The following is a 72,089-nucleotide window of genomic DNA, read 5'->3' on the forward strand; positions in this document are numbered from 1 at the left end:
ATTACAAATGGTTATACTGGACTATGTGTTGAAGAAGTCGCCACATGGACCTATGTACTCAGGGCGAGTCAATCCATCATTTGGACGCTGAACTCGCCTTGGTTAAAACATAAAAGGTACCGGCCAGAGTCACACATGGGAAATAGAGAAACCATTGGTTCATTGAACCTGCTTCACGGAAGCTTGACTCGCGCCTGATCAGTCGGTCTAAAACAACAAGGCTTTTTGCAAAGGCCTTCTAAGGGTAACACTAGAGTTTTACAAACTCGTCTTATCCTGTCGTAGCTCACCGAGTCGATAAAATTTTATTTCTTGATGGCAAGACCACAAGGTTTCCTAATATCTTTAAGTCGGCCTTTGGTTATAACTCGCCCCGACTCATTTTTCTTAACCACTATTTACCATAACCCGGGGGGCTGATCTATTGTTTTCCATAACCCCCGGGGCTGATCTATTTTTTGCCATAATCCAGGGGGCTGGTCTATTCTTTGCCATGCACTCACTGAGTCGGCTTATGTTTTTCCTGACACATAAGGTGAAGACTTTTTTGTCAAATTACGACACTCCCTGGTTCATCAAATTTACACGTGATTTAGGCATAGATTCAAGGAATAAAATTGGTTCAGGAAAGCTTCCATCAAAAGGTACTACTGGCTGATTGTTGTTCCACAAAATCTAACAAGCTATTACATGGCTCGCATGGCCAAAACGGGTGTCATCTCCCAGTGAAGAAAGGATCAGATTGTCTTTTTAAAGTCACACTCACACCTAGGGACAAATCAAGACGCCTCCGAGTCACCTTGCCTTGAGCTCTCTCCGCCTTCGATTTGTAAGTCGCTCAATTTCCAATTACACTTGGATAAGGCAAGGAACTCATCTCCATCATCAAGGAAGAGGGACAGGTCCATGTCAAGGTCAAAAGGATTCTTGGATCGACGAGGAACCAAGCTAGCAATTTCGTACGAGGGAGGCGTCCCCTTCTTTTTCTTCTCGTCATATGCGGCTTGGTATTTATTCAAATCCAAGTTGGCTGCCAGTTGAGTCACCGAGAACCGGGATTCAATGATAACTCGGTGGTAGTCCTCCTCGGTGAACTCTGACCCGTCGTCCTTCAGCTCAGGGTAGCCAGCGGCTATTTCTTCTGGTTTGAGCTCCGGGGCATAGGCTAAACACCGACTCAGGGTGTTCAGGACTCCTTTCCGGGCGGCTTGTCTTTTCAGTTCCTCTATTTGAGCAGGCAATGTGGACACACAGCTGAGCATGTTCTTGATGGTTTTGACTGTCTCTTTGCTGCCCATCACCGCCTTAATCGTCAGCATGCCCCCGGTATATAACTGCTCGGTGAAGGTATATATAGCCTTTAGCTTCAGCATGGAGTCGTCTCGAAGATTGGCGGCTCGTGAACCAACAAAGGACACATCAGTATTTGATAGTTTTTGGGAGACCAGATTATTTCTTCAAAAGGGAACGGTTAATGCTTACCAAACATAGCGTCAGTCATGTTGGAAATGTGTTTTTTAAGCCGGAAAGCTCTTGCTGGGCGGCTTCCAATTTTTCCTCAGCTTGCTCAGCACGCTTAAGGATGGCGGCTTGGTCAGCTTTGGCTTTGTTCTCCAGTTTTTGATGGTCAGCCTTCATCCTCTCCAGCTCAGCCAGAATCAAGCGGTATTTCCTCTTCGACTAAGATTGTGCATCTTGTTGTTCAGCCAGATTCTTCCTTAAGTCGGCTAAAGCTGACTCAGTCTGGGTCACAAACTCCTGCACATAAAATTTGGGGAGACAAGTTTCAACATTATTGCAAGCAATACTCCTGACACTTGGGGGCTAATGTATGAAGTCATACCATATTCAAGACCCGGCTCATCTTTTAAAGGATGACCTGGGCCTTGGGGGCTGCAGGTTGAAGATTTTAACTATATTCAAGACCCACTCATCTTTCAAAAGATGACCCGGTCCTTGGGGGCTACAGGTTGAAGATTTTAACTATATTCAAGACCCGACTCATCTTTCAAAAGATGACCCGGCCCTTGGGGGCTACAGGTTGAAGATTTTAACTATATTCAAGACCCGACTCATCTTTCAAAAGATGATCCGGACCTTGGGGGCTGCAGGTTGAAGATTTTAATTATATTTGAGACCCGACTCATCTTTCAAAAGAGGACCCGGCCCTTGGAAGGCTAATGAGTGAAAGATAATACATAAGTAGACGTACCTCATGCTTAACCTTCATAACATGAATCAAGCTTTTGTTCATCTCATAACTCGTCTCTAGGAGGCTTGCGAAGCCAGAGCAAAGTTGGTCAAATTCAAGCTTCTCATAATGGGGGAGCTTGAATTTACTGGTGTCTTGATCAGTGGAAGGACGAGATTCCTTGGAGGTATGCTTTGACAGTACCGCAAGTGGAGGAGTGGAGTGGCCACTACCGATGACTATGACATCATCTCGATCTTCAGTCGCCTTGAGAGGGCTTGTCGGGTTAACCTTGTCAGCGGTTTCCTTCAAAATTACGGGCGAGTTATCCCGGACATCGGGAATATCGTCCACAGGAATATCATGAGCCGCCGCTTGCTCCTCATCAATCTCTGGGACAGAGGCGCTCATGCCTAAGGCTTCAGTTGTTTTAGGAGCAGAAGATAAGTCGCCAGTTTTCCTTCTCTTCCCTTGCGCTCTGAGACAAAGGCACCAAGATTAAAAGCACATACCGTTATTTAGAAGAAATTGGGATTAACAAAGGGACTCATCCTTGCACATGAACCATCGAAGGGAGAGCTGACATTGCTGAGTCGCCAGATGTAGGGGAGAAGTTTGGTAGAATAAAAGCTTAAAAGTTAAGGAAGTTGAGAATCATATTTTACACAAGGAAGGGTATGGTAAAACAAAAGTGTACCTCGCTGGTGCGCTTCCGACCGGTTGTCTTCTCAGGCAGTCCGGAGATTAAGTCGCGAGAGTGACTACGGGTTTTGCGCTTGGGGGTATATCTTGCTTTCTTCAAAAGGAAATCAGGATCCATATAAGCATATGGGTGAGACATGGGCACTTTCCCACAGATCCATCTGGCTGGTCTAGGAGAAGGGGAAGGTGAGTCGGAAGAAATAGAAATTACCTCGACCGCATCATCTTGGCTCTCATTGTCCTCTCCCTACACATAAAGACGCATTGTATAAGCATGAGTCGGAATACACAGGTAATGAGTGAGGGGGAAGTTTTATCTCTGACTACTCTTCGTCAGCTCGTGACTCGCCGACAACAGATGAATCTTTGGCGGCGGCTTTACCTTTGCTTGTTTTCTTCTTCTTCTTTGGTGGCGGCTTGGTGTTCTTTTGGGCGGTCACTTTGGGGCCCCTTCGCCAAAATGGATCATTTTTCTGATGAACAGAACTGAATTTCAAACCAAGAGAATTGGTAAGTGTAAAGAAACGAAAGGCGGCTTGGATTCTTACTGGGGGCACCGGGTTGGAGCGGCAGAAGGCCTTGAGCCCAATCTTGGCACATCCTTCCAAAGGCTCACCGGTTCGCTTCTTGATGATTCCAACAATGTCACTCTATGAGACTCTTTTGTGGTGGAAGCACTCCAGATGGTTTACCGTACCATCATATTCATACATTAACCCGTCTCGGCGACTCAAGGGAAGAATATTCCACTCCACCCAGCAGAGGAACAAATCAATCCTGATGAGCCCGTTGTTGGTCAAAGACCGTAACTCAGAGAAAATGGGGTTAAATTCCGACTCTTCCTCTTCTATGAGTTTCCCAAGCAGTTTGAAGTCTATAGACAGGAGATCTTCTCTGAAACCCAGGAGTGGGTTTTCGCCAGGTGGAGAGGTGTCTCGGCAATAAAACCATGACTCGGCCCAGCCCTTGGGATGGCTGGGCAGAAGGACTGATGGAAATCCACACTCGCGGCGTCTTTGAATGTTGACTCCTCCAAGTTCATGGTTGGGACCGTTGGTCAACTCAGTCTGGCGATTCAAATGGAAGAAGTTCCAAAAGAAAGGAACTATGGGGTCTCTCTGCAAGTATACGTCACAAAAGACCTGGAACTGGCAAAGGTTGCTGATGGAGTTGGGTCCCAAGTCTTGAGGATGGACGTTAAGAAAATGCAAGACGTCTCGAAAAACTTTGACTCGGGCTGTTTAAAACCTCGTTCAAGGTAGTCGGTAAAGATGACTACTTCTCCTGCAGCGGGATTGGGAATCAACTCGCCCGGGGCAGTTCTCCAACCAATGGTTTCCTTGTTGTCAAGAAGACCCGCCTTAACAAACTTCTCGAGAGTAGCGTCATCGATTTTTGTTGGTAACCAATTGCACTTTGAAATAGCCATGACTACAAAAGAGAGGGGAACAAGGCGATTCAGTAAAAACTATGAAGTATTCCAACTCGCCAGTGTGGGTCTACAATATGTTCGAGAAGGATTTGATGACTTGCCAATGGGTGACATACATCATAACTCGCTACTCGAACAGTTCATGGAAGTATCTTTGAAATATTGTAACTCGCTCTTCAATTGGAAAGGAAGGGGGCATAGCTATGGTGATAAATTTAAGTCGCTATGGAAGCGGGAGCTAAACGGCGACTCTCAAGGGTCCTTTTTTCCTTAGGGATATTCTCGGGAGATGAACAAACATGTTTCTAAAAACAAGCAGTAAACTATGGATCTACAAGTGGATCAAAAGAAAAGAATAATGCTCGGAAAAATGATGAAAGGCTATGAACATAAGGCAGCGACAGTATTGGATCCACGACGTGAAGGCTTAAGATAACGGAAGGATGCGATAAAGTGGCCATGGTTTGCCACTTCCTGAATCTACTACGAAGATATAAAGCGGATCTAAAGCAGGAAGGGACGTTTGTCGCATCACGAAGCTAGATCACGGGAAAAATGGCCATGACATTCTCGGCTTAATCCTAATAAGGGAATGTGTGTACCTGAGGAAAGAAGACCGGTGTCGGGGACGAAAGCGGAGAACTTTGCGCTTCTTGTTGACTTGAAGGCGCCCAGAAGACCACGGTCGACAGAGGAGCTTCAGGAGCCGGTGACGACGCCGGGGTGCTGGCGCGGGAAGAGGAAGAGCGCGAGGAAGACGAGGGAAGAGATGGAGGTAGGTGACGGAGCTTCCCCCCCATTTCTCCTGCGGTTATTTAAAGGGCCGGAACGGGAATCGAGATTGTCAAGGCGGAGATCAAGGCGACAAGTCAGAATCTGCGATAATGGCGCCTAGGTTTTCGGGATAAGCGAATATGAATCAAACGATTTGTTGGGTGGTTGCGGTATTAAAAACCCCGAAATTAAGGGGATAAGGTGATGTCATCAAAGATTACATGGCGGGTCAGATAAAATTACAACGAGTGGCGACTTATCGTTCGTCAAAAGATAGAGATGGTAAGAGTCGCCCCAAATTGGTGAAGGTTTATTGACATGAATGAATTCAAGACAATCTAGGCCTAATGTTGGGGATATTACCTGCGGATAACCCCCCCATAGTGGGACGGGTCATCAAAGGGACGACTTACCATTCGAAGTGTGTCTCGTGGCCCAGAAGCTGGATGGCGGTTCGAGAGGTCGTGCAGATGGTAGATTACTAAGGGAGTTCCCAATCGTGGAGAGCACGGCGACTCAGAGATAGGGAAAGCTACAAGGAGTAGCATGGCAGGACTTTTGTAAACCCTAGGGCCTCGACCTGTATATAAAGACAAGTCCCGGGGAAAGGTCAGGCGAGTTAGAGAGAATCGAGAGCTAGGTCAGGCGAGTTACGCCCTCCTTGTAATCAAAAACCACCACTAATCCACACAAAGCAGGACGTAGGCTTTTACCTCCTCACGAGGGGCCAAACCTGGGTAAATGTGAGTTTCGCTTTCGCTCACCCCCTTCGAGTCGCCACCAAGGTGCGATGGCTCCATCTTTAAGTCCTTTCATGAGGACATCTGCCTTGAAAAAACCACAACACACCCCGCAGTGGGTGGAACTGTTGGACTGACACTTCATTGCAGACAACCAAAAAAACAAGACCGGCTAAGGGACGGCGGCCTTGTCTGTCGCCCCAGCGGCAACTCTTGAAGTGGTGGCTTCACCATCGCCGGCTGCTCCCGAGGCGGCGGCACCGTCTCCATCGTGAGGGCTTTCGGCTCCGTCCTTGGCGGAATCGGCATATGCCTCGCCGCTGGAGGCGGCGTCTTCCACCTCACGGGCCGCCTCGTCGGAACTGCCTTTGGCATCGTAGGGCTGAAGGATGTGCAGATCCTCAGGGATCACATTGTCATCTTCGCCCCGCTCCAAGTTGAGCTCATCCCAGGCGGCGTACGAGGCGATGTCGCTGGCCCTCACACACAGCTGCTCCTCCACGGCCTGCAGCTCCCCCTCCGAGCCGTCGCGCTGAGCGACGAGCTTGCCCAAGTCCAGGTTTCGGTAACAGGACTTGGCCAAGCCCAGGGCCATGTAGGCTCCACCACGCGCGGCCGAAGCGTGTCAGGCGTCAAGGCGATCATCGCCAGCCGCAAGCCAGCGGGAGAGTCGGTACATCGATGTCGGCTCCACAGCATCAGGACACAGAGCCTATATCATCGACGAGCCTGCGACTTGGAGCCGCTCCACGGACTCGCCCAGGGTGCGCAGGCGGGCTCTAAGGCCCACGTCGATCTCCTCCACACTCCAGCCGGAAGTGAAGTCTACCTCTTGCCCAGCCACGCGAGGCTCCTCGCGGCTCACCTCGACACCCGTTTCGGCTGCTTCCCATGTCTCACGGAAGAGACCTGGGATAGGGGAAGGGGCGCAAAGAAGAATAAGAAGAGGAGGCGACAAAGAAGAAAATTCAAGACAAAACAAAGAGGAGTCACGGTCGAAGTGGTCGTCAGTCTCGTGGGCATTCTCCACGGCCTCGAGCTCCCGCACCTTGCTTGCTTGGGTGACGCGGGAGACTTCTTCCTGGAGGGCCGCGGCCGTCTCCAGCGCCTTGGCGAGCTGTGCCTACCTTTGGATCAGGGCTTCCTCCTTCTCCTTCAAGGCAGCGTCCTTGAGCTTCATCTCCTCGAGATGAACCGTCTCAAGACGCTCCATGTCGGCGGCATGGGAGTTGTCCTTCTCCCGCAGGGAGGCGCGCAGCTGCTCCTGCTCGGCCTGGCGGGCCGCCTTGAGCTCCTTCTTCGTGTGGAGAAGAGCCAACTGCTGCTGGAGCCAGCGTCCACCTCGCGCAAGGCGTCCTGCTTCGCGACGGCCTCGCCCAGCCGGACCTGAAGTTCGGCGACCTGGCCGTCAGCCGCCTGGTTCTGAGCTCGCATCACATTATATGCCTGCACCTGGGCATCATAAAGATCCTACGAGCAAAGCAAAGAAGAAGCAAAGTAAGATTCGGCCTAGCTAATTCATAACCAACACGATTCTCGGGGGCTACACCCACTGGGTGCGCTAGCGCGCCCCCACTAAAAAAGCAAAACAAGAGATAAGCTTGAAGAGATTCGGCCCTGCCAATGCTTGGCCGGCCCGATTCTCGGGGGCTACACCCAGTGGGTGCACTGGCGCGCCCCCACTGATTCAAGAAGAAGAAGAAAAAAGATCAAAAACCAAGACAAAGAGGAGGCAAAGGACGAAGCACTTACCCTGGTGTGCAACTCCAGACGCTCCAGATCGCTTCCCGCCACGCGGGCTGCCTGCTCCACCTTGTACCGGATGTTGGGAAACAGCGATACCAGCTCCGGGGACGCCTTGGAGTATGGTGTCAACGGGCAGCGTCTAGCGCTCAAGGTTGGCCGCTCGCCAAGCCTTCATAGGCCGGCTCCCGGCTCTGGGGCCGGCTCCTGGGGCAGCCGGGCCACGGTTGGAGACGACGATGGTGCCTTCTCCAGGCGTTGGTCCGGCGGTCGGCTCTGTCGACGTCCCAGCCGGCGCCGTCTCCACAGCAGGAGGCGGATTGGTTGCGTCCGGCGCATCCACGGCCACCTCTGGTGCATCAATAGCCACCTCCGACACATCCAGGTTTAGCTCCGGCGCGTCAGCCGCCACCTCGGCCTCCGGCGACTCAGGGATCTCCTCGAGGTCGACTGGTGCAGAGACGTCCGGCTCGGACGGCCTGGCTGCCTCGGCCCTCCGGGTACGCCTCGGGGGCGCCTCGCTAGCTGGCTCCTCCACGCGAGCACGCGTGGAGGGGTCATGTCAAGCCTTCGTATGCCTCTCCGTAGGCTTCTCGGCCCGGCCGGGCCAAGATCGGCCTTCGGCCATCTTCTCCACCGCCACCTCCCAGGAGCGGGCGAATTGTTCCTCAATTTCCTTCTGGGCAGTGTCAGCCGCTGCCCAGCCGGCTCGCTCAGCGGCGGAGGCGGTGTCTTCCTCTACGTCCTCTGCCTCCCTGCCAAGCAGCACTTTGAGGAACATGTCTTCATGAAAAACGAAGCAAAAGAGATTGAAAGGGAACCCTTACCCCGCGACGATGCGGACCTGCCTCCTGCAGGCACCAGCACGACCCTTCTTAGCGCCGCCTGCTCGTACTCCGGCTGGAGGACCTGTCGCGACTCGCTTGGGAGCCGGCCTGGAAGCTGTGGCACCCTTGCCTTTCCTCCGGGCCGCCTCGCCAAGACCGGCCGTCTGAGCCGCATGGTGGCGACCGCGCGTCAGGGGTGGACTGGTGACCTCCTCCACCCCATCAGAGTCTTCCTTGAAGGCTGCATTAGATAAGGAGGGCGGTGTCTCATCATCATCCGTTCAATCAACAATGGAGGGCTTCAGGTGCTCACCAGACGGCTCCATGCCCTCTGACTCCAGCGCGTCCTCCAAACCTTCGGAGGTGGCCGAGCGCGACTCGATCACGCCCTCGTCCTCGATCTCCGAGGCGTTGGACGTTACCACATCGGGGGCAGGCGGGTTGAGTGCGTGCAGCTTCTCGAACATCTGCATAGTGGAGTCGGCGGCCGGCTCAAAAAGGAGATCGACTACGAGAAAAATAACAAGAACAGCCTCAACAAGAGTGCTTACCGTTGAAGGCAGCCCAGTTCCCACCATCGTCAATGTGGGTGGTGGAAATCTGGTTCACACCCCGCGTCACCGCGCCAGTTGTGAAGTTCTTGGTGGAGATCTGGCAAGGATCATACCGGCCGCCCATCTGGCAAACCAGATGAGGCCGCCTCTGCAGGGGCAAGATCTTGCGGGTAATGATGGTGGTAAGCAGGTCGTAGCCCAGGAGGCCGCAACCCTTCAGGCTATCGACGTAGGCGCCGATTTGCGCTACCTCGGGAATCGGCTTCGGATACTTTGCCTACCAGTTCAACATCGCCATCGGAGGCTCGATGTCGAATGGAGGCATGTTGAGGGCGTCGTGTGCGGGGCTGGCATTCTTCACATAGAAGAAGACTTTCTGCCACTGCTTGATGGATTCTTGCAGTGGCATCTGGGGGAAGCCAGACTTCTACCGATGGTGCACCAGTGCGGCTCCGCACGGCATCATCGGGCGAAGACCGTCGAGGTTCTCCATCTCGGCCTTCACCATCTTCCTGGACTGCTACTTGAGGAAGAATAAGCTCTGCCAGAGGTCGAGGCGTGGCTCGATCCCAGAAAGCCCTCGCACAGGAGGACGAAGGAAGACAACTGGAGAATGGCGCTCGGAGCCAGGTGGTGCGGCTACAGGCTGAAGAAGGTGAGCCAGTTGGAGAAGAAGGTGCCCGCCGGAAGCCCGAAGCCCCTGTAGAAGTGCTCGTCGAACACGACGATCTCTCCTTCCCGCGGCGTCGGGGCGGTCTCGGCACCTGGGATCCCCACCGTCACGAGAGAGGCCGGAGGCAACATCCGGCGGTGGCGGAGCGCCTCGATGTGGTCGTCGCAAATCTCGCTGCCGAGCCAAGGTCCGTGGGACAAGCTCTTCTTCGAAGAGGAGCCGCCCGCCATGACTACGGGCGACAGATGCTTGGGAAGACTGGTGGCGACGGGTGGCGCGGCGATGACGGAGAGGATGAAGATGAAGACAGACAGACTCTTTCTCTGTGGGCTCAGGGAGGAAGAGGGCGTCGATGCGGGGCGAGAAGGGGGTGAATGGCCTCCTCGGTACCCCCGCACCCCATTTAAACCCCACGAAGGATCGTGGGGAGGGGATCCGGTGCCCGCAGAGCCCCACTAATCCCGTTTATTACGGGCGATAACATTTCCCGAGACCCAACCGTCGCGGAGTAAATCCATAGAGGATCTTCCGCACGGCAGCCAAGGGGGCGTCATGGCGGGACCCAGGGCCCAGGTCCGGTCCCGTCACGTGCGTAAACCATCATCACGTTAGGCCAGGCGTGGCACGTGGCGCGATTTGCGCAGCCTACGACGAAGCCGAGGCGTCGCTTGGAAGCCAGCCGGCTTTCAAGCCAGCGTCCCCTGCCGCAGGTGGTGGCAGGAATACAATGACAAACAATCAAGCCGGTGAGGCCACCCACTCCCAAGCGGCGGGCCTCTCCAGCTTCGGGGACTACTGTCGGGGAATAACCCCGGGGTAGGCTCAACGAGCCTGCTCCTTTACCTTCATCCTAGAAGGAATGACCAAAACAATTCTACAAAGCCCAAGTCCCTTGGCCGGCTAGAAAACACCTACCGGCTGGGGGGCGAGGCGGCCAACTCTCTGGCCGGCCGGGAAGCACCTGCCGGCTAGAGGCGAGATGACTACCTCTCCTGGGCCGCCTAGGCCAAGCCAGCCGGCTAGGGACGAGGCGGCCATGCCCAGACCGGCTAGTCAAACAAGCTAGCTGGCTGGGGATCTCAAGTCACATCACATCGTAGGTCATGACGAGACCCTACGATTAAAGGTGGCTACGCGTCAGCAAAGGTACTGGATCGGAATGCACGGCGGGTACCAGCGTCGGCGGCCACGCCGCTCACCTCCCCTCGATCTGATCCATCTCCCTGCACAGTGTCGGCCCGTCAAACTACCACTTCATTACGACACTCGGTGTGGGAACAGTGGAGGCGGTCGTACTGTCTTCCCATGACGAATCTCGTGGGACGACGCCGGACGTACCATACATGTCCTGCGTCAACCTTACGCGAGAGTCTCATTGGCTAGCCGGCGGGTCCCACAGCCAGATGGGACCTCGCAGCCGGCGGGCCCCTCAAGCGACAAGATAAGACCCCCGCGCCCCCCCTGGCCAGCCGGCGAGGCTGCCAGTCGGGTCCCACTCTTGTACCCTTTATCCATATTGTAGGCCAGTGGGTTCGTCTATAAAACCCCCCGGCCCCCTCCATGCAGAGGGTCGGTCAACTTAGCACACACACCAACCACATCGGAGAGGCAGGGACGAGCCAGCTGCTCCTTCTTCCTCCTCCGCAATACAGCGTGAGGAGCACTTTGTAGTCCCATTCATACATCATACACTCCGACAGGACTAGGGGTATTATCTCTACGGAGAGCCCTGAACCTGGGTACATCGTGCATTCCATGCTTGTACCAACCTCGCCCCCAGCGCCCTCCGGTGCCACTTCGGTTCCCACCATCTTTAGCCTACCCATGGCTTATGTTGTGAGTATTCACCGACATCATCCTTTGCCAGCCTTCGTTTATTCTGCAGTCCCTGCTTCGAGTTGCAAATATGAGCAACAGAACCGGTATCAAATACCCAGGCACTACTACGAGAGTTGGTTAGGTACACATCAATAACATGTATATCACATATACCTGGTTTGGCGTTGGCCGCCTTCTTATCAGCCAAATACTTGGGGCAGTTGTGCTTCTAGTCACCCATCCCCTTGCAATAATAGCACTCTGTTTTTGGCTTAGGTCCAGCCTTGGGTTTCTTCGTCGGATTGGCAACAGTCTTGCGGCTCTTCTTGGAGTTACCCTTCTTGCCTTTGTCATTTCTCTTGAAACCAATGGTCTTATTGACCATCAACACTTGATGCTCTTTCTAGAGTTCTGACTCTGCGACTTTCAACATCGCGAATAACTCGCCGGGTGACTTGTTCATCCCTTGCATGTTATAGTTCAACACAAAGCTCTTGTAGCTAGTTGACAGTGATTGAAGAATTCTGTCAGTGATAGCCTCTTGCGGGAGTTCAATCCCCAGCTCAGCCAGACGGTTTGAGTACCCAGACATTTTGAGCACATGTTCACTGACAGACGAATTCTCCTCCATCTTGCAAGCATAGAATTTATCGGAGGTCTCATACCTCTCGATCCAGGCGTTCTTCTGAAAGATAAACTTCAACTCCTGGAACATCTCATATGCTCCATGACGTTCAAAGCGCCGTTGAAGTCCCAGTTCCAAGCCATACAAGAGTGCACATTGAACTACTGAGTAGTCCTCCTTACATGATTGCCAAGCGTTCAAAACATCTTGGTCAGACGTAGTGGGTAGTTCATCTCCTAGCGCAACATCAAGGACATAATTCTTTTTCCCAGCTTGTAGGATGAGCCTAAGATTATGAGCCCAGTCTACAAGGTTGCTACCATCATCTTTCATCTTAGCTTTCTCTAGGAACGTATTGAAATTCCGGGTTGCTACTGCGTGAGCCATTGATCTACAACATAAAATATTGCAAAGTGGACTTAGACTATGTTCAAGATAATTAGAGTTTAACTAATCAAATTACTAAAAAACTCCCACTCAAATAGACATCCCTCTAGTTACTTGAGTGTGACATGATCCAAATTCACTAACTCAAATCCGATCATCACGTGAGTTGAGTGTAGTTTCAGTGGTAAACATCTCTATGCTAATGATATCAACTATACGATTCATGCTCGATCTTTCGGTCTCTTGTGTTCCGAGGCCATGTCTACACATGCTAGGCTCGTCAAGTTTAACCCGAGTGTTCCGCGTGTGCAACTGTTTTGCACCCGTTGTATGTGAACGTTGAGTCTATCACACCCGATCATCACGTGGTGTCTCGAAACGACGAACTGTCGCAATGGTGCACTGTCGGGGATAACACAATTTTATCTTGAAATTTAGTGAGGGATCACCTTATAATGCTACCGTCGTTCTAAGCAAGATAAGGTGCATAAACGGATTAACATCACATGCAATTCATAAGTGACATGATATGGCCATGATCTTGTGCTTCTTGATCTCCATCACCAAAGCACCGACATGATCTTCATCGTCATCGGTGCCACACCATTATATCCATCATCATGATCTCCATCATCGTGCCGCCATCGAGGTTGTCGTGCTATCTATGCTATTATTACTAAAGCTACAACCTAGCAATATAGTAAACGCATCTGCAAAAACACAAAACGCTAGTTTAAAGACAACCCTATGGCTCCTGCCGGTTTCCGTAGCATCGACGTGCAAGTCGATATTAACTATTAAAACATGATCATCTCATACATACAATATATCACATCATGTCTTTGGCCATATCACATCACAAGCATACCCTGCAAAAACAAGTTAGACGTCCTCTAATTTGTTATTGCATGTTTTACGTGGCTGCTATGGGTATCTAGTATGATCACATCTTACTTACGCACAAACCACAACGGAGATGTGCAAATTGCTATTTAACCTCTCTCCAAGGACCGCCTCGGTCAAATCCAATTCAACTAAAGTTGAGGAAATAGGCACCCGCCAGTCATCTTTATGCTACGAGTTGCATGTTAGTCGATGAAACCGGTCTCTCGTAAGCGTACGAGTAATGTTGGTCCAGGCCGCTTCAATCCAACAATACCGTCGAATCGATAAAAGACTAAGGAGGGCAGAAAATCAAACATCAACGCCCACAAAAACTTTCGTGTTCTACTCGAGATTACATCTACGCATGAACCTAGCTCATGATGCCACTGTTGGGGAACGTTGAATGGGAAACAAAAAAATTCCTACGCACATGAAGACCTATCATGGTGATTTTCATCTACGAGAGAGAGATCGGATCCACATACCCTTGTAGATCCTTAAGCGGGAAGCATCAAGGAACGTGGTTGATGTAGTGGTACAGCTTCGTGATTCAAATCACCGTCGTCCCATGATCCGTTCCGATCTACCGCCGAAGGGACGACACCTCCGCGTTCAGCACACGTATAGCTCGATGACAATCTCCGCCTTCTTGATCCAGCAAGAGAGACGGGGAAGTAGATGAGTCCTCCAACAGCGTGACGGCACGCCGGTGATGGTGATGATCTACTTCTGCAGGGCTCCGCCCGAGCTCCGCAGAAAACAGATATAAAGGAAGAACTACGAAGTAGAGGGTTGAGTTGCACGTGGCAAAAGTTGTGTCTCAAAAACCCTTAAACCTCTAGTATATATAGTAGCAGGGGAGGGGCTAGCCTTGGGGCTCAAGCGAGCCCCTAGGGCACCGGCCGAAAGGAGGAGGAGGACTCCAACTCCAATTCGGTTTGGGGAAGGAGGAGTCCTCCTCTTGCTTCCCACCTCCCTCTTTTTTTGGTTTTTCTTTCCTAGCGCCATAGCCCACTTGGGTTGGCCTCACCAGCCCACTAAGGGCTGGTGCGCCACCCTTCAACTATTGGGCTCACTCCCGGGTGGGTGGGCCCCTCCCGGTGTAGACCCGGAACCCATTCGTCACTCCCGCTACACTGCCGGTAATGCCCGAAATCTTTCTGGAGACCAAATGAAACAATCCTATATATCAATCTTCGTTTCTGGACAATTCCGGAAACCCTCGTGATGTTTGTGATTTCATCCGGGACTGCGAAAAACCTTCTGTAACCAACATCTATAACTCAACTATACCGAAACGTCACCGAACCTTAAGTGTGCAGACCTTGCGGGTTCAAGAACTATGCAGACATGGCCTGAGACACTCCCCGGTCAATATCCAATAGTGGGACCTGGATATCCATATTGGATCCTACATATTCTACGAAGATCTTATCGATTGAACCTCTGTGCCAAGGATTGATATAATTCCGTATATCATTCCCTTTGTCCTTCAGTATGTTACTTACCCGAGATTTGATCGTCGATATCCCTATACCTATTTCAATCTCGTTACCGGCAAGTCTCTTTACCTGTTCCGTAATACAAGATCCCGTGACTAACACTTGAGTCACATTGCTTGCAAGGCTTATATGTGATGTTGTATTACCGAGTCCCATCATAGTCAACTCTTTGAACGTGTCGGAAAAATCTTTGCGACAAGTCGACCTTTCTTAACGGTGACTTTTCACCATCACCGTTTGTCTTTCTTTTAAAGATCTATCTGTACTTAATAGTCTTGCGACCATCAAGTAGTTCTTCCAAAGTCTACACTTTGTTTTCATACATAGATCCTCTCTCGGATTTCATAGCCTCCACCCAATTGCCGGTATCCGGGCCCACCATCGCTTCTCCATAGCTCGTAGCTTCATTGTTGTCCAACAAAATGACCTCCAAGACAGGGTTACCGTACCACTCTATAGTAGTACGTGACCTTGTCAACCTGCGAGGTTTGTAGTAACTTGATCTGAAGTTTCATTATCACTATCATTAGCTTCCACTTCAATTGGTGTAGGCGCCACAGTAACAACTTCCCGCGCCCTGCAACACACTGGTTGAGGTGACGGTTCAATAACCTCATCAAGTTTCCACCATCCTCCCACCCAATTCTTTCGAGAGAAACTTTTCCTCGAGAAAGGACCCGTTTCTAGAAACAAACACTTTGGTTCCGGATCTGAGATAGGAGATGTATCCAACTGTTTTGGATATCCTATGAAGATGCATTTATCCGCTTTGGGTTCGGGCTTATCAGACTGAAACTTTTTCACATAAGCATCGCAGCCCCAAACTTTCAAGAAACGACAGCACGCAGCCAAAAGCCTAAGCTTGGGGGAGTACGTGTTCTCACCGACTTTACATTCTTGCTTATGCTTTCACTTTGTTAGCCGGTGTTCACACTTTGCCACTGTATCATCCATGTTAGTTTATTTTCTTTTTCTCGTTTTCTTTTCGTGTGTCTGTCTAGTTTGAGAAAAACCAAAAATATTTTATTTTTCTTCTTTTGCTTGTTGGGAGCTTTCCCATGTAGATAGTTTTCTTTTTCTTTGGGTCAAGGTAGAAGATATTGGTTACAATGTTTAGTGGCTCTCGCATGCATACCTGTTTAGGTGTTAAAGAGCCATATTACTTTGTCTTCTCCTTTGTGTTTGTCTGCAGATTCCAGCTTTAGTCCAAATGCACGAGCACGCTTATTATTGTTCACATCGTTCGGTCGTGCAAGTGAAAGGCAATAATGACGATATATGATGAAGTAACTGAGCCTGGAAAAGCTGGTATGAACTCGATCTATTTTGTTTTTGTAAATATGACTAGCTCATCGTTTCAGATTCAACTTTGTTGTGAGAGAAACATTTTGCAATGACAACTTAGAGATCATAGTTGCTTATGCCATGCTTACTTAGCTAGGAGCTTATAATGGTTTGTCTTGGTTGCCAACATGAATGTTGAGATGACTATGATGTAGTATGATAGGATGGTATCCTCCTTTGAATGTTTCAAGTGGCTTAACTTGGTGCATGTTCACGCATGTAGTTGAAACAAAATCAACTTAGCCTCTATGATGTTCATGTTCATGGTGATTTATGTCCTACTCATGCTTGCACTCAATGTTAGTTAATCTCAATGCATTTTGATGACTGTTGTCGCTCTCTAGTTGGTCGCTTCCCAGTCTTTTGCTAGCCTTCACTTGTACTAAGCGGGAATACTGCTTGTGCATCCACCTCCATAAACCCAAAGTTGTGCCATATGAGTCCACCATACCTACCTTTATGCGGTATCTACCTGCCGTTCCAAGTAAATTTGCATGTGTCACTCTCTAAATCTTCAAGAAATAATCTGCTTTGCATGCCCGAACCGCTCATGTGGTGAAAGGGGGCTATTGGTATCTTCCATGCTAGGCGTGTTATCCTCGATATGTGTTTATTCACTATCATTCACGAGAAAGGGGCCGGTAATTGGAATTCCCAGTTCCATGTTCAAATCGAAAAGATAATTGCAAATAAAACTCCCCCAGGATTGATGTTGGTTTGGAAGGTACCCGAGGATTCAGCTAACCGTGGAGTGTGATTGATTGGTGGTGGGGGAGTCAAAACTTTACTTTTCTGTTTGGAAACCGCCTATAGCATGTGTAGCATGGAAGATATTGAGAACTATTATTCATTGCGTTGACAATGAAAGCATGTCACCCAAAATTATTATCTTTGTTTTCAAAGCTTGAGCTCTGGCACCTCTGCAAATCAATGCTTCCCTCTACGAAGGGCCTGTCTATTTATGTTCCTGTTGAGTCATCCTCCTCTTACAAAAGCACCAATTAGAGAGCACCTCTGTCATTTTTATGCTTTGCTTTTAACTGTGTTGAGTGTGACTATGACTGGATCTTCTTTGCCTTGAATTACAACGTTTAGTCAGCCCTTGGTCTTTTAAGGTGCTCTGCATTTATGTTTTGCGGTCTCAGAAAGAGCTAGCGAGATACCATCTATTCGTAGTGCTTCATGTTGTTTTGATTGAAGTGTTGACACTTGAGGCTTATTATTATTTGCTCGCTAGTTGATTATGCCATTGATATGAGTTTACCGTGAGACCTAGATGTCATTTGCTTATGTGGTTTCCTTGTGATGTTGCTGAAATTCTGGTTGTGAGTTAGACATAGTTGCAACAACAAGATCAAACAGAGTTCGTCAAAGTTTTTCTTTTGTCTCTCTCAGTTTGTCAACTGAGTTGCTTGAGGACAAGCAAGGCTTTAAGCTTGAGGGAGTTGATACATCTCCGTCGTATCTACTTTTTCGAACTCTTTTGCCCTTGTTTTGGACTCTAATTTGCATGATTTGAATGGAACTAACCCGGACTGGCGCTATTTTTAGCAGAATTGTCATGGTGTTGTTTTTGTGCAGAAATGAAAGTTCTCGGAAAGTCCTGAAAATTTACGGCGATTTTTTCTGGAATAAAAGAAAAATACCTGCGCAAAGATCCACGTGAGGGGGCGTGCCGGTGGGCCATAAGCCCCTGGCCCGCGACCACCCCCTATGGTCGTGCCATGAGGGCTTCTGGGGCCCACGTGGCACCACCACCCCCAATCTTAGTCCTATATCTTCCGTTTCACCTGGAAAAAAATCAAAGAGAAGGTTTCATCGCGTTTTGCGATACGGAGGCGCCGCCACATCTTGTTCTTCATCTGGAGGGCAGATCTGGAGTCCGTTTCGGCTCCGGAGAGGGGAAATCGTCGCCATCGTCATCATCAACCTTTCTCCATCGACAATTCCATGATGCTCTTCATCGTTCGTGAGTAATCTCATCGTAGGCTTGCTGGACGGTGATGAGTTGGATGAGATCTATCATGTAATCGAGTTAGTTCTTGATGGGGATTGATCCCTAATATCCACTATGTTCTAGATTGATGTTGCTACTACTTGGCTATGCTTAATGCTTGTCACTAGGGCCCGAGTGCCATGATTTCGGATCTGAACCTATTATGTTGTCGCCAATATATGTGTGTTTTAGATCCTATCTTGCAAGTTGTAGTCACCTACTATGTGTTATGACCCGGCAACCCCGGAGTGACAATAGCCGGAACCACTACCGGAGATGACCATAGTATGAGGAGTTCATGTATTCACCGCGTTTTAATGCGTTGGTCCGGTTTTTTATTAAAAGGAGAACCTTAATATCCCGTAGTTTCTATTAGGACCCCGCTGCCACGGGAGGGATGGACAATAGATGTCATGCAAGTTCTTTTCCCTAAGCACGTATGACTACATACGGAATACATGCCTACATTAGATTGATGAATGGGAGCTAGCCACATATCTCTCCGTGTTATAGCTGTTACATGATGAATCACATCCATCGCACTCATCCATCACCGATCCACTGCCTACGAGTCTTTTACTACTGGTCCTCGCTATGTTACTTTGCCTAGGCTTGTCCCTTGCTACAAGAGGGATTGGGCCACTTTGCTGCTGTCACTGCTGTTGTTACTTTGCTGCTGCTGCTGTTACTTGTTACTTTGTTGTTGCTGCTACTACTGTTCCTTGCTACTCCGATGTTACTTGTTGCAAGAATTTGTTGGCGCTAACATCCCGTCAACAAGGCTTTTTCTAGCGCCGTTGCCGGGGATTGTCAAACCTTTTTCTGGTGCCGTTGCTATCGTACTACCTTGCTACTGATACTTTTCTTGCAAACACTAATCTTTCAGGTGTGGTTGAATTGACAACTCAGCTGCTAATACTTGAGAATATCCTTTAGCTTCCCCTTGTGAGCGAATCAATAAATTTGGGTTGAATACTCTATCCTCAAAAACTGTTGCGATCCCATACGCTTGTGGGGCATCAAATGCTACCTAGCATAGTTGTCCTTTGCAACTTCTTTCATGTGACATGAATGTTCAGATCCGTAAGATTCAAAACAATAGTTTGCTATTGACATGAAAACAATAATACTTCAAGCAAACTAGCAAGGTAATCACGAACTTTCAAAATAACAAGGCCAAAAAAAGTTATCCCTACAAAAGCATATAGTCTGGCTATGCTCCATCATACTCACACAACTAATGTAAATCATGCACAACCCCGGTATTGGACAAGTAATTGTTTTCACACTCTTACTTTCTCAAACTTTTTATAACTATCACGCAATACTTGAGCGTGAGGCATGTATATAGCACTATAGGTGGAATAGAGTGTGGTGGTGGTTGTGAGACAAAAAGGAGGAGATGGTCACATTGACTTGGCGTATCAAAGGGCTATGGATATGCCCATTAATAGATATCAATGTGAATGAGTAGGGATTGCCATACAAGGGATGCACTAGAGCAATAAGTATGTGAAAGCTCAAAAGGAGAACTAGTGGGTATGCATCCAACTTGCTTGCTCACGATTTTGAGGAAGCTCATCATTGGAATATACAAGCCAAGTCATATAATGAAGATTCCCACTAGCATATGGTAGTGACAAAGCAAGAAGCTCTCAATGATGAAGAACATGGTGCTATTATGAACCACAAGTGTGGAAAAAGATAGTAGCATTGTCCCTTCTCTCTTTTTCTCTCTTTCTTTTTTTTGTTTGGGCTCTTTGGCCTCTTTCCATATCTCTCCTTTTTTGGGGGGCTCTTTGGCCTATTTTTTTATATTTCCTCACACGGGACAATGCTCTAATAATTATGATCATCACACTTTTATTTACTCATAACTCAAAGCTTAGAACGATGATGACTCTATAGGAAATGCCTCCGGCAGTGTACCGGGATGTGCAACGATCTAGCTTGGCGTATGACGTTGAAACATCTCGCTAGCCATGCAATGGCAATATGAGAGTGACGGCACAAGTCATGAGACAAAACGGTGGGAGTTGCATGGCAATATATCTCGTAATGGCTATGAAAATGCCATAGCAGGTAGGTATGGTGGCTGTTTTGAGGAAGGCATATGGTGGGTTTGTGTACCGGCGAAAGTTGCGTGGCACTAGAGAGGCTAGCAATGGTGGAAGGTGAAAGTGCATCTACACCATGGACTCACATTAGTCATGAAGAACTCACATACTTGTTGCGAAAGTTTTTATTAGTAATCAAAACAAAGTGTTGAACGCATACTCCTAGGGGAAGGGTTGGTAGGTGTTAACCATCGCGCGATCCCGACCTCAACACAAAGGATGACAATCAATAGATCAATTATGCTCCGACTTCCTAACATAGCGGCTCACCATACGTGCATGCTACGGGAATTACTAACTTCAACACAAGTATTTCTAGATTCACAACACCCTACTAACATAACTCTTAATATTACCAAATCCACGTCTCAAAACTAATTGAGAGGAATCAAAACTTCTCTTTCTACTCAATGCACATGAAGATGGAGGTTTTTGTATCCTCTTTGGGTACCTATCACCTTTGGAACTACTTTCATGGCATAAGCCAACTACCAAGTCATGCACCGCCGTGCTCTAAAAGATCTAAGTGAAGCACATAGAGCAAAATTATCTAGCTCAAAAGATATAAGTGAAGCACTATGAGCATTCTAGCAAAATCATGATGAGTGCATGTCTCTCTTTAAAGGTGTGCAGCAAGGATGATTGTGACACAACAAAAAGAAAAGACTCCTACGATACAAGACGCTCCAAGCAAAACACATATCATGTGGTGAATAAAAATATAGCTCCAAGTAATGTTATCGATGGATTGAAGACGAAAGAGGGGATGCCTTCCCGGGGCATCCCCAAGCTTAGGCTTTTTGGTGTCCTTGAATTTGGTTTGGGATGCCTTGGGAATCCCCAAGCTTGAGCTCTTTCCACTCCTTATCTCTTTGTCCATGAGAACATCACCCAAAACTTGAAAACTTCACAACACAAAACTTAAAGAGAAACTCGTGATATCATTAGCACAAGAAAACAAACTACCACCCCTTTAGGTACTGTAGCAATCTTGATTTCTATTTATATTGGTGTTGGGCTACTATATTCTCACTTTTCCATGGCTAGTACCCCTGATACTATCCATAGTTTCATTAAAACAAGCAACCAACTCAACAAAAACAGAATCTGTCAAAAATAGACCAATTTGTAGCAATCTGTATACTTCGTATACTTCTGGTACCTCAAAAATTCTGAAACATTACAACTGCCTGGGAAACAGGCATATCAACTAGAAGCAAAAAGAATCAACTCAAAAGCTAATTCTGAATAAAAATGAAAAATCATCTCGTGAGCGAAAAGTTTCTGTCTTTTTCCAGCAGGATCAAACAACCATCACCAAGACTAGTCATAAAGGTTTTGCTTGGCTCAAACATAAAAAAGAAACACAAAAAACACAATCACAACAGAACTATGATGGTGTGGACGCAACAAAACAGAAAGAAAAGATAAATTTATTGGGTTGCCTCCCAACAAGCGCTATTGTTTAACGCCCTTAGCTAGGCATAAAAACGATAGAATCACGTATCGTCGTCTTTGGTGCTTAAACCATAAGTGGCCCTCATCATGGATTCATAAGGCAATTTTATTTTCTTTCTAGGAAAGTTCTCCATTCCCTTCTTTAAAGGAAATTGAAATCTAATATTCCCTTCCTTCATATCGATGATAGCACCGCTAGTCCTTAGGAAAGGTCTACCAAGAATAATAGGGCAAGTAGGATTGCAATCAGTGTCAAGAACAATGAAATCCACGGGTACATAGTTCCTATTTGCAATAATAAGAACATCATTGATCCTTCCCATGGGTTTCTTGACAGTAGAATCCGCAATATGCAAATTAAGAGAACACTCTTCAATCTCATTAAAATCCAGAACATCACATAAAGACTTTGGAATCACGAAAACACTAGCACCCAAATCACACAAAGCATTGCATTCATAGTTTTTGATTTTGATTTTGATAGTAGGTTCCCACTCATCATGAAGCTTTCTAGGGATAGAGACTTCCAATTCAAGTTTCTCTTCAAGAGATTTTATCATAGCTTCGATGATATGATCGGTAAAGGCCTTGTTTTGGCTATAAGCGTGTGGAGAGTTTAACATGGATTGCATAAAGGAAATGCATTCAATTAAGGAGCAACTATCATAATTGAATTCCTTGAAATCCAAAGTAGTAATTTCATTACTACTCAAAGTTTTAATATCTTCTACTCCACTGTTAATGCTTTTAGCATCAAGATAGATGGACTCCGAATCATTGGGGCGTTTTTAACCAAAGTGGATTCATATCCAATCCCATCATAATTAGGTTTGACACAGGAAAACAAAGATTCAATGGGAGTCACACCAAGCACTTTAAGATCTTCGTGATTCTTATCACGAGAACACGCCTTTTTAAGCCATTCATGTCTAGCATGAATTTGGGCGGTTCTTTCTTTGCTCTCAATCATGGAAACACGCATAGCTTTCAAAGTTTCATCCATATTGATCTTGGGAGGAGCACATCTAACTTTCAAAGCATCAATTTCACTAGACATTCTATCAACGCTCTTAGCCAAATCGTCAATTTTGAGTAGTTTTTCCTCTATGGACGCATTGAAAATCTTTTGCGAGTTGATAAACTCTTTGATATTACTCTCTAGATCAGAGGGTAATCTATTGTAATTTCCATGAATATTGTTGTAGGAGTTGCCAAAGTTATTAGAGGAGTTACTAGAAAAAGGCCTAGGAACATAGTTTCCTCTAAAAGCATTGTTATTGCCAAAATTATTCCTACCAACAAAATTAACGTCCAAGCTAGCGTTGCTACTCTGAATCAAGGAAGACAAGGGCATATCATTAGGATCTAAATGAGCACTTCTACTAGCAACCAAATTCATTAACTCATCCATCTTAGCATTCAACGAGTTAATTTCTTCTATAGCGTGTACCTTCTTACTAGTAGGTGACCTTTTAATGTGCCACTGAGAGTAGTTCGTCATGATGTTGTCTAGGAGTTTTGTGGCTTCTCCTAACGTGATTTCCATGAACGTTCCACCTGAGGCGGAGTCCAAGATATTTCTAGAAGCGAAATTCAAGCCAGCGTAAAAGATTTGTATAATCATCTAAAGACTCAAGCCATGAGCGGGACTATTTCTAATCATCAATTTCATTCTCTCCCAATATTGTGCAACATGTTCATGATCAAGTTGCTTAAAATTCATGATATCATTACAGAGAGAGATAATCTTAGCCGACGGAAAATACTTGGATATATAAGCATCTTTGCATTTATCCCAAGAATCGATACTATTTTTGGGCAAAGAAGAAAACCAAGTTTTTGCTCGATCTCGCAATGAAAAAGGAAAAAGCTTCAATTTAATCACATCATTATCCACATATTTCTTTTTTTGCATATCGCAAAGCTCAATGAAGGTGTTAAGATGGGATGCGGCATCTTCACTAGGAAGGCCGGAGAATTGCTCTTTCATAACAAGATTCAGTAAAGCGGCATTGATTTCGTATGACTCCGCACTAGTAGCGGGAGCAATCGGAGTACTAATAAAATAATTATTATTAGTATTCGAGAAGTCACAAAGTTTGGTGTTTTCAGTCATGATGACTTCGACAAGCAAGCAAGCACACAAGCGAACAAAGAGCAAGCGAGAGAAGAGGGCGAACGAAAAGGCAACGAAAAGGCAAACAAAAAAGGCAAAGATTTATTTTGTAAATTTTTGTTTTTCAGATGTGGGGGAGAGGAAAACGAGAGGCAAAAAAGTAAATGCAAGAGATGAGTTTGCGACACTTACTTGGATGAGTTCTTGACTTGATCCTCCCCGACAACGACACCAGAAATTCTTCTGCTGCGGCGATAGAAATCCTTGTGTCGTCTCTTGAGCTTGCGTTGTTTTTTCCTTTGAAGAGGAAAGAGCGATACAGCATAGGAGCAGTAAGTATTTCTCTCAGTTTGAGAACCAAGGTATCAATCGAGTAGGAGAATCGCGTCAAGTCCAGAGTACCTGGGCAAACACAAAAGAGCTTGCACCCAACGCTATAAAGGAGTTGTCAATCCCTTCAAGATTGATTGCAAAGTGAGATCTGAAGGCGGAAAGTGAAACGAAGTAAAAGTGTAAGGCTGAAAATATGGTGTGGAGTAGACCCGGGGGCTCAAAATAGCAAATATTATGGTGGGTGAACAAATTACTGTCGAGCAATTGATAGAACCGCGCAAAGTCATGACGATATCTAAGGCAATGATCATACATATAGGCATCACGTCCGAGACAAGTAGACCGATACTTTCTGCATCTACTACTATTACTCCACACATCGACCGCTATCCAGCATGCATCTAGTGTATTGAGTTCATGACGAACAGAGTAACGGCTTAAGCAAGATGACATGATGTAGAGGGGTAATCTCAAACCAATGATGAAAACCCCATCTTTTTACCCTTGATGGCAACAACACGATGCGTGCCTCGCTACCCCTTCTGTCACTGGGTGAGGTCATCGCACGGTATGAACCCAAAACCAAGCACTTCTCCCATTGCAAGAATCATAGATCTAGTTGGTCAAACAAAACCCACAACTCGAAGAGAATTACAAGGATATGAAATCATGCATAAGAGAGATGAGAAGAAAATCAAATAAGATTCATAGATAATCTGATCATAAATCCACAATTCATCGAATCTCGACAAACACACCGCAAAAGAAGATTACATCGGATAGATCTCCATGAAGATCATGGAGAACTTTGTATTGAAGATCCAAGAAAGAGAAGAAGCCATCTAGCTACTAGCTATGGACCCGTAGGTCTATGGTGAACTACTCACGCATCATCGGAGAGGTCATGGTGTTAATGAAGAAGCCCTCCGTATCCGAATCCCCCCTCCGGCAGGGCACCAGAACGTGCCCCAGATGGGATCTTGCCGAGACAAAAGCTTGCGACGGCGGAAAAGTACTTTCGATGGTCTCCTCATTTCTTCTGGGATTTTAGGGAATTCATAGGCGAAAGTCCTAGGGCAGAGGTGGCCCAGGGAGCCCACAAGCCTGGGAGGCGCGGGCCCCCTGGCCGCGGCTAGGGGGCTTGTGGGATCCCTGCTGGCCCCCTCCCCTGATTCTCAGGCTTCCCGATCTTTTTCTGTTTCGAAAAAAATCTTTTTGGCAGTTTCGTTCCGTTTGGACTCCGTTCAAAATCCTCCTTTGAAAGGGGTCAAAAACATGAAAAAAAACAGGAACTGGCACTTGGCACTGAGTTAATAAGTTAGTCCCAAAAAAATATAAAAAGGCATACAAAACATCCAAAGTTTGACAAGATAATAGCATGAAACCAATAAAAATTATAGATACGTTGAAGACGTATCAGGCACCATTAGTGTGAAATTGAACGATGAGGTGGGAGAATATTTCCAGAGTGCCAAAGGAGTAAGGAAGGGCGATCCTCTTTCTCTCTTCCTTTTTAACCTGGCTGCAGACTGTCTTACAAAGATGGTCCTTAAGGCACAGGAGAATGGTTTATTTACTGGGTTAGCAGCAGATTTAGTGGAGCATGGGGTTGCTATTCTTCAGTATGCTGATGATACTATTTTGTGCTTTGAAGATAACTCTAGTAATGCTCTGAATATCAAATTATTGCTTTATCTGTTTGAGATTACGTGTGGCTTGAAAATCAACTTCCTGAAAAGTGAGATTTTCTCAGTAGGTATTGATGATGAAACTATGAGAAACTATGTTCAAATGTTCAATTGTGAGATTGGATCCTTCCCCATTAAGTACTTGGGCATGCCTGTTAGCTATGCTGGACCTAAATGCAGTGATTCGATCTTTGTCGATGATAAGTTTATTACCCATGGGGAATCCTGGATTAGTGAATCTCTGTCTAGTGGGGCAGACTTATTAAAGTCAATGCGGTATTATCTCATATCTCGTCGTATTGTATGTCCATGGCCTTAATTAAGAAGACTACTCTCGAGAGATGGGACAAACCTAGAAGGAATTTTTTCTGGCATCGTAACGGGAGAGAAGGGTATCATATGGTGAAATGGACTCGTATCTACAGATCTAAGGTGAAAGGAGGACTGGGGGTTAAGGATTTGAGAAAGGAAAATATTAGCTTATTGGCAAAATGGTGGTGGAAGCTTGAGAAAAAAGAGGGGCTATGGCAAGATATTGTGAAAGCTAAATATATAAGGAGAACTTCCGTAGCTAAAGTCAAGCAGAAAGCTGCTAATTCCCCCTGTTGGAAAGCTATTTTGAAAGTTAAAGAAGAATATATGGCTGGTAGAGGGGTTATGCTGAATAAAGGTAATATAGCTAGCGTGTGGCTAGATGATTTGGGAGATAAGGTCGTTCTGAAGGATAGATATCGTGATCTTTTTGAAATATGTTTGGACAAGGAGTGTACCGTCGATAAGTTGGAAAGTATGAATCGTCTATCTTCTTTTAGAAGAAGACTATCTCAAGATATGCTCCAGAGGTGGGAGGAAATGAGACAATATGTGTTGGATAAGATCCGCAAATATTAAGGAAGATGAGATATACTAGAAGTTAGATAATTCCAGAGAGTATTCTACTAAAGCTATGTAGAGGTGGTTAGAAATAAACCTTGCGGGGGCTAGCTATAAGTGGATTTGGGGAGCAAAGATTCCTTTGAAGATCCAAATCTTCCTATGGCAGCTGTTTCAAAACTCTATTCTTACGAGAGATAATATGAAGAAGCGCCAGTTGCAGGGGGATCCCAAATGTTCTTTCTGTGATCAGCCTGAATAGCCTCAGCACTTGTTCTTTGAGTGCTCGCTGGCCATGGTAGTTTGGAGGATTGTAGGGGCTATGTTTGGAACCAGCTACGTTCCAAAGTCAATTTGGCAGGTTTACTCTTGGTTGTATGCTTTTTTACCTGGTTTTTGTGATGTATATACCGTTGGCTTAGCTGCAGTTTGCTGGGCTATATGGTTGGCTCGGAATCGGGCTACTTTTGAAAAGAAATGGATCAATACTCCTTTTAAGATTTCACAGTCTGTGCATTTCTTGAATATTGGGCAGGACTGCAAAAACCTATGATGATGGAGGTGGTCAAAAAGGGTGCTGAAATGTTGAAAGAAAATGCATCCCAGATGCTGCTGTTATGTGGGACTCCAAGACCAGGATCTACTGAACAGGCTGCAGAGGAAGAAGGCTGGGAGGAGTGGTAAGTGAAGATGAAGAGGGTGATTCTTGCTGATGGCTCTTGCTGGATATCTGCCGGCATTTCCAAAGACAGTTCTTTTGGCTTTTGCTGAGTGCATTTAGTCTAGGGTCTTATTCTGTTCTGTGCTCTTTTGTGAGCCTGGTCTATATGTGATTGTATGGAGTTTCGGTAGTGGCACTGTCATTTGGTAGCCTAGCTTTTGGTTCTGCGCAATGGCTGATGATACGAGGTTTTCGCCCCACAGTTTATCGTTCCTGATGACAGGCGTAAACGGTGGGTTTCATGGTATTGTCACGAGCCCGCTTCATTCCCTTTCCTTCTCTTTCTGGTTCTGTTTCTAAAACTTTGTATTTCCGTTATGAAAGTAATAGAAAGGGGAGGAGCCCGTTTCGAAAAAAGAAAAAAAAAAGTAATACCTGTGAACTCATCAGCATTACACCTATAAAATATACAGTATAATAGTATATATCTGGTCAGCCCTTAATCTAGTAATGTGCATTGTGAGTTTATGAGCTGGATTTCCCTCCATAAGACAACATTAGGGAAATAAAACTTATGGATGCGGCGGTAAAACCAATCTGAATTAACCAAAGACAGTGGTTCTTCTGAAATGCGTTAACTCGTCTGCATTGTGTAATTTTAGTTTCATCAACTGCAGATTGTGATATATGGCTTGTTCTCACAGTTTCAATGGTGATGAAATGATGGCTTAAGTTTATATTAATATTGTTGCCTTTCTGCCTAACATATAAACCCCAGCCATGCTGAATACTCGATGACTAGATCACCATTTTTTAGTCACCCTATCTTCCTATGTACTCCCTCCGTTCCTAAATATAAGTCTTTGTAGAGATTTCACTAGTTGGCTACATACGGATGTATATAGACATATTTTAGAGTGTATATTTAATCATTTTGCTTCGTATGTAGACATATAGTAAAATCGCTTAAAAGACTTATATTTAGGAACGGAGGGAGTAATTCTGTTGATGTAAGACATACTGTAACTTATATGACTCAGCCTTTGTTGTTTTGCACACACCCAGAAGTAATCAACATGACAATATCTAGATTTGCCATCCTCTGAAATGGAAATCATGAGCCATATTTATGAACTCAGCTCTTAGTTTTGAACCAGGTCAGTCGTCACCAGACGGCGCGTTTGCACTGGACAGAATGAGTGCGCTGAAGTAAGCCACTGTTTTCAGGTTTTCATGCTGGTCTAGTGATACTTGTTATTAGTCTGAATTTATGTTCTCGTATAGGTGTGAAGTCAAACTGATTGTGTGGGAGCTGAATAGCTCAACACTTGTTTCACTGCAATTGACATGATCATCTCTATGCTGGCCTTGTGGTAATCGTGAACAATATATGTGCAAGGCCAAAGCCAGAGCCAAGGAAATAAAACGAGAACGGACTTCACTTGCCCTTCCGGAATGCCGCGTCCAGCCGGTTGCAGTCGACGATGTACGCGAAGCCGTAGGCCATGTTGGCGAGGGTGGCCTCGTGCAGGTCGCGGCTGGCCGTGGCCGTGGCGTCGGCCGAGAAAAACACCCGGAAGCCCCTCACGAACGCGTCCCGCGCGGTGGTCTCGCAGCACAGGTTGGTCATCACGCCGGCCACGATCACCTCCTCGACGCCCATCCCGCGGAGCGCCTCCTCGAGCCCCGTGCCGGCGAACGCGCTGTACGTGCCCTTCTCCACCACGAGGTCACCCTCGGCGCGGCCGGCCCCGGGGAGCAGCTCGGCGGCCGGCTTCCCGGCGTCGATGCGGTCGCCGGCCCACCACTCGGCTAGCGGGCGGCTCCGGGGCTCCGCGTCCACGTGGCGGGTGTAGACGACCGGCATGCCGGCGCCGCGGCAGAGCGCCACGGTGGCGGCGATGGCCGGCATGGCCGGCGCGGCCAGCGACGCGAAGTGGCCCTGCACGTCGATGACCAGGAGCGCCGCCTCGCGCGGGTTGGGGTCGCGGCGGCGCGTCTCGTGCCTGGTGTACGAGGAAGCTCCGGCGGGGGGCGGCATGGTACGTACGTGGGCGTGGTGGGCGGTGGGATGCTGCGCGCGATCGGCTTAGAAGATCACGAGAGCTTTGGGGCGGTGAGCGGTGAGGCTGCGCTGCGCACGCGGTGGACACGGAAGGTGAGAAATGGAGGCTTCGGTTCGGGACACGGAAAACGTGTCCAAGTTGCGGACATTCAGGTCGAAGGCTGCAGATCCTTCTACCGGGCTGCTCGATCGAGGATGATGACGCAGGGACGCAGTGTCGATACGACGCCGCATCGGAGCTGAACAAAGGGATGTGGTAACAGCAAAATTGATAAAAATAACTCATGGGAAAGAACTCATAGAGTGATCCCTCGGAGAAAATATGTCACCTCGCTGACCCTTTTGTGTGTCGTCCGACACCTAGGCGCCACACTACACCGTGTGACGTTTAGCGGTTCGGCGCCACACCCCCCGACCACCTGGCAGAGAGAGCCCACCCCCCAGGCCGTGTGACGCCTAAGCCTCAGGCGTCACACATTGTAATTTGTGGCGCCGAACGCTTAGGCGTCACACATTGACTTATACAGCCACGGGTCAACCCACCCCCTCCCCATTCCCCTCCCTCATTCAAACAGAAACAGGAACGACGGCGGCTGGCTCTCATCCAATCCCTAATCCCCTCCCCCATCTCCTTCAGATCTAGTGATTTCTTTCTTGGATTGATCCCCCAAGGTTGGCTACTAGGTAATCTCTTTCGTTTCCCATCCTTCTATCCAAGTGGAATAGGTTTTTGTTGAGTAGATTGATTTGAGTAGTTAGGATATGAGTTCTTAGGATTTGAGTAGTTAGGATATGAGTTCTTAGGATTTGAGTAGTTAGGATATGAGTTCTTAGGATTTGAGTAGTTAGGATATGAGTAGATTCATATTAGTAGTTAGTATTAATAGTTAGTATATGACTAGATTGATACGAGTAGTTAGGATATGAGTTCTTAGGATTTTAGTAGTTAGGATATGAGTAGATTCATATGAGTTCTTAGGATTTGAGTAGTTATGATATGAGTAGATTCATATGAGTTCTTAGGATTTGAGTAGTTAGGATATGAGTAGATTCTTATGAGTTCTTAGAATTTGAATAATATGTAGATGAGTGGATTAGTAGATGAGTATTTTTTGTGATTTGTGGGATGGTGTGGCTTCTGAATGATGTTTATGACGTTGACCACCGGGTCTATTTCATGTCGGAGAAGAAAATGGTAAGTAGATCATATGATAAAAAATAATGTATTTAATAAGCACTTGAAAATGTAATGATATCACTTACTCCAATCTGTTTGCAGGAGCTTACGCCCTTGAAGATCCGGTCTCACGGGGCATCGTCTGTAATGCAGTACGATGAGCGCTACACCCCATACACCGAGATGATAGGACTCCTTCCATTCATTCGGCTTGTGAGTCGGTCAACGCCCAACCTAAACGCTGCGACAGTCACAGCACTTATTGATCGTTGGAGGCCGGAGACACATAGTTTTCACCTCCGGACCGGAGAGATGACAGTTACTCTTCAAGATGTTTCCATGATCACCGCACTTCCGATCGAGGGGAAGCCTCTTTGTATGGGTACTGATTCCGAGAGATGGCGGCAACAAATGAAGGCCCTTATTGGTATGTCGCCGCAGGAGCCGGAGGTAGAAGATGGAGGGAAGAAAGATAGAGACCCGGCCGACGCTCCTTTCACTTGGATTGCCGCGAACTTTGCTCATTGTCCTGAGGACACAGATAACGAGGTGATCCAGAGGTATGCTCGCGTGTACATGTGGTACGTCATCTCTAGGACTATCTTTGCTGACGGCACTGGCAAGAATGCTCCATGGATGTGGCTGAAGGCGTTGACTGTTTTCGACAACAAGTTCAGTTGGGGCTCGGCCGCACTGTCTTACTTGTATCCGCAGGTAATAAATTGTTAATAGTAAGTACTCTCTGTTATCTTTTTCTGCTGAACTGATGCATGTTTGTTGTTACTTGTAGTTGGACGATGCTTGTCGCAGGACCACAAAGGACGGTGGAGTTGGTGGTTATATGCTCCTACTTTCAGTATGGAGCTGGGAACGCCTACCTGTTGGACGCCCTAAAAGCTCAAAGTGGAATACCTGGGATGACCACGGCAACCCTGTACGACTTCCTACATGGGCTTACAAGTGGGACTTGGTATCAGAGGTGGCAAGCGAAGTGAACCTATTGTACAAGCAATACACCAACGAGATGGATTCGCTTACCCCCGAGCAGGTAAGATGGTTTCAGAGTTGACTTCCAGCTTTTATGTTGTGAGTAAAATAAATTATGCCTTTTATGTTGTGTTGTAGGTGGAATGGCAGCCATATGGTGCCGGGCCAAACTTTGGTGATGCACACACGTTCGAGCTCAATCCACTATGCCTGCAGGAAAAACATCTTTGGCTAATGCGTTGTCCCCTTATATGCAATTGGGCGATTGAGTTTCATCTCCCGCATCGTGTGATGCATCAATTTGGGTTGTTTCATCCACACCCGCCGGAGTGGGTGGACACAGACACACAGCTTCACAGGTAACAAAATCATGCACAATAAAGAAGTACTGATGGGTTTTGTTTTTAGTGTTGAGCGAGCTACTGACGGGTTTTGTTAAAAGCAGGTTGGATAGGAGGAGGCAGCGAAAGATCAAGGATTGGCATAAGCATCATAAGAACTATGTCATTATGTTCGAGCAAAGTGTGCACGCAGCTTCGAGTGCGCAACGAACCCAGCACCGCCAGCATTGTCCGCTTGCGTTCAACAACTACCTAAGATGGTTTCAGGAGAGTACTCGTGTCGAGATTTGTTCGCCGGCTTACGAGGAGGACATATTGGAAGAACCCACTAAGTACGATGCACTTGCCCATGGCGATTACAACAAGTTAATTCACGAAGGGTACCAAACTTCCTTCGCCCCTGTCCTGAACTTTGTGGTAAGTGTGCTCACCTATGTTAAGTATGAATGCTAGTACACCTATTCACTTGCATGTCATTGTCTTGTGATCATAGCGCAAAGAGGTCAAGAAACAAGCTGATGAGTCCGAAGATATTCTAGAGAAGACACCTGGAGGAAAAAAGGGAGAATCTGCACTTCGTCTTTTCATAAAAGGTGTTGTGCCATTATTATTATTTTTCCCACGAATGGAACATACGGTACCTTATATATGTCATTTATATTTGAATCTAACAGGAACAGGGCAAGAAGTTGCGGCGCCTATCCAACATTTTAGGTTGCCGTGACCCTGAATATGTTTCACCTTCGAGATCCGGTTCATCCCAAAGAAATACTCTAGACGATTCAGCTTCTTCGGGCGCTCGTATGGACGATGATGGACGATGGTGACATTACCTCGGCAGCTAATACCCAAAGAAATACTGTAGAGGATGATGTTGACACTCCTGAGGTATGACATAGTCATAAAACATTGTGCACTTTCAACCTTCAACTTTCAACTTTCAACCTTCATATGTATTAGGTTGCGGACGGGATGACGTTGAAGGCTTTCCAACGCTCTGCTTACATGTTGAAGCCTAGGAAGGAATTTAGGCGGTACTCACCGGATGATTATGCGAAAGGAAAGAACCCGTTCGCCGGGGGCTCTCGTTTGTCAAGGATGAGAAGCATGGACGATGAGGATGACGATGACGATGACGATGAGTCGGATGACCCGGAGCAATTTGTAGTTTCGAGAAGAAAGAAGCTAGTTTCTAAGAGGGGACGAGGCGCCAAGATGTGAACCGGAGCCATTCGGAGTTTTCAATCATTTGCACTTGTTGGTGTTGCACTTGTGTTGTGAACCATTTTACTTTTGTTGTGAACCATTTGGAGTTGTGAACCATTTACTTGGTGTTGCACTTGTGTTGTGAACCATTAGGGGTTGTGAACTTGTGTTGTTGGTGTTGCACTTGTGAACAATCACTTGCACTTGTTGGTGTTGCACTTGTGTTGTTGGTGTTGCACATATGTTTTAAATTTCTGTCTAAATATATGCTGTCAAAATGTTGTATTGGTGTCAAAATTCAGCTTCGAGCAGGTTTTCACATGTGTGGCGCCTAAGCCTTAGGCGCCACACATGTGCAACGCCTAAGCCTTGGGCGACACACATGTGCAACGCCCAAGGCTTAGGCGCCACACATGTGAAAACCTGCTGGAACATTTGAGCACACTCTTTCCCGCCACCTTTCCCTCCTCCGTTCCCCCCAAATTTTGAGCACACCCTTTCCCGCCACCTTTCCCTCCTCCGTTCCCGCCAATATTTCCACGTCTTCTTTCCCGCCACCTTTCCCTCCTCCGTCTTCTTTCCACGTCTTGTTTCCCGCCAATATTTCCACGTCTTATTTCCCGCCACCTTTCCCTCCTTCGTTCCCACCAATATTTGGACGTCTCCTTTCCCGCCACCTTTCCCTCCTCCGTTCCCGCCAAATTTTCTACGTCTCCTTTCCGGTCTATAAAAGGAGGCATTGGACTGCCTTCCTCCGTCATCCAGCCTCACTTGAGAACACTACCACCGCTTTAGTCAATATGAGTTTGCCTTGCTCGGATCAAAGCATCAGGCCTAAGAAAATGAAGAGTGCGAGTTTGCCTCGGGGGGTGGAAGCAGTTCGATGTTGGTGCGGTGATCTCTGCAAGGTGAAGGAGGTGGAAGATTTTTCAGATTGGTTGGGCATGGAGTTTTTCATGTGCGCCAATTATGAATCTGATCCACCCGAATCTATTTCTGCGTACATCAGGCCTCCGGTATGCTCAAGTCATCCAGATTATTGTTTACTTGATATTATTGTTTACTTGAATCTGATCCATCCAGTAGTCTCCTCCTCCTCTCTGCATGTACTATCGTTGGATTGACACGGAAATGCCGGACTAGGCGGTGATCGAGATTCGTGAAAGAGGTCGCCGTGCATGGGCTAGCTGGGACTTGGAAGAGCGCCGCGAGAAGGCTGAAGCAGAGGAGAAAGCAGCGCAGAAGAAAGAGTGGGAAGAGTACTGTGTGGAGCAGAGGGCTTTTCTTGATGAGATGATAAGGAAAAACCAAGAAGAGAAACTACAGCTGGAGGAGGTTTACAGACAGCGGGAACAGGCCCGTGAAGCTGAGAGGGAGAGAAAGAGAGAAAGATCTCGTGCGGCCAAGGCAACAGAAGAAGCCAGTGATGGAAAAGGAAAATATCCACGTTGGACTCAGTAGATTTTACGAAGTTGTATGAGCAAGTTGTATCTTAATTTCAGCAAGTTGTATCTTCATTTCAGCAAGTTGTATCAGCAAGTTGTATCTTAATTTCACCAAGTTGTATCTTAATTTCAGCAAGTTGTATCAGCAAGTTGTATCTTACTTTGTTTGTAATCTTAAGATAGCTCAACCAAAATAATGTGTGTGAGTCATGGCAAAGCACTTGAGAAGACTAAGATAAGGATGAGCATTACTCATCAACATAGTCTTGATGAAATGAGAAACAAAGTGCAAGACATATCCTCATCAACATAGTCTTGATGAAATGAGAAACATAGTCTTGATGAAATGAGAAACAAAGTGAAACTAAGATAAGGATGATAATTACTCATCAAAAGAGTAGCCAAGTTCTCTGTTGGCCTCTGTTTCACTTGTGTGGCGCCTAAGCCTTAGGCGCCACACATGTGAAACAGAGTAACAGAAAGTCCACATTTGAGATGCCAGTAGGTTTTCACATGTGTGGCGCCTAAGCCTTAGGCGCCACACATGTGAAAACCTACTGGCATCTCGAATGTGGACTTCCTGTTACTCAGTTTCACATGTGTGGTGCCTAAGCCTTAGGCGCCACACATGTGAAAACCTACTGGCATCTCAGATGTGGACTTTCTGTTACTCTGTTTCACATGTGTGGTGCCTAAGGCTTAGGCGCCACACATGTGCAACGCCCAAGGCTTAGGCGCCACACATTCTGGCATGCTGAAAACTGCAACACATAGTGCTTGAGGAGTTCAAATATACATCACAAATATACTGGAGTTCAAACATACAACACAATAATACTGGAGTTAAAACATACAACACAAAGAGGGTCGAGTTCAAACATACATAGGGTTCTTAAAGAACATACGTCCAAAAGTGCATACATAGTGGAGTTTCATAGTAAGAAAGCACGCAAGCGAACAAGGTTCAACAACACATAGGGTTCAACAGCACATAGCGTTCGAAGACGAAAGCGCGCATGAGAATAGAAGCATCCGGCTCTATTGGGTCGAGCAAGGCCCCTTTCCCTTCTTCTTCTTCCTCTCTTCTTCCTCTTCCTCTTCCCTTTTGCGCATTTTTGAAGCCTCTTCCTTAACCCTCTCCGTGAAGCGTTGATGCTCCCGCTCTCTCTTTGCTGCGCCCTCTGCCATCATCTTCTTAAAGTTAGCTTCATATTCTTTTTTACGTTTCTCTGGCGTCTTCCTGTCATTCTCCTTTATCCTAGCCTCATATCTCATGCGCTGAAGTTCCATTTGCCACTGCTCATCCATCCTTGCCTTATGCTCCTCATCCTTCTTCTTTCGCGCTTCGGCTGCATCCTCCTCTCTCAACTTCTTTGCAGCCCTCTCCATCAACCGCTGCTCCTCACTGGCTGCATCCTTCTCCTCCCCCCACTCCGCTTTTGCCTTGTTGGGTTGAGAAGCGGCCATACCTACAAAACAGGCATCAAAGCTCATAGTTAGTAAAATAACACACAAAGGAGCATGAAAAACAACATGATAAAGATAAGTCAAATATGTGACATACGGAAATGGTCCTCGTAGGTATCCACGCATACCAATCCTAGTAAGTCCACCACCTATCCCACCACTGCCTCTAGCACCACCACCACCTATCCCACCCCTGCCTCTAGCACCACCACGACCTATCCCACCCCTGCCTCTAGCACCACCCCTGCCTCTAGCACCACCACTGCCTCTAGCACCACGTCCTCTAGTAAGCCCAAGTCGGCTAGGAACATGTTGAGTAGGAACTTGTTGGGTTGTGCTTGCTTGACCCGTGCCTTGTCGGCTCATGCTTCCTTGACCTGTCCCTTGTTGGCTTGAACTTGGTTGGCTATGACTTGGTTGGCTAGGACTTGGTTGGCTAGGACTTGGTTGGCTAGAACTTGGTTGGCTAGGAATTGGTTGGCTTGACCTGGAATCATTGTTTTTTGACTTCTTCTTTCGCTTCGTACACCTTCTTGTGATGTGCCCTGTTACACCGCATTCTCCACAATGTGATCTCTTAGTAGGCTCTTGGAATTGGTTGTTCCCCATTTCTCTGCCACCACCATGGCCCCATCCATCCACGTCTCCTCTAAAACGCTTTGTTTTTCGTCTTCCCAGTTTCACAACCTTCCACTCTGGGTCGGGCCATAGTTGTACTCCATGATACTCCGGCCATTGTGATTGGTCAAAGTATGGTTCAAATCTAGGAGCCCATGTATGCTTCATGGTCATGATCGAGAACTCGGACTCCCTCACGGTTAGTAGATGGTTGACGTCCACATTCCTACTGCGAGCTGCCGTGTACAAATGCGAGCATGCGAGATGAAGCAACCTTGGCCTGCCACAAGAGCAATCACACAAGGATAAAGATACCTTGAACGCCTTGTTTCCGTGTTGCTAGTCATCGTTTGTCGTTCCTCCGGGCTCATTCACTTGGTATGTCCAATCCTCGTTGTTGTACAGGGTAGCCGTTTGGAGTCAGCCTTCCGTGATTGAAATACCATCCATTTGTCAACCTTTGGTGGAAACTGGTACTTGTACTTTTTCTTGTTCTCTCCCGCAATCTGATCATCTGTTTCTTGCGAGTACTTTAGAAAGTATGCTCTCAACTTGTCGAATGTGTATTGAACTATTGTCGTCACCGGCAACGCACGGACACCCTTTAGCACCCGGTTGAAGCATTCTTCCATGTTACTTGTCATTTGACCATATCTTCGGCAATCTTCGTCATAAGCTCGTGCCCACTTGGCCCGAAGTTCAATGTACCTGTTGAGAAACTCAAGCCCACGTGCATCAATTTTTTTGTTTACAAGCAAAGCGTTGTACAATCTTGTAAATCGTTTGCCCGAAAATGCTTGACAACAATCTTGAAGATCATCCGCCAACTCCTTGCTACCACATGCCCGGTAGAAGTTTGCATAGAAATGCCTCATGCACCATCGATGATGCAAAGGAGCATGGTCGGGAATGACAATGTCAACCGCGTTAAGTATGCCTTGATGGCGATCCGATATGACACATATTTCCCTCTCAAACGGTAATACTTTGGTTCTCAAAATATGCAAGAACCATTCCCAGTTAACATTGTTCTCTGCCTCAACCAAAGCAAAAGCCAAAGGCATCAACCGGTTATTGACATCACTTGCTATTGCAACCAACAAAGTGCCCTTGAATTGTCCGGTCAAAAATGTGCCATCGATGGAGATGACAGGACGACAGTGCTGAAAAGCCCTCACACATTGCTCAAATGCCCAAAATGCACGGCCAAATACGCGGACCCTATTTACATTGAGAATCCTTGTTTTCTCCCCATACGGCTCGACCACATGAACCATCCCGGGTTAGTGTGCGCAATAGATCCCAACAACCTAGGTATGCGGTTGTATGCTTGCTCCCAATCACCATACAACATCTTGAATGCTGCTTGCTTTGCTTTCCATGCCTTACCATATTTCACCTCGTAGTGAAAGAGGGCTTTCACAAGGTCTTGTACGCTTTTTATGCTCATTGTAGGAAGAGAGGAGATGGAGTTGGAAAGCCTATAAGCGATGAACTCGGAGGTGAGTTGTCTATGGCTTTGCGACGAAAGGGCACCATCAACCCTGTTGCCTCGACACATGTGAGGCATACAACTCACAATGTTCTATCCTGGCCCTCCTTTCCATGGTCTTGCACGGACAATCCAAGGACACCCTCTATCCTCACATGCAACCGTGTAACGCAGCTTCATGTTTGAATGAACAACTTTGTGTGGCCTATAATGCGTAACAGAATATTCATCCAACCACATCTTCAGTTCAAAGAATGTTTCGAACTTTGACCCCGGCAAAATAATATTCTTCCCATGTGTGTCCCGATGAGCAGGTGGCTTAACTCCAAACAATATGCCTTCGCCTCCGTCAACCACGGCTTCATCCGCAAGGCTAAGATCCTCGAACAATGGTGTCCGGTGATCACGCTTTAATACCTTCGTGAAAGCTTCAGCCTCCTTTGCCGTGAACCCTTCCTCATCAACTTCTTCATCGGGACCCTCATCGTCAGACTCAGAGGGATAGCCACGTGAGTACGGAATAGAATGGTCCATTGTCTCTTGCAAATTATATTTGTCCAAATCACCAAGATTGTTGTCATGAAGAACATTACCATCATTCTCATCATCATCGTGCTCATCATTAGCCTCTACCAATGGTTCATGTTCAATGTTGACCTCTTTGTTGGCCTCATCGACACAAGAAAGAGGTTCAATGTTGGCCCCTTCGTTGAAGGGTGCAGGAATAGCTTCAACAATCAAAGAGGCAACCCGGTTCAAATCCAACAAGTTAGGAACATTTGTTTTGATGGCAAATAACTCTAGAGCCTTGTCTAGTGATTCGGCCACCGTATCCTTGTATGCAAGCCAACGTTGCTCGGAGTTGACACGCATGGTCTTCCAACGAATGTGCATTCCGAATCTCACATTATGCCTACCATCAAACTCCACTACATCACTAGGGTCCATCCAGTTCAAATCCTTTCGGACTTGTTCCAACAATTCACCATAGCTAGGACACAAATCAAACACCATGTCAAGCTCATCCGGGTCCGGATCAATATTGCCTTTTAAAAAGGCATCCTTGTCCACGTGATGAACATAAACACATGTTCTTCCCATCCCTAAACAACAAAACATATAACTTTTTTATAAGCAATCATACAACTACAATATCTACTTACTAACTTCCAAACAACCATAACCCTAACACCATCATAAAACTAACACAACCAAACATCCCTAACCCTAGCCTAACCATAGCCTAACCCTAAAACAACCATAATGCAAACATACAAACAACCCTAATCCTAACACCATCATACCCCTTATCATAACATACAAACAAATACAACAATATCATATACATCCCACATTTCATGAAAAATTAGGGTTTCCTCAAATTTGCAAAAAAAGACCACAAGATATTTTTCTTTGGATGAGAATGAGGGGAGAGGTGGGGATTACCTTAGGGGAGTGATTGGACAACAAATGCTCGGTCCAAACCTTCAAATTTGATGATTTGGAGAAGGATTTGAAGAGGGGCCCGTGGCTGGGAGAGGGGGCTGAGGGAGGGGAATGAGGAGGGGTGGGGAGGGGGCTGGCCCGTGCCTGTTTAAGTCAATGTGTGGCGCCTAAGCGTTCGGCGCCACACATTACAATGTGTGACGCCTGAGGCTTAGGCGTCACACGGCCTGGGGGATGGGCCCTCTCTGCTAGGTGGTCGGGGGGGTGGCGCCGAACAGCTAGGCGTCACATAGCGTAGTGTGGCGCCTAGGTGTCGGGCGCCACATAAAAGGGTCAGCCGGGTGACAAATTTTCCCCGAGGGGTCACTCTATGAGTTCTTTTCCCGTGGGGGTCATTTTTGTCAATTTTGCCTCTGGTAACAGCCAGCTTCATGACAACGCCGGTATAATTTATTTACTTTTGGCGAGAATGCCGGTATAACTTCACACAGTTAAGATATTTATATTGAAACGGAGGGAGTGTAAACATTTATATGACAGCTTTATCTCAAACCTGTCACGTAGTCTAGAGAATATAGTGAAAAATAATGTCCATTTTTAGTCTTGTATTTAAGAACTATATACACCAAAATATATGCTGAGACAAATTGGTGTTAAGAGATGCTTTCTTAATTAACAGAAGACAAGTTTTTTTATAACTAAGCCGTTGGCAATGGGGTATGCATATTCTAGTTGATCAACATTAATATTGCCCGACATAGCTAAATAATAAAATGTACTTCTTGTGTTCAGAAATGTAATACTCCGTTCCTAAATATAAGTCTATTAAGAGATTTCAGTAGATGACTACATAGCAAAATGAATGAATAAATATTCTAGAGTATGTCTAGATACATTCGTATGTAATCCTCTAGTAGAATCTCTAGAAAGACTTATATTTAGGAATGAAGGAAGTATGTTTTAGTTATTTCAATATAGACAACATACAAGGTGAAATGAGTAAACAAACACACATATATATATATAGGGTCGCGCCCAGGGTGAGGAATAGTTATTCTTCATCCCCCTTTATTTCAACATCAATGCACCGTAATTTTACGTTCCGCAAATTTTATCTTATTTCATACATAAAAAGAGATCGTAAGAAAATTTATAATCACTGTAAAAAATATTTTTGCTACGTAAAATTACGAATGTAAAAACATAGCGAAAGCTATACATAAAATGCAATTTTTCTAATTTTATGGCCCATATTTTTGTTTTCTTATGTCAAATTTTACATAGTGGAACAATATGAATGTAACTATTTGTATTAGAAATGTAATTTATTTATGAAACAATCGTAAGATTACCTGGGTGGAAAATAACTTATTTTGCACCTTGGATGATGAATAGTATTACTATATAGGACAAATTTTATCTACCACCAGTGATAGTTACCACCACTTGCGTTTTGTATGTTGTATGGAGTATGTATCAAATTGGAGAGTATTTATGCGTAGTATGTAGTATATAACCATGTTTAGGTAGTATATATACTGTTTTTTTGGTAGTATGTATCATATTTTGTGTATGCTCTTTTTTACATACAAATATATATGTATTTCACAAATATAATAAAAACTATGGGTCAACTTGTAATTTTTTCATGTAACTCACTTTGAAAAATCTTCTACATAGTATATGAACATAATTAAAATGATAAATTAGTATATATACTCCCGCATGGTAGTATACTGAACATGTGGGGTAACTATCCCTGGGTGATAGGATGTATTATATATATATATATATATCCTTAATAATAAAGCAAATACGGTTTCTGGTCGTCCGTCGTGGCATTTTTGCAAAAAAGCCCCTATGTTTTCAGTTAATCAATCCGCAGTCCTTTCTTAAGTGAGGAAAACGTTTCACTTTTATGAATAAGACCCTACGTTTTCCGAGGCGAGGAGGCATGGCGGCAGCAGACGGCGCGCTCGCCAGATCCAATCGGCGGCGACGCGACGGCTGGGCGCGGGGGCTTCGGCTCGGCATTTCTGGCCGGGGGAACGGGCGGCGCGGCGAGGGGGAAAGCCGGGGGCGCTGCTGGCGGTCACGCAGACGACGACGCCGCGCGTGGCCGCCCTCTCCTCCAGCAGTTCCACGCGTGCTCCTAGGGCGCGCCGCTCCCTCTCCGGCCGGAGCTCGTCGCGGTCCCTCCTCGACCCGGCGCCGCCCGCTGCAGGGCGCCTCTGCTCCGGCCTCGTGCATGTACGCACCCGCTCCACACTTCTCCCTCTCTTTTCTTTCACCAAGGGTTGACAATTACAGCAGTAGCCGGTCGAGCGGGCGGTCGCGACCACCATGGTTGGATTGACTGAACTCTTGCTTCCGGCAGGGTTGTCGACGTCCCAGATCGCCAGCTCCGCCTTCACCCTGGGCACCGTCACCGTGCTCCCCCTCTACACGCTCATGATCGCTGCCCCCAACGCCAACATCGTAAGCCCATCATTGCTTCCGCAACATTCAGTGAGTATTCACCCACTACACGCAGCGGCCGGACTCATGTCTTCTTCTTTGTGCTGCTGCCGCAGACTAAGCGCACAGTGGGGAGCACCGCCCCCTACGTGACCCTCGGCTTCCTCTACGCCTACCTGCTCCACCTCTCCTGGACACCCGACACCATCCGCGCCATGTTTGCCAGTAAGTACTAGCTCCCGTAGGTCACCATTCCTCACGCTCTCTGAATGTCCAATACTTGCAGCAATACTAAAAACGAGTACTAGCATTGTGCAGTGTATGAATGTTCTTGTGTCGTGGCAAAATGTGTAACATGTTTTGTTCCTCCATCTCCCGTGTAGTTGCCTGGCATTGTGAGGATGTTTGCGAGCAAGATGACCGTCGCCTCCGCCTGGATCCACCTCCTTGCCGTCGACCTCTTAGCCGCAAGGTCAGTTGGCCAAAAAATTTGTTCGCTTTTAGGTGTATGTGATTGTAAGGAGTTGATGCTTGTTTGTGTCTTTCCTTGCTGGTGGTGCAGACAGGTGTACCATGATGGCATCAAGAACAACATCGAGACCAGGCATTCGGTTGCCATGTGCCTGCTCTTCCGCCCCATCGGGATAGCCACTCACGCGCTCACTAAGGTACTGGCGGGTTCGACAGGTCGATCGCACTGACGACAACCACCGATTGCGTGTAGGCATGCTCACCTTGTTTAGATGGCTCAGATCGTGAGATTCAGATATATGAATAAAATTGATTTGATGCACCATTTGTCCCATATAGATTTTAGATTGATTATTTGGCCTGAGAAACTGAATCTACTTGCAATCATGGGTTGCTCGTAGAAGGTTAGGACAGCTGATTTGTATGCTATCTGATTCCTGTTACCAAGAAATGTACAACTAATTTTATCAGGTCTCAAATGAATAACGACACAAATGTAAAGGAACCAAGGATGTGAGAAAACAAAACATTGCTTTGAACTGTACACCTGTGCATTGGGTTATTATTGTTCAAGCAAATATACTACTCCCTCCGTTCCATAGCGTAGTCATATATATTTTCTGGATAGTCAAACTTTACAAACTTTGATCAAGTTTTTAGAGAAAGTTATTTATTACCTACAATGCCAAATATATACAATATGAAAGTAAACCTTATGATGTATGTAATGACATTTATTTGGTATTCTGGATGTATATATGTTTTTCTCTACAAACTTTGTCAAAGTGTGTAAAATTTGGCTTTTCAAACAGTCTTATACACACTACAATGTGCAACGGAGGGAGTAGTATATTCTGGAACTTTACAACAGTTGAATTTCTGAATGGTGTCCCAAGGTTGTGTGATTCTTATTACAGATTATCTATTGAAGCGGTAATTGATCAAATTGACGTGGTGCGGTAGCTACAATAATACCTTCCAGTCATTAGTATATCTATGTTTGCACAAGTATAGCTATTTTATATACAAAATACAAAATTCATGATGCAAAAATAGACAATCAAACCCGGTGCAACGCACGGGCATTTTTACTAATATATATATATATATATATATATATATATATATATATATATATATATATATATATATATATATATATAAACTCTATTCATCACCCAATGTGCAGAATAGTTTATTATTCACCCGAGGTAATATTACGATCAATTTACAAATAAATTACATTTGAAATACAAATATTTACATTTATATTGAATCACTACGTAAAATTTGACAAAAGATAAACAAAAATATAGGTCACAAGATAAATTTTTTTTGAGTTTATTGTATTTTTTACACTATTTTGTATGGTCGTAATTTTACGTGACATAAAATATTTTTACATTGATTATATTTTTTTACGGTCTCTTTTTACATATAAAATAAGACAAAATTTACGGAACGTAAAATCACGGTGCATTGATGTTAAAATAATTGATGTTAAAATAGAAAGGGATGAAGAATAACTATTCCTCTACCAGGGTGACGAATAGCGCGACCCTATATATATATTAGAGAGAGAGAGAAACTCTATTTATCACCCAGGGTGTAGAATAATTTATTCTTCACCCGAGATAATCTTACGATCAATTTAAAAATAATTACATTTGGAATACAAATAGTTACATTTATATTGAATCACTACGTAAAATTTGACAAAAGAAAAACAATAATACAGGTCACAAGATCAGAAAAAATTGAATTTATTGTATTTTTTGCACTATTTTTTTATGTTCGTAATTTTACGTGACATACAATATTTTTATGCTAATTATATTTTTTTACGGTCTCTTTTTACATATAAAATAAGGCAAAATTTACGGAACGTAAAATTACGATGCATTGATGTTGAAATAGAGAGGGGTGAAGAATAACTATTCCTCACACAGGGTGACGAATAGCGCGACCATTAGAAACTCTATTCATCACCCAGGATGCAGATTAAATTATTCCTCACCCGAGGTAATTTTACTATCATTTCATAAATAAGTTAAATTTAAAATGAAAATAGATACATTTATATTGATTCACTACGAAAAATTTGACATAAGAAAACAAAAATATAGGTCATAAGACCAGAAAAATCACATTTTATGTATAATTGACACTATGTTTTTATGTTTGTAATTTTACGTGATATAAAATATTTTTTACGGTGACTATGTATTTTTTTTACAGTCTCTTTTTACGTATGAGATAAGGTTAAAATTTCAGAAATGTAAAATTACAATGTATTGATGTGAAAATAGAGGAGAGTGAAGAATAACTATTCCTCATCCAGGGTGATAAATTGTTTTCATGGCATTAGAAAAAACAACAAGCTTTGCCCCTCCATCTCGGAGTTGGCTTCGTAGCACCATGGATGGCTAACTCCAATAAAATCAAAAATTAATTTATTAAAATAGTAATAATATTTGTTCACTTGTAGCAAATATATGAACCCATATTGTATTTGAGGTGACCCATAGGATTATTATTTTCTGGTAACATGCGTTACTCATGCTCCTGCCTCCATATGACACCATGTCTCTCTAGCGAGTCTTCACACCTCGAGCCCTCTTCCTAATCTGGAGGGGTGTTTTGGCTTCCGAACAGTTCCACGAAAAAAGTTGTAATTTTTTTTGAATGTCCGTGTTAGTGTGAAAAGCATGCTTGACATTTTTTTATAGAAATTGGAGCAGTAGTATTTTGTCGGTGAAAATAACAAATTTAGAGTAACATTTTGGGGTAATATTTGGTGTTTAAATTTGTTGTTTTTGCACAGGTCAAAATATTTAGCCATTTTGCCTAAAAAATTGCAGATAGCATTAGAATGTGACTATAAGTGCATACGATTTTTGTTGGAATTCTTTTGATATTTCATAAATTATTTTTCACGAGCAGAGCAAATGCTTTCGAAAGTCAAATTGGATTTCCCGTCTTTCGTCTCCTTTTCTCTCTGCCATGTTCTTGCATTCATTGTCGTTGTCACTTCTTCGATTTACCCTCATACTGCAACCTTCTCATACTTTGGATCATTCATCGCAGTTCCCTTTTAAGAAGAAAACATAAGTAACATTGTTAAGTAACATGATTGTTTAGCAAACACGATATAGACTAGGTTTTTGTTCTAACTTGTCTTGTACAAGGGGCGATGTACGCTTACGAGCATATTACTGGAATCACCCAAAACGGTTAACTGAAAATAAAAGAAAGAATATCTGACAATGGTAACATTTACTTTTACAAGTCCTTAAAAATAGTTTTTCAAGTACATATGAAAGAAATCGAGGTTATTGTTTTTAGCCCATGCACCTGGTAACTCGTCACCTAAGTTTTATTGTCCTAAATAAGTGTCATACAGGGGAAATATAATAGCAACCAGTTTGTGCATAATGAAATAAATATGTGGTTCCACTAAAAAACTCGATCGTGTGGACCCCCCCCCCCCCCCCCCTCTCACATAATGACGAAATGGCCATCAAAGACAAGGAGAATCCACAAAAACATGCAAGAAAAATGGAGCTTCTCCTCTCGGCTAATGGCTAGGGTTCCATTTGTATCCTTTAGGTCAAGATTCGTAAATTGACGCTTGCCTCACCCGAGACACACACAACAATGGTTACCCTTTTCCTACATGGTAGTTCGCCAACGGGCCTGATCCAATCCAATTAAGATTCATGTAGAAAATTGGTTTTGTGAAGCTTATATAAGCTTTTGGGCAGTTTTTTTCTTTTGTTTTAACATGACGATTTTTCTTTATACCTTTTCTATCCATCTCTCGCATACTATAGGTGTTTTTCTTTCTACCTTTTCCTTTTTTGTATTTTTTCTTAAATTCGTGATTTTCAAAATTAATCTAGATTTCAAATTTTTATGAGTTTTTTTAAACATGTGGATATTTTTTTCAATTCTTAAACATCTGTTTTAAGTTTGAGAACATTTGAAAAAAATTGAACATTATTTAAGTTCTGAAGCATTTTTATTTTTTCAAAAGAATAGTTCTTACAATACTTGGTTTTTGGAAACACCAGTTGAAAAATATCAGCCCAACATACATACACAAAACAACCCACTAAGTCGGTTAGCCTAAGAAAAGAGGGGTAAGCCATCCATTAAGATACCTAGACCTCTCACTAGGAGTCAAAAAGATAAAATCTTTACCTAATAATAAAGAGGCTATCGCTTCCGTCGGAAAACCCATCAAGGTGATTTTATAAAAAAGCCCTTACTGTTTATGACATTAAACTCGTAGTATATATTAATTTTTTTAAAAAATACTCATATCTTTTAAACCGTAACTCCAAATTTAACATATTATACATGGAATTTGATTAGAAAAATATGTAGAATTTAAATATGATATTATTTTATCTGTTAAACGTTTAATAAAAATATTATCTAGGGTGCAATCTTAATAAATAAGTCATTATTCGTCTTTCTTTCATACCGGTACTCATCCGGGTTGGGGATGAACACGTCAACAAAATCAGGATTAGAGATGAAACTGAAGGTCACTTGACTGATTCTTTGTACGTATTAAATCTACATGCAAGCCGTGTTAAAATAGAAGACCTGTGAAATTTTGAACTGCATTTTTGTAGGATAAGACCATCTTTATTTGTATCGTAACTATAAATTCTCAAATTATAGACATTTTTTATAAATTAAGAGCGTGTGCCGTGTGGTCCTTTTGCTAGTCCTTACTAATCATGTTGTTGGTAACTCTTCCCAGACTCCTGGCAGGGTTACGAGGGCAAGAAAAGAAAACAATGTTCCAAATGAGAAGTCTCATTTGGAACCGCACAGGGGTGGGCAAGAAAGGTATGGCCACCCGCCTCTATGATTTGATCAGTGATCATACCCTAGACTTCCTTGGTCTTCAAGAAACTATGAAAAAACATCTGCCTCCTAAGTTCTTTCGTAGGTTTGACTCGTTTGACCGTTTTAAGTGGGAAAGGACTCCTTCTAATGGCACATCCGGAGGGATCCTATGCGGTCTTAAGAAAGGTAGTCTGGAAATTGTTTCTAGTAAAAAAAAGGGAAATACATCCTGCAAATTTTTGTCCATGATGTTAAAAAGAAAACTGATTGGGATTTTCTGGTTGCTTATGGTTCTCCTCACAAGGAGTTGAAGGAGGAATTCCTTGTTGAAATGACTTCCTTCTGTGGTAGTGTGAATGGTCCCTACAAGATCGGTGGGTGGGGTGGGGGTGGGGGGGGGGGGTAATATCCTGAGACATAGTGAAGAGAAAATAAAAAGGTTCATTATCATAAATCTTATGAGCTGTTTAATTCTACCATAAAAAAATTTCGGTATCACAGATGTGCATATCAATGGAGGCAAATTCACATGGACTAATGATCAGGCCCTTCCCACTCTTGAAAAACTGGACCGTGTCCTTATTAGCGATGACTGAAAAAACTTATTCCCCTTAGTATTTGTTAGAAAACTAGTCACAAAGATTTCTCATCATAACCCACTGATCAAGACCTTGGGGGATGTCGTGGTTTTGTCATGGCAGATGTCCTCGTGAAAGGACTTAGTGATGAGGTCATCGCAGCTATGTGGCGACTCAAAGGGGTTGATCGGGAACGAGAGACGAGTTTACCCAGGTGCGGCCCCTCCGATGGAGGTAAAAGCCTACGTCCTGCTTTGTGTATATTGATGAGGACATCGATTACAAGGGAGCGGATTCGCTTGACCTAGCTATCGATGGATTGTAACTTAACCCTATTGACCTCAGGGGCTCGCCTTTATATACACGTCGAGACCCAGGGTTTACAAGAGTCCGGGTTGTGTTATAATTAGTCACCCGACATGTCTCTAACTCGCCTTGCCACCTAAGAAAGTCAACTCCTAGCGACTCTCCACCTCATGAGTCATCAGTCGCCGTCTTCATGTCTTGGGCCGCCTGTCGGCTTACTCTGTAAGCCGCCTTGTAACTCTTGTTCCAAGAACGCCAAGGCCCATCTTGAGTGTAGACTTTAAGCCTCCATGATATTACCCGGCCTAGTAGGGCGGGTTATATCCCCAAGAGGGGATGATGAGAGAACTACCCCTAAAGCTTGTGAGTTTCGTTTGGAACTCTCCTGGCTCAAAAATGAGGAATTTCTAGGATTGCTTAAGGGTATCCGAAGTAGAAAGGTGAATGCTATAGACCCTACTGATGTTCTCAACATCAAATTGAAAAGATTCCAATCATATTTCAAAGGGTGGGGATGAAACAAATATGGCCATGAAAAAGGGAGAAGGGAAGAGCTCCATTTGGAGTTGTCCATCCTGGAAGAGTTGGAAAAAGAAGGCCCCCTGTCCCCCAAGCTTTATATTCATAAGATTGGTGTTGACCTTGAATTACATGAGGTGTTGGTGAACGAAGAGTTATACTGACTACAACAATACAACGAGAGGTGGCTACTAAAGGGTGACCGTAATACGGATTACTTTCATAAAATTGCTAATGGTCGCAAGAGGAAAAATACTATCCATGCCTTACAATGCGGGGATGTAAGATAGAGGGTACAGGTAATCTTCTAACCCATACTATGGAGTTTTACAAAGACCACTTTGGGCCTGCCCCTGGTAATCTATTCACTTAGATCCAAATACCTGGGGGTAATGTGTGACAGCCCGAGACCGACGCCCAGAAGATTCCCCCTTTTATTTTCGTTTCCGTCGTGTGATTAGTTTTATTTGTTGCATCGTCATTTAGTTTGCATCGTCGCAACATGCATGGCATCTTGCATCGTCTGTCACGTGTGGTTTTGACTGTTGTGCTTAGAGTGATCACCGAGTCGTAGTGCGATACTAGCTCCCCCCTCTCCCCTCTTAATTTCGTTTTTGCGGTTTGCCAAAGTTTCCGTTTTAACCCCTATTTAAAAAAGTCTCGTCTCTTTTAAATCCTTTTATTAAATGTGGGGGCAACCCCTAGGGTTTGCTTTATTTTTACCTTTTGTTGTTTTTTAAAACTAGAGACCCTTTTATTTATAAAATGGGTTTATTTTATCCTTTTGTTAAACAGGGTTTTGTTTTATTCTTTAAGAAAGGTTTTATTTTTTATTCATTTAAAAAAATACCCAATCTATTTTATAGTTGGGGTATATATATATTTTTTAAATGGAGTCAAAAGGCATTTTTTATTTTGTTAAAACCCTTTTTCTTTTGTGTTTATTTTCTTATTTAAAAAAAGGCAAAAGGGAGAGAGGGAGAGACCCCAGCCCCTGCCCGAGCTGGCCCAGGCCCACCAGGGCCGTGTTGCCCTAGCGAGGAGGGATCCTCCTGATCCCTCTCGTCCTCCTAGCGCCGTGAGCTGCCGCGCTGCTCGTCCCGATTCCCTGCCCGATCCCCTCCAGCCCCCCTTGATCCCGCGCGCCGCCCTCGCCCCCGAGTTCCCCGCGTGCTCGCCCTCGCCCTCGCAAACTCGCCGCCCCGGTCGCAGCCTCCCTGCCCGACCTCGTCGGCCTCCCGGGCGCCGCCTCGCCGCCAGCCCCGCGCGCCAGCAGGAGACCTGCCATCGCCCGCGCCTCCCCGTCGCCGCACCGGCCTCAGCTGGTCGCCTCCGTGCGCTGTGCCGCCCCCTAGCTCGCCGGCACGCCAGGGCCCCTCAGCCTCGCCCTCGCCATGGCCGCGCTGCCGCCTCCAGCAGTCCCCGTCGCCCTGGCCTCTCTCCTCCTCGCCATGGCCGCCCGATGCTCCGCTGCAAAGCCTGCACGGTCCCGACCTCCTCCATTCCCGTGCTCGCTTGAGGTGTTGCAGCGCATGCTCGCGTTGCATGTGCTTGCTGGTTGTTGTGATGCTGTTGCTGCTGCAGGAGCCAAGCCGCCGTTCCCCTGCCTCCTGCTTGCCGTGTGTTGCATCGCTGCTTGCTCTTGCTGCTGCTGCCAATGCCTTGCCGTTGCTATTCTGTTGTGCTGCCGACTTGTTGCTGCTGCCTGTAGGTATCTAGCTGTTGGCGTTGCCGTTCCTGCCACTGCTTGCATGTGCAGCCGTGTCGTGTCGTTGTTCCTTTGCTAGATAGCTGCTGTAGTAGCTTAGTGCTGTTGCTTGTGCCGATCTCTTGCAGCTTGCGTGCATGCCTTGCTGATGCACGTTGCTGCTGCCTTGCTTGCCCTGTCGATGCATGTTTTGCTAGCTACTGCTTTGCTAGCTTGCTGTTTGCCTTGCATGCTTGGCTAGTTTCTTAGCTCGGTTGCTAGCTTGCTGCTGCTAGGTTAGTTGCTGCTTGTAGTTTGCTGCTAAATGGCTTAGTGCTATTAGCTGTTAGCTGCTGCTGTAGTTTGCATGCTTGCTAGCTCGCTAGTTGCCGTAGCTTACATGCTAGTAGATGTCGTTGCTTGTTTTGCTGTGTTGCCGCTTGCGTCGCCGCGTGCACCGTTTCCCTCCGCCGTGGAACCGACAAGATCACCGTGCACAACGACGACCCCCGACCATCTTCGGAAGACGTGATCGACTACCGACGCCGAAGACCGTGTACCACTACTTCCACTACCGGCGCATGTACGACTACTTCCACGACTTACACGACGTCCGCTTTGACCCGAACCCCTTCGATATGCACGCTTCGAAGGTATAACGTTGAGACATTGTCGTGACCGTGTGTAGTGTTGTATGAGTTGTATCGTTTGTTGCACCGTATGTTGCCCGTTGCATGTTGTCCTCTTATGTTGTGCCCGACACATGGGAACCCGGTATCGGGATCACCCCATCTTTATTTACCGTTCCCGCACGCGTTCCCAGTACGTTGGCACGAGATCTCGACAAGTTGTCGGGATAGGTACGTTGCCGTGGCATCCTATCCGTCTTGCCGCCATGGTTCCCTCTCGCTCGCCGTGGCGACATATGTTTCTTCTCCTCTTGCCGTGGTGTGATGACTTGCATGCATGACGCATTCATGGCATATATATCGTGTCTTGTATGTTTCTTGTGTTGTAGCTCCGATCTATGTTTCGCGTATTACCCGACTAGGATGTCATGTAGGATCACCGCTCACCCCTTGCCATGTTAACAACATTTAATATTGCGTGTTACATAATCGGGAGTGAATTAAATAATTAATCATGGAGTTTCGTCGATATGCAACTCATTGCATATCGAGCTTCACTTAATGTGTAGGGTTTGCGTGAGGTGAATTGCCATGCCATCCCTTGCATCAATGAAGTGATCATGCATCATAGTAGGTTATGCATCATGTTGTGCATCGTGTGGTGAATATTTGTGTTGATGTTTGTTTCCGGTTTGCTCCGTTCCGATAGAGTTCCGCAAGCGTGTCGGAATGTGAGGACCCGTTCAACTACGTTGGTTCGTCGACTTCTCGGAGTCATTCTTCTTCCAAGCGGGATCTCAGGCAAGATGACCATTCCCCAGATACCATTACTATCATTGCCATGCTAGTTTATCGCTTCTATCGTTTATGTCTCGTTGCCTACCACCTGTTAAATATCAGCCTCTCAACAATGCCATGATTACCTTCAACCTGTTCGACCTAGCAAACCACTGATTGGCTATGATACTGCTTGCTTAACCCTGTTGGTAGCTTTGCTAGTTGCAGGTGTAGTTGCTTCCATGTGATAACATGGGTTCCTTGTCATATCACCATATTAATGCTATTTAATTTAGTGCACCTATATACTTGGTAAAAGGTGGAAGGCTCGGCCTTTCTAGCCTGGTGTTTTGTTCCACCTTTGCCCCCTTAGTTTCGGCTACCGGTGTTATGTTCCATAAACGAGCGCTCCTAACACGATCGGGGTTGTTATGGGGACCCCCTTGATAATTCGTTTTAGATTAAAGCTGGTCTGGCAAGGCCCAACATTGGTTCTACATTTGCCCAACATAATAATTTTTTTAACATTGAAATGCATAGGGCGTCATGAACCCGAGGAGTAATTTTACATAAACAGGGGGGGCCAGTGCTGATGGTGTTGGTCCAAACGGTCTGCCTGCGGGGCCACCACAGGGAAACTCGAGGTTTGGCACCCGTAGCTAGTTCCATCCGTCGTGTCCTGAGAACGAGATACGCGGCTCCTATCGGGATCGTCGACACACCGGGCGGCCTTGCTGGATTAGTTTTACCTTTGACGAGATATCTTGTGCATCGGGATTCCGGTGATGCTTTGGGTAATCTCAGTGTTGAGGTTTTCCACTAGGGAATCCGACGAGATCAAGAGCTTCGTGATTGAGGATTTCTATGCGGCTTGTGGTAATTTGTGATGGACTAGTTGGAGCACCCCTGCAGGGTTAAATCTTTCGGAAAGCCGTGTCCGCGGTTATGTGCCAACGTGGAAACTTTGTTTAACACTGGTTCTAGATAACTTGAAGTTAACTTAATTTAAACTTGCCAACTCTGTGCGTAACCGTGACTATCTCTTTCGTGAGTTCCTTCTCCGATCGAGGACACGGTGGGGTTATGTCTGACGTAGGTAGGTGTTCAGGATCATTCATTTGATCATCAGTAGTTCACGTCCGTTATGCGTAGATCTTCCCCCTCTTATTCTTGTACTCGTAAGTTTAGCCACCAAATATATGCTTAGCCGCTGTTCAACCTCACCACTTAACCATGCCTCACCCATTAAGCTTTGCTAGTCTTGATACCTTTGGAAATGAGATTGTTGAGTCCCCTGTGGCTCACAGATTACTACAACACTAGTTGCAGGTACAGGTAAAGGTTACTTGACGCGAGCGCGTTGATTGTTCATTTGGAGTTGCTTCTTCTTCTTCTTCTTCATCGATCTAGGATGGGTTCCAGGCCGGCAGCCTGGGATAGCAAGGATGGACGTCGTTCTTCTTTTGTCGGTTGTTTTCGTCCGTAGTCGGACCCTGCTCTTACTCTTGATGATTATGTAATGTCCTGATGTGACTCTCATGTAGCTTGTGGCGAGTGTAAGCCAACTCTTTATATATCTCTTCTTTTCAGTACATGTACTTGTAACGATATCCATTCTTGCGACACGACGAGATGCGCTTCTACCCCCGACGAGGCCTTCGTGCCAAATTGAGGATAGGGTCGCATCTTGGGCGTGACAAGGTGGTATCAGAGTAGTACCGACCTAGGATCCCCCTTGATTGATCGAACTTGGCCGAGTCGAGTCTAGTGAAAAACTGCTTTGAGTGTAGTTATATACCGGAGAGTAGGATTCTTTTTTCTCCTCTTCTATGCTCTGGTGAGGAATCTTGACGTAATAATTTAATTCTACTCCTCTTCTCACTCAAATTTTTTTTTGGATCACGCGGATATTTTTGGAATCTATATGATGCCGATGTGACGGAGTTCTGTCTTGGTGCCTCCTATCTGCTTTGTGTTTCAGGGGGGTTGAGCTCCAGGGGATTCTTGAGCACATCGTTATCATTCAGATTTCTTAGTATCTCAGAACGAAGAATGTTCGTAATTGCTTCAATACTAGTAGTGGCGAGATAATCCCGATGTCCCCAGTACTGGTGCAGATTGCTCGGGAGTACTGCCATACTTTGTATCATTGTGATCACGAGGGTCTGTTGTAGATGAAGGTCCGAGATTCTGGTCGGGTGTTGACGAATGTGATACAGGTGACGGTTTAGTATAGGAGTTGTGTGATATTACTCCTTGTATCCGTGTACCAGATTGCATGACCAGATATTTCAGGAATTCATAGGTGGGAATTCAAGTAGTTGCTTATAGGACAACCTTCCAACAAATTCGTGTTGCTTCCATGTCAAGTGGTGATTTCAGATCTTTCCTACGTGGTGTTCTCATATTTTTTATGAGAGTATTAATTCTTTTGCTCTATCAATTATCTGATCAATTCCTTTCAACCGGAGTCATCGTATCAATTCCATTCAACCGGTGTGCTTCTCTGCAACTGAATTCAATCATCTCCAGTTTTTGCAGATCATTCTCTCAATTCTTTCCGGAGTTCGTCTCATCTGTCTCAAGTTGTCTTTGTTTTCCCCGCCCTCCCACCCTTTTTCTTTAGTGATTCAGTTTTCATCCAAGAGTTTTCTCTTCTTTGTGCTTCCGCTGTTTGTTCTTTTCTCTCTTACCCGGTGTTTCATTGTGAAGATTCTCAGGAGCTTCGTGTTCATCCTTATTCAGTCGTGTTATCTTTTCCGGTGAATTAATTCAGCTATCCGTGTTCGTCATATCCTTTTCATCTTTGTTAATTCTTTCCCATGTTGGAGATTCTTATTAGCCTATGTTGTTATCATTTCTCTCTTTTCTGTCCGGAGTGGTGAAGACATCTCTGAGTTTCGTGTTTTCAATTCTTTTAATTATTTTGAGGTGCTCAACCTCATCTAGTTCTCTTCACACTGGTGCAATATCTCTTTTCTAAGCAACCTTTTCAACGGTGATTTCTTTGAGTGGGCCCATAACCCACAGGTTCTTTCCCAGGATCATTCCTGGCTTTTTTAATATTTTCCCGGAGAACATTAATTTTTCGAACTATGACGTAAGTATGATTTTCATCAGTCATATTTATTCTTCAAGATCAATTTGAATTAATTCTCATATTTGGCTCAACCTTCCATTCTTCTTTATTTCGGAGTGTCTCAACTATTATTGGTGTTGTTCCTCGTCATCATTCTCAGCTTGCAAATTCGAAGGAGTGTTTCTCTCAATCTTGGTCCATTCTCTTGGAGATTCATCATTTCAACTTCGTGTTATCATCTTGAATTTGTTTCCAATCATGAGAATCTACTTCTTGCTATCCGGTGCATTTTTGAGTTGTTTTCATTCTCATTCCTCCGAAGGCCATCATTTCAGAAGATTCTTCGTTCTCAGCTTTCAGCTTTCATCCTCAATTTTTCTCCATTGTTGTCTCTTCATCGTCTCTCGTTTATCCGATGCCTTGTTCTAGTTTTATTTCAGGTGGATCATGATCTCTTCATTCTCATGTATATCCATTAATTCTCGGTATTCCCATTCAATAGTGAATTCTCACCGGCGGTTCCTTCAATTATGCTTCAAATGGTGCTTATCTCTCTGCCTCTTCAAGATTCTTTCAAGAATAAGTGCTACGCTAAATCCGTTGCTTGTCATCAACTAAACTTGATGAAGGATAAGCATAACATAATTCTTATTCTTGTTCATAGTAATCTGAATTCTTCTTCCGGAGTGGCTCATGATATCAATTCTTTTCTCAACTGTTCTTATCTTTTCTTTCCGGAGTTCCAAGTTTTGTCAAGTATCTCTTTGTGAGGCTTCATCTAAATCTTGGCAAGGTCATAATCTTATTCTTTTCTACCTTCATATCGTTGCATCATTCATACGGAGGTCCTTCATGGCGGTTCATCATCATATCAATTCATTCTCAAGTCTTCTTCAAGATTCTTATTGGAGAACCTCAAATTTTCTTCTCTTGCATTTCCAAGTGCATTTGTTATTCCTTTATCCTTTGAGGTGGTATTATAGCATTCTTGTTAGTGTAGGAGCCTCGAAGAGACTTCCATTCAAGTATGAGATAATTAAAACCACCAATTCTTTGATCATGAGATATTTCAACCCATGATTTATTCATTGAGCTATCTTGGTTTGGATTTCACCTAAAGCTTTTCCTATGGATTGTTGCTATCATGGTGCTTGTCATTAATCCAAGTTCTCAATGTATCCTCTTGGTGTAATAAATTGTTCATATCTTGTTTCTCCCGATCAATCCTTGTTTCTTTTAGTGGTTGGTTGTCACCTCATATTTGTTGAGATGATTTTCATAAGCCCATGTAGCGACCCAACTCAAGACGAGTCAAGCCTCTGGTGTTTCCGTACCATCCCAAGATCATGCTGGTACACACACAGTACATTAATGTATATATATTCAAGAGTTCAATCACACAGCTTTATTAATCGAAATCTCATAATGAGTACTTTATTACAATAAAGGATTACAATAAAGTGGCTGAAGGCCATCTCATGAGATAACTAACGAAGACTAGCGGAAGCATCAGGTAGACGAGTCCATCCGACTCCAGGGCATGTCGCTGAGCGTAGATCGTAGCCTCACTCCTGGTCGGAAAAGTACTCTGCAACATGATACGTTGCAGCCGTGTAGGACACCATATGGAATATGCCGGCAAGTCATCAAAGAGAGGGGTAAAAATAATAATCAACTATCTCTACATGCATATTTGGCAGGTGGGGCTATAAGTTTTGCATAAAGCCAATTTTATCCTACAACAAGAGGGGCTGGAAGCAAAATATTACTACATTGTTTGTTGTTAACAGATGGTTCCGCCAACCAATTCTCGTACCCGAGTTGTTGTTAACACCCACATCATTATTAAGTTGTGTCGAGAGTTCAGGGGAATTTCAATGCCTTCGGCTCAAGTTGTCCATGACCGTGGACACGGCTAATCGATTAGGTTGGGCACTCTGCAGAGTTTTGCACACGTTCCCCACAAGATTTGATCGCCTCCGTGTATGTCCTCGCACTTCAGGGTGTTTGAAGACCGGATGATCAAAACATGGTCTTTCAACGGGTCCCTCTGAATCCCTGTCGGTGCCCATCCATTCCTACCATTCTTCTACATCTGCTAGCACCGCGTGTCCAGAGTCGCCGCATTGTCTAACCAAGCCAGAGCCCATAATGACTTGTGGCTGTGCAGGTAAGCCTTGGGTCTTGAAGCCTCTGTCCGTCCCTTCGAGCCTGGGTGAAGCTTTCTGCAGGATGTCATGGCCGTCTCCAGCATCCCGGGTCATCCACTAGTTTCTCCAGGGATCCGATCAACCGTCCTTCACCCAGAGTTGCATTGCATCCGAGGTCTTGAAAATCTTGTCTTAACCGGTCTTGATTATTTAATCAACCTCGCATCACTCGTTATGCACTCAACGGAAATCCCGTCTACTCAAGCATAGCAATATGAAATTTGTCATCCCGGGGCCAAGTATCGGGGTTGTTGTGTGCCTACCATATGATACTACAACCTATACTAAAATTTCCAAGTACCTAAGCAGCATGCAATTGGGCAAAGAAAAGTTAAACTACCATGCATCGAAAAACATAGGAAATAGTATGATCAAAATGACTTGCCTTGATGATAGTTGTCTTGATCGAGCGCTTCTAAGTAACAAGCTTCGCACTCCGGGTGATCTGCCGATACAAACAAATACACACCATAAGCACTACAATCAAGCAACAAGTAAAATAACATCACAAGTAAAAATTTGCTAAGGCCTAAGTGAAAGAATTCAATACACGTCACTAAGGAAGAAACTTGTTTCTGTTAAAAACCCAAGTAAAAATATAAAAAAGAATTGAAACTTCTACCACAGTAATATATAATCACTAGGAAGCAGTAGCAAAAAGAATCAACTCAAAATCATTTTTGAAACTCCTGGAATAAGCAAAACAAGGTTTAAACTAAATCTGATCTAATTCAAATTTGAAAATTTCAAACATAGACAAATTACATGTTTTTAACAACTACAGAACAATTGTGATCTACTGGAAAAAGAATCAACCTCATTGGACTTCGGGATCAAAAGCTATGCTCAAAACAAAATTGAAACTTTTCTGTTTTTGGAACTAAACAGAAAAAGAAAGACAGATGCTAACGGACAAGGGGTACACGTGGCGCTCACTGATTTGCTGCGGGGTGTGTGCTGCGGGAAGAACTAGCAAACGGCCGGAACCTAACATAAAACTCTCTGGCTAATGGTTAAGTGAATAAAAACCGGCGCGGTTTTGTTTAGAAGACCGAAAGGGTATCGTGATCTAATCTGCAGCGTGTATTTCGGATCCAACGGCTACGGAGAGGGGATGGGGTGCTCACCGGCGTGGGAGTCTCCGGCGAGGGCTTGACGGCAGCGGCGGCTCGGGTGTGGACGTGGGAGGCGTTCCAGGGGGTCTCTGGCGGCGGCGGAAGCTCCAGCCAATGCGGACAAGGACGGCGGGCGCGTTGGTGGCGCGAGGAGAGGTCGGAGATGTCGGGGCGGTGCAGTAGAGCGGCCGGAGTAGGCCGAGCTCGGGTGCTCCAGCGAGGCGCAACAAGGGGCGGTTTGGGGCGGCGAGACAGCGGGGCGAGGTGGGTAACGGGGTGCGGCGTGCGGTGGGGGTATATATAGGGAAAGAGGGGGCCTCGGGAGGGAAGGGGCAGGGAGATCGAGGAGAGGGGATCGGCTCCGGTGAGGTAAGGAAGGAGCTCGGCTCCAGAGAAGGAAAGAGAGGGGCGAGAGGAGAGAGGTGGCCGACTCGGGGTGGGTTCGGGCGGTGGGGTCCCACTGGCAGGGAGAGGGGAGCTGGGGGGCTCAGGGCGGTCGGCCGATCCGAAAGGATCTCGGATCTCGGCTAAGGTGGGATTCGGCCCAAACACTTAAATGCCGCGCGCGGCGGTTTCCTTTTAAAAAAACATTTCCTGTTTTTAGTCTTTTTCAGAAATAGAAACTAAAACAAATAAAAAGGCAACGAACAAAAATAATTAATATAGGGTATTATATACCAAAAAAAATCAGAAAAATATCCTCTACTCGATTAACATTTTTCCATGGCAAAAATAAAAACTTTTTAAAAAATGTTTTTTCAGAAAATCCCCTAAATGCTTTATTTTCTTTTTGCAAATATTTTCGCGATAAAACCTTGGCTTTCTTGGCTCCAAATATTTTAGAGATGCCTCACATTTTTGGAGGGTCATTTTCCTCCGCTCTCTCTCTTGCGTGCAAGAGATTATTTCCCGGCACTTCTCGTGTGAAGAAAAAAAATAGAAATGCAAAAGGCAAAAGTCGAAAGAAATTCAAATGCAAACTTTATTTAAATCGATATGCATAGATGCTTAGCTACAATGTAAAACATTCCCAGTTAGGAAAATTGGGATGTTACAAACCTACCCACCTTAAGATGAATCTCGCCCTCGAGATTCGGGTTGGCTAGAAAATAGGTGCGGGTGGTCTCGACGAAGATCCTCTTCTCGTTCCCAGGTGGCTTCTTCCTCGTAGTGGTGGCTCCACAACACCTTGCAGAACTTGATGATCTTGCTGCGGGTAACTCTGTTGGCAGTCTCGAGAATCCCGACGGGTTTCTCCTCATACGTCAGATCACTGTCAAGCTGTATGGCCTCTAGGGGCACTGTATCTCTCAACGGAACATCGGCCATCTCAGCGAGGCATTTCTTCAACTGGGAAACATGGAAGACATCATGAACTCTGGACAATCCTTCCGGCAGTTACAGTTTATATGCAACTTCACCTCTACGTTCAAGAATTTTGTAGGGGCCAATGAATCGGGGTGCTAACTTTCCTTTCACACCAAATCTCTTGATTCCTCGAAGTGGAGACACCCGAAGATATGCTCGGTCTCCCACTCCGTATGTTACTTCCTTGCGTTTGCTGTCAGCATAACTTTTCTGCCTAGACTGAGCTATCTTGAGTCGGTCACGAATTAGCTTGACCTTCTCTTCAGAATCTCGGATAAGGTCGGGACCAAAAAGTTGTCGGTCTCCAACTCCATCCCACATCAACGGTGTTCTGCACCTCCTTCCGTATAGAGCTTCGAAAGGGACCATCTTCAGACTGGTCTGGTAGCTGTTGTTGTATGAGAACTCGGCATAAGGCAAATTGTCATCCCAACTAGACCCATAGTCTAGTGCGCAAGCTCTCAACATGTCCTCCAGAATCTGATTGACTCTCTCGGTCTGTCCATCTGTCTGTGGGTGAAAAGTTGTACTAAACTCCAATCTCGTTCCCAAGGTTTCATCCAGTTGGTGCCAAAATTTTGATGTGAACTGAGTCCCTCTATCTGACACAATGCTCTTCGGTACTCCGTGCAGACATACGATCCTGATCATATATATCTTGGCCAGCTTGGCACTCGTGTAAGTAGTCTTCACAGGGATGAAGTGAGCTACCTTGGTCAAACGATCGACCACAACCCAGATAGAATCATAGCCAGAACGGGTCCTGGGTAATCCTGTGATGAAGTCCATACCAAGCTTTTCCCATTTCCACTCGGGTATCGGCAGAGGTTGGAGCAAACCTGCTGGCTTCTGATGCTCGGCTTTTACTCGCTGACAAACATCGCATATTGCTACAAACTCGGCAATGTCTTTCTTCATTCCTGTCCACCAGAAACTTTCTTTCAGATCCAGATACATCTTGGTGTTGCCGGGGTGTATCGAGTACGGGGAATCATGGGCCTCCTGAAGTATCAACTTCCTGAGTTCGGGATCATTGGGCACATAAATGCGATCCTCAAACCATAAAGTTCCATGCTCATCCTCACGAAAACCTTTAGCCTCCCCGTCTTTCATTTTCTGCTTAATCTCAGCTATCTCCTTGTCTGATTTCTGTGCTTCGCGGATCTTTTCTGTCAAAGTGAACTGAATTTCTAGTGTGGCAACAAATCCTCTTGGAACTATTTCCAATTTGAGCTCTCGAAGGTCATCGACTAACTCCTGGGGTAATCCTCCTGCTATGAGTGTGTTCACATAACTCTTGCGGCTCAACGCATCGGCTACAACATTTGCCTTGCCTGGGTGATAATGCAATCTCATGTCATAGTCCTTGATCAACTCTAGCCATCGCCTCTGTCTGAGGTTCAACTCCTTCTGCGTGAAGATATATTTCAGGCTCTTGTGATCAGTGTAAACATCACAACTATTTCCGATCAGGAAATGTCTCCAGGTCTTGAGAGCGTGCACTACGGCTGCTAGTTCCAAGTCATGCGTGGCATAATTCAACTCATGGGGTCTGAGCTGTCTAGAGGCATAGGCTACAACTTTACCTTCTTGCATGAGCACTCCTCCGAGTCCTTGACGAGAAGCGTCACAGTAAACCTGGAAATCCTTCCGAATGTTCGGCAATATCAGCACTGGGGCTGTAACCAGACGTTTCTTCAACTCTTGAAAACTGATTCCGCATTCCTCAGTCCAAACATACTTGGACTCCTTCTTCAACAACTCTGTCATGGGCTTGGCGATCTATGAGAAATTCTCAATGAACCTCCGGTAATATCCGGCAAGTCCGAGGAAACTGCGGATCTCCTTGACTGAAGTGGGTGCTACCCATTCGGTGACTGCTGCGACCTTGGCAGGGTCCACTGCTATTCCTTCTCCAGATATGACGTGTCCTAGGAATCCGACTTCCTTCAACCAAAACTCACATTTGCTAAACTTTGCATACAGCTTATGTTGGGGATATTGCCTGTTAAAGTGACCCGCCGAATATGGGCCGGGTTACCGTTAAGGCGATTCATCCTTTAAGGCTAGTTGGACCTCAGCCTGGGCGGTTCGAAGTCGCAGGATGGTTATGATTTATGGAAGGACTCTGGGTTTTGCAAGACGGCGACTTAGAGACCGCGGTGGTCACGATTTGTAAAAAGGAAGGGACTCTTGTAAACCCTAAGGCTTCGACCTATATATAAAGGCGAGTCTGGAGGGGGAGAGGGAGGTCAGAAATCATCGAGTGCTAGGTTTAGGCGAGTTACGCTTTCCTTGTAATCGAATCCACATCAATACACACAAAGCAGGACGTAGGCTATTACCTCTTCTCGAGGGGCCGAACCTGGGTAAATCGCCGTGTCTCTCCCGCTTAACCCCTTTGAGTCGCCACCAAGGTGCGATGGCTCCAGTACTAAGTCCTTTCATGAGGACATCTGCCGTGACAAAACCACGACAGTTGGCGCCCACCGTGGGGCCTGCGCACGGTGGAGTTGAGTTCTCAAAGGGAGCCCTACCAAGGTCTGGGAGTTATGCGGCGGAGCTCATGACTTGGAGCCGACGCGGCATAGCCTACATCGACAACCGGCGATGGGGACCTGAAGCAAATTCCCTCGAATCAGGCTACAGGGTCCCCTTCGGCAAGATCAACGTCTTCATCGACATGATCGGGTCATCCGTTCCTGAGCCGGACATCTCCTTCGACATCGTCGAGCCGGCCAGGTACGTTCATCTAGTCATAACCCGGAATCTGACCCGCCCGGTCTTTGTGGGTTTCACACAGGGGTCGGAGGAGCCAGAGCACGCAGCGGCTCAGGAGGTTACCCCCATCAACTCTGACGACGAGTCATCCATGGGCAATTCCGATTCCATCCAGTCCCTCCACGGAGACGGTCTTGGGGGCTTGTCATTGGCCATGGATCCAGAAATCCTCGATCGAACCCGCCGCCAGATCGCCATCTACATGGCTGGGGCGACTCAACCTGCACAGAACCCCGTCGGAGGCGATGGAACCGGCGGGACGTCCAGAAGTGCGTCAGCAGTCCCGGTGGATTTAGCGGCGGAAATCACAAGACTAATGTCAACCCCCCTCACGCCAGAGAACCAAGAAGAGATAAATGCGGAGTTAGCAAAACTGAGGAAGGCAGTGGCAAAGGCCCATCAGGATGCTGAGACGGAGTCCGCCAGGATGGAAACTCGACAGGCCCAGATTACGGCCGAAAGGATGCGGTTGAACACCGACAATTGACGGCTTGAAAGACAGCAGCGCGCATCCGACGCCGTCCATCAGCGGAGGCACCAGGGACGCCTGCCCCATGATCTCAATCCGACTCGCCTGTTCGACACTCCCCAAACACCCGGGATGGGAGCCGCTCCAGCAGGAGGGATGGGCCGCCCTCCTAACCCGCCGATTCAGCCGACTGAGGGTCAAATTCCTCGTTTCTGTACCCCCCGAGGCCACTTCTCTAACCCGGTGGATAACGTGCTTGCCGCAACTCGCCATCTGGAGTCTCTCCCGATCCACGGCAACACCCCAGCTGAGATCGAAGCAAGGAACGCCATCGAGATGTTGAAAACGGCGGTGGTCCAAAACGCGCAGTTCTCACACAGCCCCGAGCGATTGCACTCCACCCCCCAGGCGAGCTATACCAGGGGTTGGCCGGAGGATCAGCCAGCCGTAAACAGCGCCCCGCGACACCTCCCGCAGGACAACCCGCCCGAGCGGGACCCGCCGGGCAGAGGTCCACCCAACACTCAAGAGGCTCAGACTCCTCCCGCGGGGACCGGAGGGCGAGTTGGGGTGCCCTGCTTGTCCCTGGCCCTTCGAAATGAAAGAATGCCCAAGGATTTCAAAGGACCAAGAAAGGTGCCTAATTACACACCAGATCTCGAACCAACATCTTGGATCGAGGGCTATGAGATCGCCATGGACATGCTCGACGTAAACGAGGCGGTTTGCGCCAGATATTTCACCATGATGCTCGAGGGATCGGCATGCACTTGGTTGAAAAATTTACCCCCCAATTCTATCCAGTCCTGGGCCGAGTTAAAGGAGCGTTTCATCAAAAACTTCCGGGGAACCTGTAAACGACCGATGACAATCGTCGACTTGCAACACTGCGTGCAACGCTTGGATGAGTCGGCGCATCATTGGTCGCGGCGAGTCGCGGAAATTATCCATTCATCGGATGGCATCACGGCAGCGCAAGCTGTGCTTATCCTCGAGCACAACTGCCACTACGAACCGCTGGTCCAGAAGTTGGGGCGACTCAAACGGAAAGTTCAGGATATGGGCGAGCTGATGGATACCCTCACTAGGTACGCCGAAGCCGATGATACCAAGGATCCCGGCGAGGATGGTAAGGGTAACTCGCCCAAGAAGGGCGATTCAACGAATAAGCATACCCGCCTCCAAGGCCGCAACCGTCATAACCAGGGGACCAACGGCAAGCGTAGGCCGCATGAGGAGCCCTCGGATCTGGTTGCCAACACCAACGCCAATGACGGCAAAAAGAAGAATCGAGGCTTCAGTGGGAAAAGACCGCGTAACTACGAAGAGCTGCTCAAAGGCCCTTGCCCGCACCACGCCACGGCCGACGGCCCGACGGGCCACTCCTGGGAGAACTGCTTCGTGATGCGGGAATTTCGGGCCGAGGCAATCAAGAAGAGCCAGAGCGAAGACCCGAACCGTCGCCAAGACCAACTCGCCGCGCCCAACCAAAGGCACAACCCCTTCGGCGGCTTTCCCGAACAAGAGGCTCAGGGGGGGCCGCAGCCAGGCGGCGGCCAGTACCCGGTGCACCACCACCGGTGGTACAACCCGCCGGGTGTCTTCCAGCAGCCGCCCCCACAGGGGGCTCCGCAGGACCAGGATGACCATGGGGGCTTCCGCAACAATCCTAAACAGCTAAGTAATGGGCAATATCATGTTTTCACCACTAATGCTTGCAGACGTGACAAAAAGGTAAATCACCGGGCGTACAACGTAATTGAGCCGGCAGTTCCCAGATATCTCCACTGGTCCGAACAGACCATAACGTGGAGCAGAGAGGATCACCCGCCGAGAATAGATAACCCGGGCGACCTGGCCTTGGTCGTGGCTCCCCAAGTGGCGGGTTACACTCTATCAAAAGTACTAATGGATGGCGGCAGCAGCATTAATATCCTATACTTCAACACCTTCCGGAGGATGAATCTATTAGAGAAAGACTTGATGCCTTCAACCACAGTTTTCCACGGCATCGTCCCGGGCAAATCCTCTTATCCGATTGGCCGGGTCAGGCTCTCAGTAGCGTTTGGAACTGCACAGAACTACAGGTCGGAGTCTCTGGTCTTCGAGGTGGTCAAATTAAAAAGCCCGTACCATGCGCTGTTCGGGCGACCGGCTTACGCTCGCTTCATGGCCCGCCCGTGCTACGTCTACCTCAAGCTCAAAATGCCTGGTCCTAAAGGGCCCATCACGGTCGACGGAGATAGAAGAATTGCAAAGGAGTGTGAGGAAGGAGACGCGGCCTACGCGGAAGTCGCCTGCGCGGCGGAAGAACTCAAAAACCACCGGGCCAATGTTGACCCGGCAGACATGCACCACTCAAGAAACCGACTACAGATTCCGAGTCGCCCCTCAAGTTCAAACCAACGGATGACACGAAGACAGTCGATTTCGTCCCTGGCGATTCATCCAAGCAGTTTACCATTGGAACGGGTCTGGACCCCAAATAGGAAAGCGCGCTCATCGAATTCATCCGTGAGAATCGGGACATCTTCGCATGGAAACCCTCTGACATGCCGGGTGTACCGAGAGAATTCGATGAGCACCATCTTAATATTGACCCAAAATGCAAACCTGTCCAACAATACCTCCGCAGGTTTAACGAGGAGCGACGGAAGGCGATTGGAGAGGAAGTCGCCCGTCTTTTAGCCGCCGGGTTCATCGTGGAAGTCTTTCACCCCAAATGGTTAGCTAACCCGGTGTTAGTACTCAAGAAGAATGGCACGTTCCGTATGTGTATTGACTATACGGACCTCAACAGAGCTTGCCCCAAGGATCCTTTGGCTCTTCCCCGCATCGACCAAATCATTGACTCGGTGGCGGGATGCAAACGATTGTGCTTTTTGGACGCTTATTCAGGTTATCATCAGATCAAAATGGCTGTGGAAGATCAAGAAAAGACTGCTTTCATAACCCCCTTCGGGGCCTTTTGCTATGTGTCCATGCCGTTCGGGCTCAAGAGCGCAGGAGCGACTTACCAACGCTGCATCCAGAATTGTCTTCATAGCCAAATTGGCCACAACGTCCATGCTTATGTTGACGACATTGTGATCAAGACCCGCCGGGAGGAGACACTTCTGGAAGACCTTAAGGAAACCTTTGACAATTTACGGGTATATCAGATGAAGCTAAATCCTACCAAGTGCGTTTTCGGCGTACCTGCGGGAAAACTACTGGGTTTCTTGGTATCGGAGCGCGGCATCGAGGCTAACCCGGACAAAATTGAAGCGGTTACCTCCCTCGGCAAGCCGACGAATGTTAACCAAGTTCAGCGATTGGCGGGTCGCATTGCGGCTCTCAGTCGTTTTGTAAGCCGCCTCGGAGAAAAGGCGATTCCGCTCTATCAATTGTTGAGGAAGTCTGACCGATTCGTGTGGACAGAGGAGGCTGACGAGGCACTTCAGGCCTTGAAACATCAATTGGTTAACCCGCCGGTCCTGGCGGCCCTGACTAAAAAGGAGCCTATGCTCCTGTATATCGCCACGAATTCCAAAGCGGTCAGCGTGGCTGTGGTCGTCGAAAGAAAGGAGGAAGGAAAGGAATACCCGGTACAACGCCCGGTGTACTTTATCAGTGAGGTGTTAACTCTTTCCAAACAGCGATACCCACATTGGCAGAAACTGGTCTATGGGGTGTTCATGGCGAGTCGAAAGCTTAAACATTATTTCCAAGAACACCCAATCACCGTGGTCAGTTCGGCGCCCCTCGGCGACGTCATCCAAAACCGCGAGGCAACAGGGCGAATCGCCAAATGGGCAATAGAACTTGGGTCACATCACATTCAGTATACCCCCCGCACGGCCATCAAGTCCCAGGCACTAGTTGATTTCGTCAATGATTGGACGGAGCTTCAGGCTCCGGAAGATCGGCCTGACCTTACCTATTGGACTATTTATTTTGATGGGTCTAGGCAGTTGGAGGGCTCGGGGGCAGGTGTGGTGTTGATATCCCCTCAAGGAGATAAGTTCTGCTACGTCCTCCGGCTCATGTTCCCTTGTACAAATAATGCAGCAGAGTATGAAGCTCTGCTTCACGGTTTGCGACTAGCAAAAGAGATGAACCTAACCCGAGTCAGATGTTTTGGGGACTCAGATCTGGTGGCGCAACAGGTTTCGGGCACCTGGGACTCTCGAGATCCTATGATGGCGGCTTACAGGCGAGCCGTATCTGACGTGGCGGGCTATTTTCATGTGTACCAGGTTGATCATGTTGATCGGCGACTCAACGAAGCAGCTGATGCCCTCTCGCGACTCGGCTCACAGAGAAAATCGGTCCCTCCTGATGTCTTCTTGGATGTCCTGCATAAACCGTCCGTAACTGTACCCACGGAGGAGGAATTGGCGATACCAGATCCCGAGTCTCAGCTTGTGGCGGCTCTCCATATCGCTCCGGATTGGGCTCTTCCTTATCTAGCTTATCTTGCTCGTGGCGAGTTACCCACTGACGAAGTTTTGGCTCGCCAGATTGTTCGGCGTAGCAAGTCCATGGTCATCATTAATGGCGAGCTATATAAACGAAGTGCTTCAGGGGTCTTTCAGCGGTGCGTTTCCTCCGAGGAAGGATGCACAATCCTTAATGACATCCATTCTGGAGACTGCGGACATCACGCCGGGTCACGTTCTTTGGTATCAAAAGCCTTTCGACACGGTTTCTTCTGGTTGACGGCTCACGCAGATGCAGAAGATATAGTACGGCGGTGTGAGGGGTGCCAACGATACGGGAGACAGGCTCATGTGCCGGCTCAAGAATTGAGGATGATCCCCATTACTTGGCCTTTCGCGGTCTGGGGGCTGGACATGGTCGGTCCCTTTAAGATGTCCTCCAACAAGAAAACTCACTTATTGGTGGCGGTTGATAAATTCACTAAATGGATTGAGGCGGAGCCTGTTGGGACTTGCGATGCGGAGACTGCGGTAAAATTTCTGAAGAAGCTGATTTTCCGTTTTGGATATCCGCACAGTATCATCACGGACAATGGTACTAACTTGTCCCAAGGAGCGATGCTGGATTTCTATCGCCGTGAACATATCCGGCTTGATATCTCTGCAGTTGCTCACCCGCAGTCAAACGGTCAGGCCGAGCGGGCGAATCAGGAAGTTTTGCGAGGGATCAAACCTCGGCTCATAATTCCCCTGGAAAGAACTCCAGGATGTTGGGTGGAGGAGTACCTTCGGTATTATGGAGCATCCGGACCACCCCGAATCGGTCCACGGGGTTCACCCCTTTCTTCTTGGTCTATGGTGCAGAGGCCGTCCTCCCTACTGACATAAGGCATGATTCTCTTAGAGTCGCCGCATATGTGGAGCAAGACAACGAGCTGGCGCGTCAGGACTCTTTGGATGCCTTGGAAGAGGCACGTGACTTAGCAGCGGCTCGTTCGGCGATCTATCAGCAAGATCTGCGGCGTTATCATAGTCGCCGGGTGAAGAGTCGGACCTTCCAGGAAGGCGATTTGGTGCTTCGACTGATACAAGATCGGGCAGGCATGCACAAGCTTTCGCCCCCTTGGGAGGGACCTTTCGTTGTCAGCAAGAACCTCCACAATGGTTCTTACTACTTGATGGATCTTCGGCCTGGTCGACCGACTACGGGGGCTGAGTCAACTCGCCCTTGGAATATTGCCCATTTGCGGCCTTATTACACTTGAGTTCTTAAAACTCCATGCTTTGTAAGTTTTTCAGTTTTCATTATGGAATAATATAATGTTTCCCTGACTCGGGGGCTTCTTCTTTAAGAAAAAGAGAGAGCAATTTCATGACATCCTGTTGCGACCTTATGAGCCGACAAAACATGCATTAAGGGTGGGTGCACGAGCTTTCTGACTCGCCTCCCCCTGTCGCGACCGTATGAGCCGACGAAACCTGCATTAAGGGTGGGTGCACGAGCTTTCTGACTCGCCTCCCCCTGTCGCGACCGTATGAGCCGACGAAACCTGCATTAAGGGTGGGTGCACGAGATTTCTGACTCGCCTCCCCCTGTCGCAACCGTATGAGCCGACGAAACCTGCATTAAGGGTGGGTGCACGAGCTTTCTGACTCGCCTCCCCCTGTCACGACCGTATGAGCCGACGAAACCTGCATTAAGGGTGGGTGCACGAGCTTTCTGACTCGCCTCCCCCTGTCGTGACCGTATGAGCCGACGAAACCTGCATTAAGGGTGGGTGCACGAGCTTTCTGACTCGCCTCCCCCTGTCGCGACTGTATGAGCCGACGAAACCTGCATTAAGGGTGGGTGCACGAGCTTTCTGACTCGCCTCCTCCTATCGCGACCGTATGAGCCGACGAAACCTGCATTAAGGGTGGGTGCACGAGTTTTCTAACTCGCCTCCTCCTGTCGCGACCGTATGAGCCGACAAAATTACTCGTGTTATGATTTGACCTTGGAGTTTTTTATCCTCACTGCTTATTCGTTGAAACTGTTTGTAGTTCTTTTATTTTCACAGGTAATGTGCTCAAGGTTTTCATCCTTGGCGGATTGAGCATTTCAGGCGATTCTCATAAGGGTTAACAAAATATTTTAAACCGCCTCAAAAGCGGTATAAGGGTTTTTTTGGCAGAAGATGTCATCAAAAGATAGTACTGACTATTACATGGCTCTTGGGCCAAATTCAAGGAAAATCTATTCCGCTAAGTCTTGGCGTGAGCTCTGACCAGCTTCGATTTGTAAATCGCCCAAGACCCAATTGCATATGGACAAAGAGCCAAAATCGTCTTCATCGGTCAAGATTGATGCCAGGTCTGTTTCCCAGTCGAAGGGATTCTTGGGTCGCCGAGGGATAAGGTTGGTCACCACGAAGGTTGGCGGGCTGATTTTCTTATTCTTGTCATCATAAGCCGCCTGATATTTTGTCAAGTCAAGGCTGGCGGCGAGTTGAGTCGCGACCAGTCGAGAATCCTTGACAACCTTCTGGTAGTCTTCTTCCACGAACTCCGAGCCGTCATCTTTAAGCTGAGGGAAGCCGGCAGCTACTTCTTCCAAATTAATTTCTGGAGCATACGCCAGGCAGCGACTCAGAGCCGTCAGGACACCCTTCCGGGCAGCTGATCGGGTCAACTCGCCGATCTGGGGAGGCAGTGTGGATAGATATCCAAGCACCTTCTTGATGGAAGTTATGGGCTCCTTTGCACCTATCACAGCTTTGACGGTCAGCACACTGCCTGTGTACAGTTGTTCCGTCAGTGTATAGATCGCCTTCAGCATCAACACGCTGTCGTCTTGCAAATTGGCGACTCTCGAGCCTGTGATTAAATAACCGGTAAGTTAAACATTAAGGAATTTGCCCAAGGAAGAGGATAAGATTGGAGAGTTAGGTAAAGCTTACCAAAGATGGCTTGAGTCATGTTGGAAATATGGCGCTTTAAGCCGGATAGCTCCTGCTGCACAGTTGCCAGCTTTGCTTCTGCTTTTTCGGCTCTCGTCAAAACCGCGCTGTGGTCAGCCTAAGTTCTTTCTAACTCGGCTTTGAGCTTTTCCAGTTCAACCAGAGCCAACTTATATTTGTCTTCCGACTGAGTTCGGGCATCTTGTTGGTCAGCCAAGTTTTTCCTTAAGCCGCCCAGGGCCAGTTCGGTCTGGGCAAGGCTTTCCTGTTCAAAATTTAAAAACAAAGACAAGTCTCAGAATTATTGCAAGGCAATACCCCTGACACTTGGGGGCTAATGTATAATTTCTCAAGGGAAATTATACATAAATCAAGAGCCGGCTCATCATTTTACTGATGACCCGGCCCTTGGGGGTTACTGGTCGCGAAGCTTTTAAAAGATCCGGCTCATCATTTCACTGATGACCCGGCCCTTGGGGGTTACTGGGAATAATATAGAGTATTAATTTTACCTCATGCTTGTTATTTAACATCTTCAGCAGATTCTTTTCCATCTCGTAACTCGCTTCCAGGCGACTTGCGAAGCCAGAACAGAGCTCTTTAAACTCCAGACCTGCATAGTCAGAAAGTTTCGCCTTGGAAGGCCCAGACTCGGGATTTGATGGAGAAGGGGATGCTATATGTTTGGAGAGGATTGTCGCTGCCGGTTTGGAGAAACCAAAACCAGTAATGACCACAGCATCTGGGTCATCAGCTGTCGCTAGTACGACCGGTGATCTAGGGACATCCGTTGATCCTTTGGGCGACTCAGGAGGATTTGCTTGAATTGTCGGCTCGTTTTAACTCGGATCTTCTTGAGTCAGAGTTGCTTTCCTTGGAGGTTCAGAAGCGGCATCAGGGATTGATCCACTGGTTTTCCTCTTTTTGGCTTGCGCCCTAATAAATGACATAGGTGTGTTAAAAAATTAAAAAGAGTGCTATGCTCAAGGATCAGGACAAGAAACTTACCCCGGGACTCGGATCATTGGTGGAAGGGTCGACATCACTGAGTCGCCAGAAGTAGGGGGAGAATCCTGTAGAATTTGTACATCGATAATAACAGGCGGGTTATGACTGTGATCCAAAGCAACACGAACAATGGTTGCTCAAATAAAAAAAAAGGAGGTACCTCGCTTGGTTTTCTTTTGTTCGTTGTTGGCAAGCCAGGTGTTAGGTCGCCAGAATGACTTCGCGTTTTCCGTTTCGAGGCGTGCTGCGTTTTCTTCAGTAAGAAATTTGGGTCCAAATGGGCATTTGGATGTGAGAGAGGTACTTTTCCACATATTCGCCGGGCCGGCTTAGGTGGAGAAGGAGATGAATCGGAGGAGACGGAAATTACCTCGACAGAATCTTCCTGGCTTTCGTTATCTCCATTCTATTATAAGAGGAGTGAAAGATAAATAGAAGTTAAAAGGTAATAGGTGGCGAGTGAAAAAGAGGACGGATTGGTACCTCGGAGAGTGCGTCGCCAGCTTGAGATTCGTCGACTTCAGATGGCTCGGCCGCAGCCGATTTACCTTTGCCTTTGTTTTTCTTGGAAGGCGGCTTAGCACTCTTCATGGCTTGTTTCTTAGATCTCCGAGACCAGAACTTGTCGCCTTTCTGGAAAGGGATGTGGCATGAAGTCACAATGACAGTAAAACAGATGGAATGAAAATTGAGGGCGAGTTAGTCTTGGTTACCTTGGGCGCCGGGTTA

At 46.4% G+C, this 72,089-nt stretch overlaps 3 protein-coding genes across 3 annotated transcripts; 1 reads left to right on the top strand and 2 right to left on the bottom strand.

Annotated features, from left to right (window-relative positions):
- Positions 1-28,686: 28,686 nt before the first annotated feature.
- Positions 28,687-29,615, bottom strand: LOC123430556 (nicotinamidase 2-like). Its single transcript, XM_045114416.1, has one exon. It carries the CDS (start codon positions 29,478-29,480, stop codon positions 28,878-28,880), a length of 603 nt encoding a protein of 200 aa, XP_044970351.1. The 5' UTR covers positions 29,481-29,615; the 3' UTR covers positions 28,687-28,877.
- Positions 29,616-35,675: 6,060 nt separating this feature from the next.
- LOC123430557 (vicilin-like seed storage protein At2g18540) lies at positions 35,676-36,127 on the bottom strand. The gene has a single exon (XM_045114417.1). It carries the CDS (start codon positions 36,125-36,127, stop codon positions 35,699-35,701), a length of 429 nt encoding a protein of 142 aa, XP_044970352.1. The 3' UTR covers positions 35,676-35,698.
- Positions 36,128-40,152: 4,025 nt separating this feature from the next.
- LOC123428655 (protein MAO HUZI 4, chloroplastic-like) lies at positions 40,153-42,841 on the top strand. The gene is given in 6 exon segments (XM_045112851.1): positions 40,153-40,158; positions 41,840-41,933; positions 42,061-42,161; positions 42,257-42,385; positions 42,524-42,612; positions 42,703-42,841. Coding segments are annotated over 6 exon segments (558 nt in total).
- The last annotated feature ends 29,248 nt before the right edge of the window (positions 42,842-72,089 follow it).

Source organism: Hordeum vulgare, chromosome 2H, assembly GCF_904849725.1.
Source record: "Hordeum vulgare subsp. vulgare chromosome 2H, MorexV3_pseudomolecules_assembly, whole genome shotgun sequence".
NCBI lineage: Eukaryota > Viridiplantae > Streptophyta > Magnoliopsida > Poales > Poaceae > Hordeum > Hordeum vulgare.

Bases quoted from the DNA above. Each gene is read 5' to 3' on its own strand.
- LOC123430557 (XM_045114417.1), bottom strand. From the start codon at position 36,127: ATGGCCGCTTCTCAACCCAACAAGGCAAAAGCGGAGTGGGGGGAGGAG.
- LOC123430556 (XM_045114416.1), bottom strand. From the start codon at position 29,480: ATGCCGCCCCCCGCCGGAGCTTCCTCGTACACCAGGCACGAGACGCGC.